A 56,823-nucleotide genomic window follows, 5' to 3' on the forward strand; every position below is an offset into this window, starting at 1 on the left:
TCACATCTATATATAAATAGTCTAAAAATACAATATCTACCAGATAATACGATAACACTGTTAAAAATATTCATGAATGTTTTTCTAATGGATGAAGTTGACTGTAATTGCCAACCACGTAATGCCTTGAAACATGGGACTCGCATCGATGTAGTCGTACCCCTAAAGACCATCTTAGAGTACAACTTTAACACTTACTCTGTCCTTCTTAAATTGATCATCATATATATTTATGCACCAAGATCAAGGATAATTTAAATCACATTAATCAAGATACCATGCACACACTCTCCCATAATACATGCATCGATTAAAACACCATGCCAATTACACCTCAGCATGCACACATTCTCCCATGCTGTATTAATTATATTTTGATGAAATCCATGTACATGCGGTTATATGATGATCAATTTAATAAATTTTAAATTCCATTATATGATGATCAATTTGGGAATAAGGGAGTAATTCACTATTGGCACACTCACAAATGATTGCATTGGTAAGTATGTCATTTTAGTTACATTGGCTACGATGGCCTTTCAAAACACCACCTAACTCAACCATGTACATGCCCCTGCAATATTTACAATGGTATAGCAAGTACTACACCCAACATTGAAGGACACAGAGGTACAGAAATGAGGAGGTGACGAAAACAATGTTATTTTTAAGTTTTGAGTCGATTTGTGGTAAAAAAAAAGGACAATTATGCATGTTTGCCAATCCTACTTGGCAAAGAAAATACATGCATGGATAATTATAATTCTCATGATGAATTAAGGGGTTGTATTGTACCAAAATAACTATCTAAATCTTATTTATTGATTGATTTATTCACATCTATCTGTCATGTATGATTCTCTCTCCTCAAATAGCAATCAAAAATTTTTGAAAAATTTCAGATACTTAAAATCTCAATGTCACCCAAAATAAACCTCAAATGATCCATTTAAAAACCAAAGCTAAATTATGTAGTTTTATTATCGCAAAACCATTGTCTAAAGGTTAATTTAATTTTTCTCATCTATCTATTATTTGTGCTTCTCACTCCTCAAATAAGAATAAAAAAGTTTTGAACAATTCAGAATCTCAATCCTTCCAAAATTAAATAAACCTAAACAAATGTACTTAAAAACACAATGCTAGGTTTTGTCAGACGGTTGCTTTGACATTTTCTCTATCAGAGATTAAGTTTAATGTGCATATCTGTGTAGTGTTATTTTTAACAAAATCATTTTTTAAAGGTTGTTGACAGCACATCAGTGTGATTTCTCACGATTAGTATTTATTTCCGATTCTATGCACGTGTGCATGTTTTCTTTTATTTATTTGGCTTTATATTTTTTCTTTATTGTATATGGTGTAGGTATTTAAGTTTTGTTTCTTCAGGACGGAGACAATCGTATGATGTACGCACGTTATGTTTTTTTTTGGAAAGAGATTAGCAGCATGGGATTTTTAATAGATCTAATCCAATGTTTAAAATAATGGCTCCACCAATTTAAGTGAAGATTAAAGGGTCGGATGCTTTTTTTTCTCTGAATTTCTAGGATTTATCTAATTTATTATAGTGCGGTGTGACAACGTAACACAATTTGTAGGACGTTTAATTTACTTTTATTATATAATAGATTTCTAAGATTTCTCTAATTTATTAGAGAGACACGTAGCAATGTAAGAGCGTTCGTAGTAAGTTTAATGTACTTTTTAAGTATATATATATAGTTGATAGATATATAATAGGTAAATTTATAAGATGTTTTAAAGAACATTGATTGGATATTTATTATATATCTTAATTTATGTAAATATATTTATATTTGTGAAGTAAATAATTTTTTTCTTTATATTGTAGAAAATCATATTTTAAAGACCATAACATTTGGAAAGCTTTATTGTTTTATTTTCAGTATGTATATATGGAAGAACAGCAGAAACGTTTTGTATCGTATATAATAAACTTTATGGCTGAACAGTACCGCTTGTATGTTATAAAAATATGAGAAAGTTATTATTTTTTAATAATAGATCTAATCTAATGGTGTAAAATAACGGGTCCACCAATTTAAGTGAAAATCGACGGTAAGATTAGATAGTGCCATGTGGCGACTTAGTAGCGTTTGTAGGAGTGCCACGTGGTGGCTTAGGAGCGTTCGTAGGAGGTTTAATGTACTTTTAGTATATAATAGATTCACACTGGTGGAGAAACCATCTTTGGTCGGTCGACCAGATTTCACAATAGTTCCGGTTGTATTAAAAACCGGGACTAAAAATATCTTTAGTCCCGGTTTAAAAGCTCTAGGGGTACTTTCCAATCTTTAGTACCGGTTGGTGTTACCAACCGGGACTAAAGATCTATCTGTAGTCCCGGTTGATAACTAAAGATAGTCTCGGATTCGTACTTCTGGTTGAAAAATCGGGACTATATAGGGGTTACGAATCAGGAGTAAAAACCACTTCTCCACCAGTGTCACTGTGGATGGATGGAGTTTCAATAAGATTGTGCTTAATTACTAATGTGGAATTTGATCTCGTTAACAATATAATATTTCTATTTTTTTCTATAAGCTCGATAAAGTTAATTTGACGATTAATAAAGGATAACGTACCTTAATTACATTCTGAAACAGAGGGAGCTGCTTTTAAAATTAACCATATACATATTGACCAATTGTACTATATCATCCTCCAGTAATCTTAATCTTGATTATCTGCCAACAAAGCCAACAAGGCAACAAAAGGATAACGAGTGGCTAGCGCGCGGCTGTAGGAAACTAGGAGTCTATTATAAAGTCATCTTAACTGTAGAATTGTAGCAAGACTTCAGTGTGGGAGGATTTTCAGGGAAGAAAAAAAATTAAAGAGGAGAGTTAGTTTCAAGATAATTAATATTGGAACTAACTTTTTACACCAACAATGTATAGTAATGGGAAAATAAAATCATGTACAACATTTATTCAAAACAAAATCATATAGGATGATTACCTGATCACAAGTTTTTGAAGTACCACTGAAAGTTTAGACAATTAAGCGCTAGCCTGTTTTTTTTTTTGGTTTAATTTCCTTTTGTAAATGAAAGCCCTATTGTTTTCTTGACCAGAGGACAAGGCATTAAAGGCACAAAAGAGCATTATCTTTTCCATCATCTGTGGGCATATGAATGTTGATGTTACTTGGCTAATGGTCCAATTAAGCATGGAGCTGGCCGAAGAGAATAACGCTCAGGAAAGCAATGGTCAAGTCACACGTAGCTCTCATGCCAGTTCTTGGCATACCGATCGAATTCATGCGTGTAGCTAGTCTCACATGCGCATGGATTGCGACATCAATCCAAAGCTTTGTTGGCCTTCGTCGTGCAAAGGACAGAGATGCTTTGGTCACCCATTTTGTGTTGTCCAGCTGACTCCATAGAGGAACACAGAGCATGCGTGCAAATGTTTTAGTTTGTACTACTACTCAAAATGCTTCATGAGGATGCAAATTAAAGCTTGCATGTGACCCTCTGTTGTATTATACTTGGTGCCAAGTTATCATTGTATCTATATATGTGTGTTAAATTAATATATGCTTAGGTTTTGCTATATATATTTGTCAACAAATTTTCTTCAAAAAATTTATTAGATATAAATATAGTATAATTATAGTGTAATTATAATGTAACTTGTATGTACCTTTCTATATATGTAACTTACACATAATTTTAAACCATTAGATTTACTCTAAGATTCGTGCAAGTTGGGAAGGAAAAACTCATAGCACGCACATGAGTGAGGAGATTTGGTCTCGCGACCTCTGCTTCGATAGCGTGTTACACTGAGATTTTTAAAAGTTATATACAAATTATAATGTAGCTATATGCAAGTTACAACGTAATTACTTTATGATTATATTACATTTACATCTATCAAATTTTTAGGAGAAAAATTATCGATAAATATGTATCTATTCCCTAATGATTACCTACTCTTTCGTACTGCCTCGGTAAAATTTTACTTGTTAATTTAAACATCGACACGGTCTCCAATACACATGTTTTATCATTACTGTCTTAACTTTATATTTATAAAAGGCATCAAAAATATAACTACATGGAAGTGCTTTTCATTGCAAATGTGTCGATATTATTTTCATATCAAATCTTAATATATATATTTTTTTATCAATTACTCATTTAATGTTTTGAGATTATATTTGACTACATGCATTTCGGGACAGTATTTGATGTTCCAAAATATAAGTTGTTTTAAACCTGTATATGACAAAAAAAAGTAAAATATTTGTGCTTCTTAATTTATATTATATGAAAAAAGATGAATAATTTATTTGGCAAGGATAAACCCCAAAAAAGATTAAAAAGTGGCTGAAACGTTCAAAATGATCTAATATTAAGAAAAAAAACTCAAGAAGATTAAAATGGCTAGTATATAAGATTTAAAAACGGAGAGAATATAATTGTATAGAAGGATCCATGGCCATAATAAATAAAACATAAAACAATAATACTTTGTCCCAATACGCACGGGATACGATAATATGAGCTGTAGCAAATCTAACTAATTAATTATGACTATCACAATCCAAATGATTAAAGCGGCAACCGAATGCACAAACAAAAAGTGCATACGTACACATCCAATGACTATGCCACGTCACTCATGTGGCACTCTCTACGTTCGTTGCTAACCACATCTCTCTGGTGTCCAGCTGAACCATATACACGACAGCTGTGATTATCTAATCAGATAACAGATGTACTTGCCGACTACTAACGGACGATTGAATACGTGTCTTGAGTGCACGGATAGGATTACGCCAAAGAAAAAGAAGTTGTAACACATCCGTGGGTCTACCACAGCTAGCTTAAGCTTAGCTATCCATGTACGAGTAGGACGTGGGCCGGCGGTTGGCCTTTTGCAACCCTACCACCGCTGGAGCTCACCAAGGAAAATTAACCGGGGGGACCATGGGGTTTTCCGCTGCGGGGTGACGTGTCGCGCGAGGCAGGCAGCTAGCGGCGGTGGATGGGCTGGATGCAGGTGGGAAGCCTGGACTGGAAGGCCGTTGCGGTTGGGCGGGGGGAACGGGACGGAGAGGGGAGGCTTTGCACATGGCGGCACATGGTTGGACTTGGCCTTGCCGAGCGGCTGCCTGCCTGCCAGTGCCAGACTGATCGTCTACCGTAACGTACGCTTGTGTAATGGCGGCCGGCTGGCACCTCGCCTGCTGCAGATACCTGCTGCTGGTCCAACACTCCGGACTCCTTTGGCAGCCCGGGATACCACCGGGATCCCCGGCCCATTCCCTGGGAGAAAGCCCTACGAGGGAAATTACCACAAGTTTTATTTGCGGTCCATTTGGAAGCCCACGAGGCAGGGATTTCCCGGCCCAATCCGCGGGGAAACCCTAGGGAAAGGAACCCGACCTCTCGAGGTCAGGATTTTTTCCTCTCCCAATCCGCCGCTCCGCTGTTTCTCTCTCGCGCAAAAGCGGGGCGCCGCCGTGCCTCCTCCTCCGGCGAGACGCGCCACCGCTGGGCCCTCCTCCTCCGGCGAGACGCGCCACCGCCGGGACTCCTCCTCCGGCGAGAAGGGTAAGCCCTTCTCCTCTTTCCCTCCTCTCCTCCTCCTAGGGTTCCCGTTCTCCTCCTCTAGGGTTTTCACCTCCTCTCCAGTCTCAGCACTCGCATTGCAGGCACCGAAGCGCGGGCGGTGACGCGGCGGCGCGCTGGCAACGCGGGCGCACAACTCCGAGCATACGGGGGACAGGGGGGAGAGGCGGCGCGACGCACCGGCGAGGAGGCGTTGAGGCGCACAAGGCGGCACGACGCACCGGCGGTTTGTTTCTTGATTTGGTTTGTTTCTTAATTTTCTGTCCATGTCAAGTCCGATCTGTTCGCGCGCGATGAATTCTTGCTCCGATAGTCATTATTCATTGTTTTCCCTTTGATGAGAGAATCAGAGAATATTGCTAGCTAGGTCAACTTTTGCATCAACAAGACTAGATTGGGAATCTGGGATAGGCATTGATGCATGCAGTTAGATAGTAGTACAGTAGAGCGAAAGAATTCTGGAGCTAGCATCACTTTTTGGCACCAAAACGAAGCCTGATTCATCGTCCTGATTAATTTTATGTACTCTCCACTATACAACACAAATCACTGTCCAGTGCAGGAATGGCCGGGGAATGCTCATCCTCCTCTTGGCTGTTCTTGACATTCTCTTGGCCGGGGAATGCTGTCCGGTCGGCTACTCACTGCAGCTAGCCAATGGCACATGAGCACGTCTTTGCGGCTCCTGCATTTTGATTATTAGAGCGAGCCTCTCTTGGATCGACCACTTGCGGTGTTGGTTGTGATAAGGGCCGCGGTTTTATTTGCCACAGTTTTGCATAAAAAAATTCGATATAGAGTTGCTTAAAAAATCAAACAAATTCATTTATCAGGTTTTGTGCATGCCCACCACATCATTTCTTGTAGTTGCAGTTTGATTCTTGGGGGTTCGTTTTACTTCAGTTTCTTGATTTGGTTTGCGAGGAGTGTAATATGTTCTACTGTCTTTCTAATACATTGTAGTATTGTATCCTATGGTATCCTAACCCTCACCATTGCAGCTGCTGAGGAGCGTAGCTTGGATAGATCGGTCATCTCCATCGTGCATACAAGGCGCAACACCACCCAGAAGAGGAGAACCAACGACAAGGCACCATTTCCTGCCGGAACAGTAAGCTGCCCACCTCCTGCAACTCTTGCTAGGATAAACAAGGTGAGTCTGTTGGGCTTTATTACTGATTGACTTTGTGCCCTCCTATGCTTTGTTTCTGGGAGCAATGTCTTGACATGGTTAGATTTATTTAGGGGAGATTTTGACTAGTGACTCACCTACCTGCATGGCTATTCCATTCATGAAATGGTGACAACTCAACAGAACTTAATCGGTGGGATAATTTTGAAGACTTTCACTAATTTGTTTTTAAATGGAAATGTGGTCAGATCCGGAATATTTGTGGTCAGATAAATTTATGCTTCTATATGATTTAGCCGTGCATCTATTTGCTTGCTAGGATTAAAATGATTTGCTCTAGTTTTGTACAAGTGAATTTTATTTTTTTTTGTAATTTTAGTCTAATTTTCTAACAGAAAAGTGATGGGCTCTTCAAACGAGCAAATAAGGAAATTTTTACTAGAGGAAGAAGAAGAGGATGATGAACTATTTTTTGTATTGGTCCATGCTATACTTGCAGCCCTCCAGGCTGAAAAAAGACCACTACACACCTCATCCCTTTCTGGTGCTGCAAAAGTTAGGGAAATTCTAGAAGGACATGAGCATTGGTCTCGGGTTGAGTTTCGCATGGAACCAGAAATTTTTAGAGCTACAGCAAATTATCTTAGTAGAGAGCGACTTCTATGTGATACGAGGGGTGTTAACGTTGAGGAACAGCTAGGAATATTCATGTACATGATTTCTCACAATGCTAGCAATGAAGATCTACAGAATGAATTTCAACATAGTGGTGAAACAATAAGTAGGAAAGTAAATGAAGTTTTCGATATAGTCCATGCCCTAACTAACGATTTGTCAAGCTTCTGAATTCAACCGAGACTCCCATGAAGATTGCGTCAGATCCTAGAGTCTGGCCCTATTTTCAGGTCAGCCTTACACATTAGAAACTTAGATTTGTCCCATCTTTCCCTATCTTAAATTTCCTTTGTTTATGTGCAGAATTGCATTGGCGCAATCGATGGTACGCATGTCCCTATCACTATAGCAGAGGATCTAGCCCCCCCTTACAGGAATAGGAAGGGCACCTTATCACAAAATGTGATGTTGGCCTGTGACTTTGACCTGAACTTTACGTATATCTCATGAGGATGGGAAGGATTTGCATCTGATGCAGGAGTGTTTCAGTCCGCTCTTGCTAAGGGCTTTCATGTTCCTGAGGGCAAGTTCTATCTTGTGGATGGTGGATGCCAATACTCGGTCTTGTATTGCCCCATATCGAGGAGTTCGGTACCACCTCAGTGAATTTAGGAGGCGACGCTCATCTCGAAGAATTGTCTACGCAAATTACAAGGAATTATTCAACCATCACCATGCAATCCTTCGCAACCATATTGAAAGGGCAATTGGGGTTCTTAAGAAGAGATTTCCAATTCTAAAAGTCAGCACACATCATACTATAGAAAATCAAGTTAAGATTCCAACTGCTGCAGTTATATTTCATAACATTATTAGAGGGCTAAATGGTCAGGAGGGCTGGCTGGATCGACAACCAAATAATATTCCAGAAGAGCTTTATGTTGATCTTCCGGATGAAGAGATATATCCCAATGATAATGAGTCAATTGATGGAAACAATCTTAGGGATCAAATAGCCATGCAGATGTGGGCTGCCCATAGTAGTTAGTCAATCACACATATAAAACAATGTGCGTGTGCTAGACAAATTGATGTATTTTGCTTTTTGCTATCCTGGTTCCTCCTATTATTGAAAATTGATCATGATGCTTTGCCTATTTGGAAATTGTGGCAATGTCGACAGAACGTATAAAGGCATCTTGGAACTCTACATTAGAGAAAGGGCTTGTTGACATATTACATGAGCACAACCAACCAAGATTTAGGGCTCAAAATGCTTGGATACCTGACGGATGGAGAAGTATCGTCAACAAGTTCAATGAAATGTTCCCGTATGTTTATTTCAGCAAACAACAAATCCAGGAGAAAGAAAAGGAGCTAAAAGGGAATTACAAAATTATAAAAAATGCACAGAAAGAGAGTGATTTGGGTTGGAATGATTCTCTTGAAAAACCAGTTTGGGATAGGTTACTTCTTGTAAGATTTTTTCCCACTCACTTCAACTAATATTGTAGAATAAAAATTACATTTTTCATACTATTTATGTTTTTGTTTTGTATTCAATAGGCTCACCCAAAGGTTAGGAAGTTTCGCACCAAACCATTCCCACTTTTCAATTCTTTGGCATCTCTGTACGAAGGTGATTGAACTTTACAATTTCATTTCTTGTTAATCATTTATTTTATTTATATCTATGCTGTTATAACTTCCCTGACTTTTTATTTGGATAGGAAGCATAGCAACTGGAGATTTGTGTTTCACGTCCACTGAAGAGGCGACACCTTCAAGCAATCAGAACATGGAGAAAGCACAAGAGGCTTCAAGTCTGGATGGGCAGCCAAACCCATTTTCAACTCTAGATGGGCCAGAGGCTTCAAGCACAAGTATGGAAAAGGCACAAGAGAGCTCAACTCCTAACAAATCAGGAGAAGAAGGTGCTCCTGGGAAGAAGCGTAAGAAAAATCAAGTAGCATTGGTTCTCGAGAACTATTTGGAATTCAAAAAGGATCAGACACAAATGGTTGTGGAGAAACTAGTGCAAGCATCAAAGGAGGAGAATGATTGTTCTATTCCCAAGTGTATCACTGCTGTGGAAATGATTCAGGAGTTGACAGATGAAGAAAAAGCAAAGGCTTTAGGACTCTTTCGGTGCCCACTGAATAGGGAAATCTTCATGAATACAACCAGCCCTATTGTCCGCCTGATATGGCTAAGGAGCCAAATTGCTGCATAGGTATGTCTGATGGCTCTGCAATTTAATTTGAAAGCTGTGCTTCATGTATACTTGATTGCTTTGGCCCATTGCAATGTAAATCCCCGTTGCTAAACATTCTGATATTCTTCATGAAATTCATTATTAGACTGACATCAACCCTTCAAAGCTGAACACTGTATCGTTCGTCCATTAGACCAGCTGATGTTACTACTATTTTTTTTCTTATTATTGACTAATAAAATGCAACTGATGGTGAAATTACAATATAGCAATTGGCTAATGTAGACAGCAATTGCAAATCTATAGTTTTGTTTTTTATTGTGTTCTTGCTGCCACACATTTATACAGACTAGTTGTCTCATGGATTTACTTTGCATTTGTACAACAGAAGCAAGAGAGCCAAGGAGAAAGCAGAGCAAAATGCATTCCATGAAAATTAAGAAAGAGTTTTTCAGTTTTCCTCTGCCATAGCCCATACTAATTATGTTGTTTGATTATGCAAAACTGACTAGCCATAATTATGTTGGGTTCAAGCATATGGATTGACCTACCCATCATTATAGTACATTTTCCTTGACTTGTATGCACCATAGCATGACAAACTTTCTTGACAATATGTGTTGTTGCTGTAATGTAGTGAAAGGGTAACGATCTAGTTGCCACTGACAAAGAACATGTGATTAAACTTAGAATTATGGATGTGAATTGAAATTGATATATGGGTGTTACAGATCTTGATAGAATTGCAAGACAATGGGAGTAGCTTTAAAATTTGAATCTCTGGACCAACAAAAGCAAGGGTTGTCCCACACAGAGTTATAGATTTGAATACTTTTTTTTCTACCAACACTACAGATTGTGCCTTTACTTATGTTTTTTCTTCTTGGTTGTAGGTAACAGACCTCACCCTTGATATTCAGCTTTGTTCTCAAATGAGAGCTGCCATGGAGATAGTTGATGCTCATGAATGCAGGAAGAAAACACTTCCAAGATACCTGCAAATAATAATTGCATGAATTACAACTTGTATTTGCTGAGAGTGATATTTGTTGGATGCTCATAAAAATACATGGCTAGATGCTATAGATGCTACCTCAGTTTGATCATCTCATGAATTAAGCTGATACATGTAGCTATATCGTACTCTATTTTACCTAGAATTTATTGTTCCCCTGTGGAGTTTGTATGATTTTTTAGAATTTTTTTTTTGCATTTTGTTCTGAATTATCCTATTATTGATGCTCAGTGATGTTTATTCAATTGTTATAGACATTTTCATCTTGTTGCGTTCGCTTCTACTAGCCATTCTTTGGTAAAGCACGTTCAAAACTACAAAACCCTAACCATCCCCCACTCCCGAGAACTGCTTCCAAATGGTGGCAGGGAAATCTCCCCTACCAGGAAGCGCTTCCCTGGAGATTGGGAGGGATTCAGTTGGTGCATGAAAAATCCCTGTACGGGAATTTTTCCCTGGGGTTCTCTCCCCCTGCATCCAAAGGAGCCCTCCAGGGTTGAAGAGGGTTTAATTTTAAAGCTTATAATTGTTCTATTTTTTCCCTCTAAAATAATTGTCCTATTTTATGAAAATATTTTAAGAATGAAGACATCTATCCAGAAACCGGTGTTACCATCCAAAAATGAACTTAAAAAAACAATAGAAAATTTAAACCCATGAAACCGTCAATTTTTCTCTAGATCTTGTTGCAACGTACTGGCCTGATACTAGTTTATGAAAACTCAAAGTTGTAGAATATATACTTCATTTTCCTTAAGAAACAGTATTTTTCATTCATTCATCTTCACTGGTGCTTGTTACGTACCCCCCTCTCTCTCCTTAGCTTGAAGCTAGTAGAGGAAAAAAGTTCACCTTAGTTTCCTATCATAGAATTTGGAGAAATTTAGTCACGTAGTCCTGGCCATTTTAAAAATTGGATATGAAAGGAGAAACTCATATATGGATGTTTATTAAGAGGTAATGCGGATGGAAACCAGGACCGACTAGGCCACCAACTTGTAGTGCAGCGTAAGACTATGGGTTTTTCTCAGTCCTAGTAATTTGATCATAATATACTAAACGGTCTAGGGTATCGTCTTCAATCTATAGACTTAGAGGACTAAAAAATGCATAAAGAGAGGAGAGAAAAGGAGCGAGATGGTGGACTTACCGGTGGCGGTGACTTCCTTAGCGAGTCTCAGCGCCGGCGACGCCCATACTCTAATAGTAGAATTCCTTCGAATTAGGTTTTAAGGCGGGAAATAGTGGGAGAAGGTAGGGATGGTGAAGAGGGGTGAAGGCAGGATTTGCATATTGTGTGTGTGTGTGTGTGTTTTGGGGGAGGGGGTGTAACCATAAGGCCAACATATAACTTATCGGCGGCTTCACGAACGATCTCCATGCCTCCTTAGCCTTTCTAATCCTAAGGCATTTTTTCTTCATTTATTTTGCGGTAGCTTAGGCATCAGAAAAAAGGCCTCCTTTTCAGTACGGGAGATCACTTCGCTTTAATCGACTAGCTTCTACCTATATGTATGTGTGTGGTCAGTGTCATGTCACGGTGATCAACAACAAAAACAAAGAATGAGAAACCATGGATTAGGATTCGTCTTAGCCGTTCGGTTGCTTGCCCTCTATGGAGTTGTAACCTCTAGCCTAAATTTCATCCGATTAACCCGAGTTATATGGGCTATTGGCTCATCATAGTTCATCCACTTTGCCTATTTAATATGCATAATTGAATCTTACAACATAGAGTTAAACACAAAGTTTTCTCTAGTTTTACATTAGCATACAAATCTAGTAGTCATATGTAACTTCTTAAAAAAAATCCAATTTAATCAGCCACATCGATACATCACACTTTTTCGACCGGCTGCATGATAGTAGTTCAAACATATCGATGATTGGGTCATTGGTCTGAATTATAAACCGTAAAGCCTGTAAGGTTTAAAGACTAATTATATAGCAGAGAGCTAGCGTGCACTCTCAGACCAAAGGTCGTATATATCCCGAGGATAAAATCATAAAAGGCCAATATGAACCAATGAGTCACTAGTGTGTTCCTTCTAGCTAGCTAGCAATATCCATGCACTCCAGCCCTTTCCGCTGATTACTAGCTAGGGATAGAAACAAGGCAAAATTTGCTACATACCACCGAAAGATTATGGTCTTTGCTGTGAGCCTGTGAGACACCCAAATATCGTGAATCTTTTCTTAGACAATGTAAAAAAGTAGTAATTAGTTGTTGGACACTCCTCCCATTATTTTATTATTTCCGGTCAAAACGGGGAGAGAAAGAGTGGTGTAAGTACCAAAATACCCCTGCACCGGTTTGCTTGTAAACGTTGGTCGAACCAGACCAGATACCCTCTCGTGCGAGCCCTAGCTTTGCAGACCCGATCCCCTACCCTAGCTTTCGGCGGCGATGGCGGTGGCGAGGTGCGTCGCGGGCAAGGGGGTTCGGGCGGGAGGCAGCGGATTGAAGCGGCGATGCATCAATTCGCGGCATGGACGAGGAGGCGCTGCGGCTGTTCGTGCAGATGGAGACCGAGGCCGGCTTCGTGCCTTGCGAGACCACAATGCGCGTGCGCGCGCTCCAAGGCGTTCGCGACAAGGAGGCCATGCATGGGTACGTGGTAAAACGCGGCATGGCGGGCAACCGGTTCATGCAGAACGCGCTCATGGACATGTACGCACGCCTCGGAAAGACGGACGTCGCTCGCCGGATCTTCGGCACGGTCGACCTCTCTGACGTCGTCTCCTAGATCACCCTCATCACCGGCTGCGTCGTCCAGGGCCACGTCACCGACACGTTCCAGTTCGTCCGCCAGATGCAGTAGCAAGAAGAAGATGGCATCGCCGGTGTGGTGCCGAACGGCATCACCCTAATGACCCTCCTGCGGGGATGTGCCATCCTGGCGGCGCCGGCGAGGGGGAAGGAGTTCCATGGGTACGCGGAGAGGCACGCGCTGGACACGGACGTGGCTGTTAGGAGCGCGCTGGTGGACATGTACGCCAAGTGCGGGTGCCTGGCGGTGTTCGACCGGCTGCCGCGGCGGACACCATCACCTGGAACATCCTCATCATGGCGTACGGCATGCACGGGCTCGGCGGCGAGGCCATGGCGATGTTCAACCGGATGACGGCGAGCGGCGAGGTGAGCCCCAACGAGGTCACCTTCATTGCGGCCCTGGTGGCATGCAGCCACTCCAGCATGGTGGAGCGTGGGTTACAACTGTTTCATGGCATGTAGCGCGACCATGGCGTCAAGCCGATGCCAGACATCCACGACACAACGTGGACATCCTGGGGCGCGCTGGCAGGCTGGAGGAGGCATATGCCATGGTGACCTCGATGGAGCCCGGGAATGGGTCTAGTTCGAACCAACTCCAGCAGGTTAATCATTATTGACCCAAGGGCAAAGTTGCCTTTTACTAAAGTCTCTCTCCGTTTCAGCCGAAAATAATAAAATAACAGAAAGAGTGTCTATCAGCTAATTACCACTTTTTTACAGTGCTCACGAAAAGATTCACGATCTTCCGGTGTCTCACAGCAAAGGCCGCAATCTTTCCGTGTCCTGTAGCAAATTTTGCCTAGAAACAACTACACAAACATGCTTGCTCATTTTGTTAATTTCCAAAGGGGCCATCAATGGGGGCATGGGGTGCTAGGCCCACTCCGCCCCCCGTGGCTTCGCCACTAGTGATAAGGGCAGCTTTAGACGAATGTTCAGGGTGGGGAAAGATCAGTGATGGACGGTCTAAAGCCACCGTTGGCACCGAAGCTGCGGGGATAGAGGAAGGGGGTAAGCGAAGTTAGCAACCAAATAAACAAAAACCATGTGGTTATGAGGCATACAAAATCTGAGAACCTAAAGGTGTGTTTGGTTGGGCTTTTGAATCCACTTTTGCTTTTGCAAAAGCCAAAAGCCAACCAAAGGGCTTAAAAGCCATAGCTGCTTCTACCCAAAAGCTGCTTTTGCTCTAGTACAAAGTACAAACTGAAAGCACCTCCTACCCCTGCTTTCAGTGGCTTTTGAGGAAAAAATTACCCACCTGCCACTGGTTATGAGAAAATGGTTCGTTCTTTTATTCCCCATCCTCACGCGCTGCTCCTCTCCTCCACCACCGCCATCGCACGCTCCTCTTCTCCCCTGTCACCGCTGTGCCTCTCCTCTTCTCCCCCCTCCCCGCCATCGCACGCTCCTTTCCCCCACCGGCAACCGGGGCGAGACGGGAAGAGGCGGGGAGTCCGCCGCCACGCGCTTCTCCCCTGCTGCTGCCGCGCCGCTCCTCTTCTCTGCCCCTCCGCCGTCAGCGGTCCTCTTCTTTGCGCCTACGCCGTCGTCAGTCCTCTTCTCCCCTGCCGTCGCCGTCCCTGGCGTCCCCATGCGCATCTGCTGCCGTCGGGGGGACGAGGTCCTCCCCGCCGCCCGACGACCCTAGGGACCTCCCTCGCTGGCCACGCCCCTCCGCCACACCTCTCCGCCACGGCGCGCCGACGGGGCCCCGCCTCCTGTCATTCGCCAGGGCGCTAGCCTCGGTGCCCTCCACAAGCCGGTCACCGCCGCCGCTCCTCCTCCTCCTCCTTGCCGAGCCGCCGCCGCCACCGCTCCTCCCCAACGCGGCCCCGCGCCGCCGATGCACAGCCTCGCTAATGTGTGTATGACATATGGGGCCCGCTTGTAAGCGGGACTAGTTATTTCAAAAGCCACAGCTGTTGAACCAAACGAGCTTTTCCAAAAGTCACAGCCCATATTCCTCAGCTGCTTTTTGAAAAGTCATAGCCCACGGCTACTTTTCCAAAAGCCACTTCTCAACCAAACACACCCTAAGCAAGAGTATTTCTTTCCTTAGGTACAAGGTCCAACATCAATCCACGATGAAGGAGCTCCCGAACAAACTCTAAAGATGTGACCGATTTTTTAAGGGAAAAAACATTTAACTGGTGAAGAGCCAGAAAAGAAAACGTGAGAACTTCTATAGCGAACTGTTGAAATTATTGGAAATCTAGTCGCAGTTAGGGTTTACCAAACCGTTTAGGGTGAAGTTACCGTCACCCCACGATTTAATGGTTACCGTGGTAACCGCGCGGTTATCGCGAAAACCATGTGGTTACCGCGAGGTATCCCATGTTTTTATTAAAAAGATTACCGTATATTATTAGCGCATGATAGTACAATAATCGTACGGTTCTGTAAACCATCGCAGGATTCTTCCCAATTCACTTCGCGCACCCGCTGCGCCCCTGCGTGCACTTGCTAAGCGCGATGCGCGACACCTCGTGCCGTCCTCCTCCGCGGGCCACGCGCGCACCCGCCCTCCCGGCCTCCTCGCCTCGTAGCCCCGCACTTGGGTTGGGCCGTGCCGCCGCGCCCGCGAACGGGAGGGCAAAGTCCAAGAGTCAAGCCGGCCTCGCCGGCAACGGCAAGCAGCATCGCGCCGTACGCCCCCCTCCCCTTACTTTCCCCAACCTCCCTCTCGCCTCCCTCCCCGTCGGCGACCACCACCACCATGGCCGCCTCTCCTCCGCTCGCGCTCCTCACCCTCACCCTCTCCCTCGCCCTCGCCCTCGCCTCCGCCGGCCTCGTCCTGGACGACGGCTACACCGTCACCACCGCCGCCGACCTCAACCACCCGGTCTCCGCCGCGCCCCACCCCTACGCGCTCCTCCCTCGCCCGCGCGCCGGGGACCTCGTCCTGCTCGACTCCGTGGCCTCCGCGCTCTACACCCTCGCCCTCCCGCTCTCCGGGGGCGCCGCCGCGCGGAGCCTCGCGGGCGGTGGTGGCGGCCCCGCCGGGTTCGCCGACGGGGAGCCCCGCGACGCCGCCTTCGACCGCCCCCGCAGCCTCGCCGTCGACCACGCCGATAACGTCTACGTCGCCGACCGCATCAACGGCGCCGTCCGCAAGATCGCGCCCTCCGGTGAGAGACCGCTGCTCTCTTTTGCCTCCGATCGATCCATCGATCGATCGGATAGTGATGAGGGTTTAGGGTTTATGCGATGCGACGAGCCAAATGGAGAAAATGGATAATGTATTGATCATGGACTACGTATAGGGAACCGATTGGTGATACGGCGCATTAATTTTCGGTGGTTAGAATGTTGTGCGCCTCTCGCTTTCGAGGGCAGCTGAGATCGATCTGTTTTATTTTATCTTGGACCTTGACTAGGATTTAATCCTGGACCTCGTATTACTTTCACATTAGGATAAATTGGCTTGATTAGGATTTAGTTCAGGCTGATGTTGACATTCGCGTTTAATTTCTCTGTGATATATAGGAGTATGCAATTCAACGTACAGTAATTAGCAACAGCATTATCACTCTGCACACCTTGTCTATAAATGATTACTATGTATCCATTGGTTCCTGAGTTCTTGCTACCTGTTGCTAGGTTTTACTACTACAATTGCTGGAGGGCGCTCAAAAGGGCCTGGTCGCAAGGATGGACCCGCACAGAATGCTACATTCTCTCCAGATTTTGAGCTTGTTTATGTCCCTAAAATGTGTGCTCTGTTAATTACTGACAGAGGAAATCGTTTGATCAGACAAATCAATCTAAAACGAGAAGATTGTGCACGTGAGACACAGCCAGGTGAGTGTTTAATGAACCTTGAAGGTGTGTAACCCATAAATAAGCAAGATGGAGTGGACTACTGTTAACCACACTCTAAATTCTTTCAATATATATCTGCAGTTAGTTGCCAATTTTTGTTAATTCAAACTTGTAGGTTGAAGGTTCTGAATAGCAAAGTGAGGAGTATTATATTATTCTTGTTTTTGGGCTCATATTTGGTTGTGTCGTGTTGAAGTCTATGTATTGTTAGCAATATCTTTTAGTGTGAGATTGTTGCTGTGATGTCTCTGGGTCTCAACACTTTGCAAAGGTTCAGTTCAGAAAATATATAATACATGTCCTTTGTTATAACAAATGTTACAATTCATTTTTTTTATCAACAAGGTCATGTTTCACCCAATTTGAGGATAAGTGGATTAATGTATACCTATGTTTCCTTTCTTCCTTGTTTTACTTTTGTTTTGTTGATTTATGCTAATGACACTCTTCTGCAGGATGCATTGTTCACATGATTACATTGTTATTTAAAGTGAACTGATAAGTATTGTATATTGTGTTGCATAATTGTAGTGAACAATTCAGGTTTCAGTAAAATGAGTCTGCAGAATATGTGTTCCGTACCACAGGCATAGTTGCAAGATGGTATCTGTATATTGATGTTCTTTTCTTGACAGGCTTGGGAACAACTTCGGTGTCAATTATTGCAGTTTTATGTGCACTGCTTGGTTCAGTTATTGGGTTCTCTGTTCGGCATTTCTACCCTGCTCATGTGAGTGGCTCTGCTTTCTACTATATTTCTCCCAAAACAAAATCAAACTGTGATTAAGACAGTGTAAACCAAAACATGTAGGCAGGAAGTCTCCATCAACCGCTTTTTCAGGAGGATGCAGATGCAGTACAAGACAATCCAGAGGACGGCCGCTCTGATCAGCTTCTCCGACATCAGAAGCGTAGTTGCTAACTCCACGTTTCACGCCCTCCTGCTGAAGCTAGTTAGAGTTTGTGTTGGCTATCTAAGTGTTGTGTTCCCTAGCGTTAGGTTAGAGAAACGAGCCCCTGTTAAGACTTGTCCTTCTCTTCTTGATTTAGACTACCCTGTTATTACTAGTACTGGTCCTGACAACAAGGCAGATGAATCTACTGAGCTAGTGGGGAATTTCATCGGCTTCGATGGAGATACCAGTTCAGAGGAGGATAATGTGCCTGCATCTGATGGCAAGGAGCCTGCTGGTGAATTGGTGGCGCTTCTAGATGGTCCAGAACTCAGCAATAAGATAGATGACATGATCGAGGCCAACTTAGCGGGCTTTTCAGGTCAAGAGAATAATCATTGCTCAGCTGTCAAATGTTCTGGTATAAGCAGGAGGAGGTTGCATGGAGAGAGTAATGTTCTCTAAGCTTTGATTGCCTGTATGCACGCATTTGCTTGGGGTATTGTCTCCATGTTGCTATCTGCTGTAGTAGTGCCTAACTAAAAAACCTATCGTGTCAGTATATTCTGCTCTATCGAATGTAAGTACAATAATTAGATCTGATATGTGCTCGTCTTAAGTGGTGGTGTCATGTATAAGTGTGATCAGGGTATGGTAAGCTCATGTAATGATTGTTACTGCTGCTATTCTCGTGTCAAAGCTATGTAATGCCTGTTAAGGCCTACTAAATTAATTTTTGGAAACTTCAATAGTAGCAAATCCATGTTTGGTTTGTTACCAAATTTTACCCACAATAGACACTACCAAGATTTTGGTAGGGCAAAAATTGGCTCCAAACAAAGCAAGCCTTGTACTTTGGTATATGGCCACGGAATGGTTATTAAAACATGAGGCTAGGGTCTGCACTGCCATACGCTCAGAACATTTTTTATTAAAACATGAGGCTAGGGTCTGCACTGCCATACGCTCAGAACATTTTGACAAGCCAAAATATTTTGACAAGCCAAAATAAGGTTTATTTTTTGCAGTTTAGTTTGAATTTGTTTGTCGTTTGTTCTTTATTTATTTATCAGTCACCTAAAGTTGCAAAAATACATAAAACCAATAGAAAAATAGGCGCTTGTTTAGCTGTGTTGCTTGTTGTTTTCGTAACATAGTTAGCAATGGGCAAGCTGGAAGATATTTTTGACAATGAAGGCCAACCTGAACAAAAGAGAATTTTTACCGGTCATCAGAACACAATACAGTAAGGCTGTGCGACTCGACCTCACGAATTGATACTGTTCAAACAATGCCCTCAGGTCTCTCCAACCTTCAGAAGTCAGACCAAGCGCTAAGTCTAGAAAAGTAGCATGTGCAAATAGAGGGGGTTTTTTTTTTGAGCACATAAGAGTTAGAAGGTTTCCATGATGGCATAATGCAACTTTCTCCAAGATATAATTTCCAAAAGCCCAACGCAATCATCAATGTGAAGCAGGAGATTGGATTCAGTCATTCTGGTAAACACTGGCAACTGGTAATAACTGGCAAGTGAAACAAGTCGATGGCTATTCAAAGCCAGGGGGCTTTTCTTTCACAGTGCAGTTCTCCAGCAAGAACCTCCTCAACTATCAAAATTGCCTACATATGAGTATACATCACCTAAACTAAAAATGCTGAGCTTCCGCTTGCACTCCTGTAGTTGTCCTAATGGTGATGATGATTCATGCTTTTGGCCAAATCTAGATGAAGACATTGGAATGTACACAAGTTTGGATGTTACAAAGATTAGGTGGTTCAGTCCACATAATCCATCACATCCCTGAAGGTCACACGTCCATGGCTGACGGCCTCCCGGTGCGACGAAATGCCGGCTACATTCTTGAGCAATCTTACTACTTCACCAGCATCGTCGACATAGTACTTTGCCTTGCTGGGTTTCTGACCAACTGAACAGGCAAAGACTTCTGGAACTGCAGGGAATGCGGAGCTGGAGGTCATGCTGTCAATGCTTTTGAACATGTCCTCATCAGATCGATCGTTACCGATGCACACTACAAAATCCGGCGTCTTCCCGTTCTTCATCAATCTGTGAATTACCTTGTCCACAACAAGACCCTTGCTAACTCCCTACACAAGTAATGTATTTCAGTTAGTGCGAGCTGGACATAATGAGTTGAAAGTGACAAAATGTTGTAATAAATTCAAATGGTATAAACCTGTGGTTTGACTTCAACAATGTAATGACCACACTTCACAACAACAGGTTCATTTGATAGCACCCTTTCAAGATGACCCAGTAGTTCCTTTGCTTGGCAGGAACCAAAGTCATGGTCTGCATCCAAATAATGCCATACTAGAGCACTTTCCTTTGGCTCTATGGAGGACCCATCAGTTGTTTCGGTGTAAACTTGCATGACCGGTTCAGCAATGTGCTTCCACTCAAAATCATGGTTTGGATAGCTTGATTCCCATTCAGCTGCTTTGTTCCATCTGAGAAAACATAAACAGTTCATCATACTCCTGAATAATTGAACTGTACAATTGCATAATAGTGTGGAGAAAATGCAAATAAAAACAGATTTAAGAAGAAAAAAAAAAGGTACTCAAAATGTTACCTGACAAAATAGCCATGTTCTGCTGCAATACCAAGCTTCTGACATGGAGCAAACCACTCATCAAGCAAACTACGCGCTCTTCCACTGACTATGAATACATCATTCTTCGGGTCATCACACAAGCTGTTGAGAATAGTAATAAGTTCATCGCTTGGAGTTTTATTGATTGATGACTGAGGTACAAGAGTGCCATCATAGTCAAGAAATATTGCCCTTCTGGTAGCCTTGTTGTAAGAAGAAGCAAAGTGTTCCAAAGAGAGCTTTCTAAAGCCAGGAGAAAGAGCAATAACTCTGAAGTTCAGACCAAAACCAATAGCCCAGCACCTTCGGCTGTAGTGATCCTTGCATGCCCTTTCCAGATCTTGAGCAAAGCTATGAGCCCAGTAAGCAACACTATGAGATCTAACATAACGGTAGTGCTTTTCATGCCGTAGCCTTTTCTCGGATTCAGTCAAGTCTGTTGCATGGTGTAAGGCATCAGCCACATCGTCAACACTCCAAGGATTTACCCTGAAAGCACCACTAAGAGATGGTGAGCAACCAACAAACTCAGACACAATTAGTGTGCTTGTGTGATGGCAATTTGTGTCACTGCCTCTGGCATTATCTATCTCCTCATTTCCCTGCCGGCAAACAGTGTACTCATATGGTACCAAGTTCATACCATCCCTCACAGCATTTACAATACAACAATCAGATGCAGCATAGAATGCAATCTTTTCATAAAATGGTATGCGATGATCAATAAGGACAACAGGCTTGTAATCTACAGAGCCATACTTAAGGTTGATTCTTTCAGCTACAGAGACAGATTCTGTTATTGCTTCCTCCACGTCTTTCCCTGTGCTTCTTGCTGGATTGACAATCTGTACAAGGACAACCTTCCCTCTGAGTTTCGGGTTCCTATCTAGAAGTAGCTCCAACCCAAGCAGTTTTAGACTGATTCCTTTGAAGATGTCCATGTCATCTACACCTAACATAAGCATCTTGCCTTTATACCTTTGTTCAATTTCTTGAACCTTCTTTACTGTAGCAGGCAACTTTAGGATGGACTCAAGACGGCCAACATGGACACCCACTGAGAGGATCTTCAGGCTCACTGTTCTTCCAAAGTAATCTATTCCAATGTAACCGCGCTTTGATTCATAATGCAGACCCAATAATCTGCTGCAACAAGAAAGGAAGTGGCGGGCATAGTCAAATGTTTGGAAACCAATAAGATCAGCATTAAGCAATGACTTCAGGATCTCATCCCTTACAGGCAGTGACCTGTAGATTTCTGAGGAGGGAAATGGACTGTGGAGAAAAAATCCTAGCTTTATTCGGTGTAACCTCTTCCTCAGAAATGTTGGGAGAAGCATGAGGTGATAATCATGAACCCAGACATGATCATCATCCGTATTAATAGCTTCCATAACTTTGTCGGCAAAGAGTTTGTTAGCTCGGACATAGGCTTGAAACAGGGAGCGATCAAAGAGCTCACCTTTGTCAAGACAAATGGGAAGCATATAGTGGAAAAGTGGCCACAATTGCTGTTTACAGAAGCCATGATAGAACTGCTGCTGGAGGTCAGGAGGGAGAAAAGTAGGTATGCATCGGTAATCTCTAAGAAGCTTCTGTGCAACTTGATCCTGCTCACTGGGATCTACCTGAACCTTCAAACTACCCACATAAATGACATCAGTCTCATTTGAAAAACCATCTTTAAGTTGCATGAGCAGTGCATCATCATCCCTTGAGAAGGACCATTGCCCAGCTTCATCTTTTGTACAGTTCAGTGGAAGGAAGTTGGCAACAATTATTTTCCTCTCAACAGAAGATGCTGAACCAACTGAATCGCCATCACTTCTAGTGTCCCAATCAGGATCAGATATAATGCCAGGAGAGGTTACCACACGAGGAAGAGATTTAAAAGGTTGCCGAAAGTCAACTCCATCTCCACAACTCATTTCTAACAGATTTGAATAAGATTTTGAAACCATGGTCCCACAACCTTCTGTGTTGAAACCAAAATAGTGACAAACCAATTCGTTTAAGCCCTTACGTCAAAATAGCAAGCACCACCGTTTGAATTCCTGTGAAATAGAAAAACATATTATGTCAGCTCTTCCTTATAAAAGCTACTATAATATATAATAATATCTCATTTAGTTAAATTAACTAATTTGCATCTAGTGTAATACATCACCACAAACACAAACAATCCGGGTTATACAACATAAAATATTATTGATGCGTAGCCAACTGATATTGTGCCATTGTGGTTTCATGTTAGTATGTTTTTGCAAACGTAAGAAATATCTTGTTCACAGTTTACGAAACATATTTTTCACATCAGACGCAATGACTAAAGTCACTGAACTGATTGATTACATACATTCTTGCATTAGAACTCTAAAACAACCAAATATGGATGGACATCAAACGACACGGAACAAGTTTGCTATTGTCAAGAAATGAAAAAAAGGCTCCACACACAATAGTACAAGAAGGTCATATGTACTCATTTCATTTGATATCCATTGGCTGAACTCTTGCATTAGCAAGGTACAACTTTTTGGTGCACACAAAAATGTTAGGCACGCACCGCAAGTGCGGCACTTCAAAATATCCTCACTACGGACGCTATCCTACCAACTAAGAGATTTTGACACCAGTCTAGTGGATCCCATCCTTTTGATAAAAAAAAAATAATGCCACGTTTATCTCCAACTTAAGGACCACAATATCCATTGACGAAAACTAATCAAAACATGGACCACGCACCCCCCACCACATACAAACATAGAAATAGGAGCTCTAGGACCACCACCACACTCCACCAGCGTGATTCAACCACCCTCCAATCCAGAATTTTTCCCCCATTCTCAGCAAGCACAATAGCTTGCAACCCTCATGCCACAGTTGCTTGCAATCCTATCCATCCTAATCCAGAGGAGGCTCCAAGTGTCATTATGACAATCAAACCAGTTTAACACGCAAATTACATTATTACAAAGCCTATTATTTGGCAAGAGCTGGCTGGCCTACAGAAGATACTAGTACTAGTTACAGGAGATGGCAAGCAGCCAAGCAAGACTAGTGAAAACTGGATCCACCACTACCACCTATCCAACTCATCCAAGCTGCCAAAACCCCAGTGGCAGCATTGTGTTAAATGCAACTAGGGACAGTATAAATCCGTGCAGTACGTATAGAAAAACATTCTGCTTTGCATGAAGTATCAAAAAATTACAACATGGCTACTGCACAAAATCACTAATATAACATTGTTCATTTCAATAATGAAATGGGACAGCGCTGCTCTCTTTCTCTAAATAAATAAATAAATAAATACTACTAATCACTAATATTTGGCATGGACATCACACATCAGGTTGGATCAAACCCTACAAAAAAGAGGGTTTTCTAATCAAAACCAAACAGATCAGTTTTGCCTCCCTAGCACGTCATAAAAAAATAGATATTGACGGATAAGAATTGACGGACAAAAATAGATCAGTTTGCCATCTCTCCTAATGTCTAGAGGCTAGGAATGCAGAGTAAACAATACAAATGTGTGCAACTGGTAAAAATATGCTCGTACTTGACAGGAATATGCCAGAACAAGATTTGAATCCAACTGGTGGTTGATTTCTTGGTTGAACGGTGATGTTCGAAAACAAACAAAAGTTGGTATAGCGTATAAACACTCGCATCCTAAAGTAACACACGTTAGATTTCTCACTGAGGATAAGTACAAATAGCAATGGAACAGCAGAAAACTGTGGCTTTTCACTATCGCTGTCAATCCACGGACACACACAAAAAAAGAAAAAAGAACAAATCGGCCGCAATGTTTATACGGAAATGCAGCAAATTACGAACCAAAACATACTCAAAAAGCAAGTACTGAAAATAGAATGACAGGTGGATTATGGATAGGATAAACCCTGCTAAAGATATACTACTCCAAAAGCAGCATTAATTTCTTTTTGCAAAAAAAAATAATAAAATCCCCCTTTTTACATCAAACTTCCTCTGAAATACTAACTGAAAACAAATCAAATTCCCTTCAAAGCTCAAAGCAATGAAGAACCCAACTGAAGAGATCGCCGAAACTTCACATCTCTAAAGGAAAAGGAAAGAAAAAAAAAAGATCGCCGCCTAAACGCAAGCAACAGCAAGAAACGAAACGTCCCCCCATAATCCCTCCCAAGATCGAGCCTTTCCAGCCCAAGAACAAACAGCATTCATTCGATTCGAAGGTAAACGAACCCATCAAGAAACGGAGGCGCAGAAGAACAGAGCAAAGAACAGAAAAGAAAAGAAAAAACGGCGCCCCTCACTCACCCACAGATCAAAAGCGGGAGCCGACGCTCCTCGCTTTCTACGGAATTTCTCCCTCTGGAGCTCCTCGCTTCGCCTGTTTCCTCCTTTTCGCGGATGTAACGCGGCAAACCAAAGCCGAGAGAGAGAGAGAGAGAGAGAATGAGAGCGAGATGGAGACGGCGGCCAAGAACGCGAGAGATTGATTAGTGAAGGGAAGGGGAATTACTGGTGTGAGGTGCTATTTTAGGCACCATCTTTTTTAATTATTATTTTTTGAGGTTTTGCACCCAAAGATGACGATGAGGGAGAAATGGGAACTGCCCCTAGGTTTGCGGATATTTACGCTTCTCTGCCATTAAGGATAAGATTTGTGGTGTTGTTCACTTGTTCTAGCAGTACTGGAGAGAGTGCTATATTTTAACAATATTTTACTATAGTATATTAAAGGAATACAAGTATGGCTGGTCCCATCCGTTTTTCATAACTTTTTCGCTTTTACTACTGCTCTATCTGATTATAGATGAATGTGGTATAGAGATGTACATACACACGTATCATTATACTCATATGTTGTGTATACTCACCATTGTGAATGTGCTTTACATCCCACTAAATATATATATATGAACCTTATAAATTTTTGTTGTTGTGTACCTATAGCTATGAGAAATTGGGGTTCACATCCTATCATAATGGCACTACCATTATAGATACTAACACGTGGGACAATATGAGAGTGGGACCCACATACCAGTGACTGTAATGTTAGTGACATTATGGTAGAGGATCCTCACCCGAGAAATGGGTACTAGAATTTAAGGATGGGGATGTATTCTTTTGAGAGGGTTGAGAACCATTTCTTCTTGACACGTAGAACGTTATATTAGTACATGATTAATTAAATCTTCCTCCGTTTTATATTATCAATTGCTTTGATTTTTTTTAAATCAAATTTCTTGAAAGTTTGACTAAATTTATAAGAAAAATATAACAATACTTATAACACTAAATTAGTTTCATTAAATCAAACACCATCTCATCGAAGTATTAACCAGTACTAAATATGTACTTCCTCCGTTTCACAATGTAAGTCATTCTAGTATTTCCCACATTCATATTGATGTTAATGAATCTAGATAGATATAGTTTCACAATGTAAGTCATTCTAATATTTCTCACATTCATATTGATGTCTATCTAAATTCATTAACATCAATATGAATGTGGGAAATATCTATCTAGATTCATTAACATTAGTATGAATGTGGAAAATACTAGAATGACTTACATTGTGAAACGGAGGGAGTAAGTGGCTAACCCGTGAAAGCATGAACCCGCTTATTTTGATCCATTTACACTCCTAACTCCCCCTTTTTTCTGTGCGCATGTTTTTAAACTGCTAAACGTGTGTTTTTTTAAAAAAAAGAAAATCTATAGGAAAGTTGTTTTAAAAAATTATATTAATCATTTTTTTAAGTTAATTTGTGCTTCTTCGTTTTCCGTGATGGAAGGGAAGGTTCCAAACCAGTACAAATAAATACAACCTAACTAGTACTTAGTAGTTAGGGGGTGTTTGGGTGAGAGGGACTGAACCCAAACACCCCCTTACACATCTGAGTATCTGACAACGCATGAAGCTTCTCATGATTTTGCCATGTTTTACACCGTGTACTTAAAAACAATTATAACAGCAAATGCATCTTAGAACATGGTTATTATCCTCTGAATACTTGAACGAATCGGCTTAATCAAGCCAAAATACCCAACTAGGAGCTACTCCTACTTCCACTACTCGCTAATACCACTGCATTCTCTTAGGGGATAAGCAAGAGCAGAAAGGGAGATAACCTTAATTAGGTCAAGATCGACTATATTACAACTTTGCTCTCATGCTAATCCATTAATGCGTGTTTAACAAATATCATGGATAGGCAGGACCATTGTTTATCTTATCCTTCATTGGTTATCTAGTTGGACACTATCATTAGAAAAAACAGGGACAAAGACAGCTTTTTGACCAAAGCCACACTAGAAATCCGGATTTTAGCACGCATATACGACATTGTAATGTAGCCAATTGTACAAATATTACATTGTAGTGTAGATATTGTACACTAAAGATAAATCGAGTTGGATTTGTAGCGTAGCACAGATATGACAAATTTCTCCAATTCGATTATCATTGCAGGGGAAATTTGTGAGTGTCTATATGTCACTCCATTAATTCAATGCATAATAAAACATAAAGTCAAATATATTCCGGGACATTTTATTTTTTTTATTGGTTCCTCATGTTTTTCAAATAATCTCAGCAATTAAATTCCTGTTGTGCCAAGATGGGCACCTCCACCAGAAGATAAATTAAAGAGATCTTTCCCAACCACAATAATCATCCTTATAATTAAGTAACATTGATTGATAAGATTAGGATAAGATCAACTGACAATACACTTTCACACGACATGGTAAAAGATTTTCAGTACTTTTAATTGGTACTAGTATACAATGCTTCAAATCAAAAAGGGTAATATGCATGAGAAATTAAGGTCAAACATCGTCTGCTTCATTTTTGCAGAGCAATTTAAATTTATCCTAGTTGAGTTTAGTTCCTAGCTTTTTTTTCAAACTTCCGACTTTTTTATCACATCAAAACTTTCCTACACATGGTGTGTTTAGTTCACACCAAAATTGGAAGTTTGGTTCAAATTGGAACGATGTGACGGAAAAGTTAGAAGTTTGAAGAATTATTTTGAAACTAAACACGGCCACACACAAACTTCCAACTTTTCCGTCATATCGTTCCAATTTCAACCAAACTTTCAATTTTAGCGTGAACTAAACACACCCTCTGTATATGACCTATTCCTTGTATGCCGTTGAAATTTGACACCTAATTAAACATGACCGACAAAGTTGCACACATATTTTTTTTCCATCCATATTTTATTATCTCATTGTCTTCATGTTTATTATCTTAATACCACAACAAACACTAATGAAATCTTTTTTCCATCCCTCATCCAAATCCATTAAATTAATGAACTTTGACCGACAAGATTAGGGTAGGATTAATTAAACAAATCCTCCTCCTTCCACATGGTAAAAGACCATGAGATCTCAAAGACCACCACCAGCTTTGATCACCACTGTGCATTAGTGCATGCATGGTTTTGGTATACATACATACATACATACATATATATATATATATATATATATATATATATATATATATATATATATATATATATATATATATATATCAAGCATATCCACATTGCACCCCGACATGATCCAATCCTAATTTAACTAATCCCAACCTTCCATAATCAACCATTACTTTATGGGACACACAAAGAAGACTAACAACACTAATACACTATTAGCACCACTATAATAAAACAAGGACCATGAGAGCCTTTGGTAATATTCCATGAATATATCATCTATAAACTTCACAATCACATAAACCACATTACCAAAAACCTAAAGTGGCAAACCCCGTAATTACAGCGGTAACCGGTGTCAGATGGGTAAACCGGAAGTGGATAACGTTTAGTTAAAGCCGGGGGCCCCACGGTAAAGCCTTGCCAGCTCAAGACACACCCCGTCCACGCCGACGCCGTACGCCACTGCCACTGACAAGTGGGACCCCAGAGAGGGGTGGCCCACGTGTCATGGGTGGGCCCGCATCGCATAAGGGGGTTTGACTCGTTACAGCTGGAACACGCCCGGAGCTAGCTAGACACTGTCCGCCCTGTCGCGTCTTTTCGAGGCGATGGTTTATTACTGCGGATAATTACAGGTTGGAATTTTATTTTTACTTAATGTATTTTCTTTGCTTAGGTAAAGGTGCATTAGTGTACTAAACCTTAGTTAATTAAGGGCTAATCGTGATTAGTTTAGGGGTTTACTACGAGTATGCGCCGCGACGACTCGAAGGGCGTGACGTCGCACAGCGACGTTGCGACTGCGCGCCGCTGCCCGACCACGCGACGTCTGAGCTGGCATCGCTGCACTCGACCAACCGGATAAGGCCAGACTTTCACAGATAGCCCCCTTGACATTGTAGTTATTTAGTACCGTTTAGTCCCTTTTATGGGATGAAATATCTCTTCTTCACTGTCCTCGTGAGTTAATAATTCCTGTATTAAGAAAAACGTTTATGTCTCTCAATTACTCCCTCCGTAAAAAAAAAAGAGAATAACCTAGTACTAGAACATGAGACATCCTAATACATTATATCTAAATTTGTTATAATAGGATGTGTGATATATTAGTACGATGTTGTTTTTTTTAGGGAGTAGACCTTATAGATTAGGAAAAAGTACGAATTATCCCCCCGAACTATCGCTGTCGTCCGAATTACCCCCTTAAACCACAAAACCGGATATTCCTCACCCCCAACTATGCAAACCGGATGAATTACCCCACTCAACCCAATCCGCGGTGGTTTTGGTCTACGTCGCGTACGCGTGGCAGTCCAGTCAACATTCTATTCATTAAAAAATTTTAAAATGTGGGACCCACTCTCTTCTCTCTCTCACTCTCTGTCGTCTCTCTCTCTCACTCTCTCTCTCTCTCTCACGCGCACAGCGGCGAGGATAGGGGGGCGGAGGCGGCGTCAAGGACAGCGGCACGCACGGCGCGCACGCACGCGGCCGGGGGCCGGAGGCGGCAGCGAGGACGGCGGCACGCCCCACGTGCTCCGTCGACCTCCCTGGCTCCCTTGACCTCCGGGCCGCGCTTTCCTTCCTTTCCCTTCACCTTCCCCTCCATCGGATCGGTACCGCTGCCGCATGAGCTCACCATCACAGGCCCGACGACTGACACCTCCACCTCTGGGAAGGCGATGTCCTCTCAGCCGTGCTTCCCACAGGTTGGTCTGTTCGGCTCGGCGTCGCTGGCTCGTTTTACTGGTGACGCACACCTAGTGTTCGATGTAATGTCTCAGTGAGGTGGCCTAACTGCTTGCATGATCCTTTTTGCATGTTGTTGGGCAGCGCGATGCATATTGGGAGGTCGTGATGCCCAACCTGAAGCCATCGGTGACCACGACAGCATGAGCTTTGGAGTACAGGGAGGAGATCCTCAGAGCGCTGAGCCGTTGCCTCCGGGGCTTGTCCACATGCGTGCGCGCCGCCGCGCCATGCGTGCCGCCGTGCGCGTCTCGGCCATGCTGCCATCCTCGCCGCCACCTCCGGCCCCCGTCCGCGTGCGTGCGCGCCGCCGCGTCATGCGTGCCGCCGTCCTCGCCGCCGTGCACGTCTCAGCCACGCCACCGTCCTCGTCGTCGTGCGCGTCTCGGCCCCGCCGCCATCCTCGCCACCGCCTCCGGCCCTCGGGCGCGTGCGTGTGTGCCGCCGTGCCGTGCGTGCCGCTGTCCTCGATGCCGCCTCCGGCCCCCCATCCTCGCCACTGTGCGCGTGAGAGAGAGAGAGTGAGTGAGAGACAGAGACGACAGAGTGAGTGAGAGTGAGAGTGTGAGAGAAAAGAGAGTGGGTCCCACATTTTTTTTAATGAATAGAATGCTGACTGGACTGCCACACGTACACCACGTAGATCAAAACCACCACGGATTGGGTAGAGGGGGGTAATTCGTCCGGTTTGCATAGTTGGGGGTGAGGAATGTCCTGTTTTGTGGTTTAGGGTGGTAATTCAGCCGACCGTGATAGTTCGAGGGGTAATTCGTACTTTTTCCTATAGATTAGTACAATGTGGCTCTTAAGTAATCTCCCAAGGTTGACACAAGCGTCAAATGACCTGATCTTGAACACGAACAAGATTTAAAGATTTTTAACCTGTATACTCCACTTGGGGTGTGTTTAGTTTACACCAAAATTGAAAGTTTGGTTAAAATTGAAACGATGTGATGAAAAAGTTGGAAGTTTATATGTGTAGGAAAGTTTTGATGTGATGGAAAAGTTAGAAGTTTGAAAAAAAATTTTGAAACTAAACTCGGCCTGGGATAGTTGGTGCCAGTTAAATATGACATCATGCTCTGCTGTAATTATTCAAAATGTGTTTATTGTGCTCTTCTTTTTTAATCCACCCATTCAAGAAGCAACTTGCTTTCCTTTTCTGGATACAGCCACTGACCCAACTGACCCCACTCTAGAAAGCAAACGGGAGCAGGAGTAGCTACTAGCTAGTAATCCTAGATTTTTTTAGTTTTTTGCTAGTACTCCAGCTAGTAGCTAGCTAGGTGGGCCCCAACGACGGTATAGCTAAGCATAGCCCTTTGGGCCCGTTTAGTTCCCAAAATTTTTTTCCCAAAAATATCACATCGAATCTTTAGATACATTTATGAAGTATTAAATGTAGATTAAAAGAAAAACTAATTGTACAGTTAGGGAAGAAATCGCGAGACGAATCTTTTGAGCCTAATTAGTCTATGATTAGCCATAAGTGTTACAGTAACCCACATATGCTAATGGCGGATTAATTAGGCTCAAAAGATTCGTCTCACGGTTTCCAAGCGAGTTATGAAATTAGTTTTTTTATTCGTGTCCAAAAACCCTTCCAATATCCGGTCAAATGTCCGATGTGACACTAAAATAATTTTATTTCGCGAACTAAACAGGTCCAAAGTTGAGCTTGAGATTTGTTTCCCTTTTCCTTTTACTCGCCCTTGTTGGCGGTGGCAAGATTAGGCCGTGTCCCGGCAAGATCGAGCAAAAATGCTGTAGTCGCCGCAGTGTTGGACTGTTTTGCCGGGCAGCCCCGGTGTGCAGTGCACGCCATGGTGCTTTTCCACGATGGAATTGCTGAGCAAGCAAGCAAACAAGTGGATTGTGGTTCAAAATCATTCAAATTTTGACCTTTTGATCGGTGAGCTAATTCAAAACCCATTCGATCGAGGGCTTGTCTTTCTTTTACCTTTTTCATATTTTTCTCATTTTTACTATTTCATCCATCCTTTCTCTACCTCTTTAAATGGAGTCGTTCTCCTTCCGTCCTCTTCCTCATCGCGCAGAGGAGGTCGTCTACTCGACCACTCCTTTACACAACCGTTACAAGGTGTAGTGCTTTGTTCTCAGTCCACCATCTAGCTAATCTGGTTCTAGCCCGTTGCAGAGTACGAGCATGTTACTGATAGGAGCAAAAGTAGGAAAGGCAATGCAAATTCAACCCGGTATACTAGTTGCTTGGAACACCAACAACTTCTTTGCAAACTTCATTGTGAAGGAGATCTCGTGGAATGATGGAGATGATACCAATGGTTATAGGACATGGAAAACCTGGGAAAGTAATATGACGGGTTGAGATAGAGCTAGTATAGAATGGAAAAAATGTAAAAGAACGTCGGTGGCAAGGAAGAAGATGTATGTGAGAGCTAGTAGGTGCGTGAAGGAGATGAATTATATGATAACGCATAACAGTGATAAAAGGCGCATACATGATAATTGTGTGCAATGACTTTGAGTTATACTGGGTTAGACAAGATGGATGATTAGGACATTATCTAGATAGTACATATACTAATACGTGTATTTTGTGGTTCAATATTTGGATGATTTAGGCCCTTTTGAAACAAAGGAAAAAACATAACAATTCTATTGGATTTTACCCTATAGGAAATAATCCTATAAAACTCTTTGAAACAAATGATTGTTTTATATAAATTCCTTTAAAATTCCTATGGAATGAATCATTCTAAAATAATTTTGCAGGAAAATAAGAGATCTCGCCTCATATTTTTCTCTTTATGTGTTTTTTCTGTGTGCTAACCAAACAACGGTTTTAAAACTTTCTTTTATTTTAAAATCCTGCGTGAATCTTTAAATTCAATGAGCATGATATTCTATTTATACAATTTTTTATTCCCATGTTTTCTTAAACCTGTCTTTCAAATGGCTCTTTATTAGTAGTAGTAGAGAAAAGAAAATCCACATGTTGCACAGCCTTACATTGCACGTATTGCTAAAAAAGAAATTACTCGTAATTTCACCGAACCAAGTGGCAACCTTTTCTTTCACTTACCCAACGGGCCAAATGCATCCGCACCCGGTCGGCATCTCTCACATGTGCAAAACGCCGAGTATATCACAATTTGATCGCCTCATATGCGTATAATTAATCAATGCATTAACTAAATTCTACTGTTAGATACAACGTGCATATCACAACAACTTGTTGATCGCGCAGTGCTGCGTACAGTGCGCACTGCAAACCCTCTCTCCCTGTTTTATCTTCCTTCGATCTGTTCAAACTGTCGGTAAACTAACGTCCACCGGATGAGCTGTCGCTCCTCGAAGTAAGAAGGGTACAGCTGAATTGTCTTTGCAAGTAAAAAAAAAAATTTAATTGGATCCGTGCCACAAATTTACTGTAAAAAAATTATAAAACCTATTGCGTGCCACTGGAATTTTGTGGAATTCGAATTATAGTAATACTGATAAGTTTTTCGATGGTACCCATCCAGATCACCCTTCTCCATCGCTGCTGCCATCAAGAACCGCCACCAAAGGGTTGTGTCCAATTCCCGTCCACCTTCTCCAGTTTCTGCACCGCCGTCCAAAGAGTAGAACAAAGGGGAAAGTGAAAATGGATGGTGGCGAGGTCAGCGCCAGCGTACACGCCTACGGACCCAACACGGGATGCCACTGCACGCATGTCTCATTGGTCGCTCTTCACAACCCTGCCTCCACTATTGTGACGTGTGTGTGCTGTCTGCTAGTTGCACCGCCTCTCGCACACGCTCGCTGATTACTCTGCGAAGCATCGTCTCCATCATCACTCTGCACGTTGTTTGCTGGTCGCGCCACCTCTTGCACTTATCACCAATCATCACGAAGCAGAGAGCGGAAGAGACAAGGTGAAAGAGTCATCTTACAGCAGGTACAATAGCAGGCTATAAGCCAGCTGCAAACATATTTTAATGAGATAAATAATGAGATAGAAAGGCAACGGGCTACAGATTTATAAACAGCTGTAGCATGGACTCCAAGACACAGTGTGTGTATGACAGGTGGACTAGGTATTAATAGTGTAGTATGCAACTATTGTATGAATAGGCTATTAGATTGGCTATAAATGAATTGGAGCTAGTAGTTGGCTATACTATTGAACTTGCTCTTAGAGCAAGTTTAATATTATAGCCAATTGTTGGCTCCAATTCATCTATAGCCAACTCATACAATAGTTATCTACAAACATATACTACACAATTAATATTTGGTCCCACCTGTCAAGATACACATGTATCTTAAAGTCCGTGTTGTAGCTGGCTACAAATTTGTAGGCTACTCACCTCTCTCCTCTTCTATCTCCTTGAAATATCCTTAATCCGTTTCACAATGTAAGTCATTCTAGCATTTCCCACATTCATGTTGATGTTAATGAATCTAGATAAATATATATATATCTAGATTCATTAATATCAATATAAATATGAAAAATACTAGAATGACTTACATTATAAAACGGATGGAGTATTTATAGCTGGTTTATAATATGCTATTGTGCATGATCTTAGATCCATATGTAATGGGATTGGCAAAGAAGGTGATAAAAGATTGACGACACGAGGACGGTTTGAATTTTACAAATTGTTTTGGCATGTAACAGTTTTCGTCAATGCTCCTTCAGGTCTCATTTTAATTGATATTTTGGACAATGACACAGTCTATAAAAATATATCTTTGACCTTATTTTTTTACTATAATATATATAATAAATAAATATATGTTTACTTTTATTATAGTGCTTTGAAAGATAAATCTATATATGTTGTTCTAGTTCCTTTAAACTAAATATTTTTTAAGTTATTGATGGTCAAAGTTATAAAAGTTTGACATCAACCTTGTCTAAAACGTCAATTAATATGGAATTAGAGCGAGTAGTAACAAATTGTTGTGGCATTCCTTAAAAAAAATTTAATGCTGTAGTACTAGCACTATACAACTCGTGTACTCCCTCTGTCCTATAGAGAATGCATTTTTCAGTTTTTAATACATCGTTTGACTCTTTCTTCTTATTTAAAATTTTTATGATTAGTATTTCTTTTATTATTGGAAAACAAAACATAAATAATATTCTATTTGTGACTATTCTTTTAATTTTTTTCATAAGATTTTTAAAAACACGTATGGTCTAACATTGGACACACAAAAAAAACGTTCTTTTTTGAACCCGGGAGTACTATGTAGTAATGGCAACGATACCAGTGGTGATTTTGCTAAATCCTCTCACCTGATGCATAGACCCGGTCCACCAGGCTCTCGCCCGGCCCCACCCCCTGGGCTGGGCCAGCCTGCCTGCCCCCACGTGGTGAGACGCGAGAACCGACGCCATTGGCTGTGCTGTCTGGGCGTGGGCCCCACGGACTCTCCCGCGACGGAGCGGCCGTCCGATCCCCGACCCCCACACCCTCAGGATCGCAACGGACGGCCAAGATGCGGTGGCCAGCGGCGAGCGGTGGGCCCCCACGTGGCGCCGCGCCGCGGGTCGCCGCGTTCCGCGGCCGCCTAGGACAGCGAGCCCACGACCATGTGTTGGGCCCACCCACCCACTCACGGCGCGGCCCGCGGCCTTATCCGGAACCGAAGCGCGATGGTTGACTTGACACGCTGTTGTATCGCTTTCTCTTCTCGTTTTTCTGGTAGGGCACCAACATTCTAGCTGCAGCATTTTCTGTACTGCATCTGGAGTACGAAGTTTACGTATGTGCAATTTTTTTCCTCTGATATAGGCCGTGTTTAGATCTAAAATTTTTCTTTAAATTTTTAATTTTTCTATCACATCGAAACTTTATTACACACATAAACTTCCAACATTTTCGTCACACTGTTCCAATTTTAACCGAACTTCTAATTTAAATTAGAGTGAACTAAACACAACCATATTTCTATTTTTCCAGAAACGATGCAAGTCATCGTGCCTCTTCAATTTCTCATGTTTGATTTTTCCGGTTAAGCTTAAACTAATTTCCTTCCAAAACCATCGAGCATTTTCTTGAGCGATAAGCCATTAGCGCATGGTTAAATAAATATTACTTTTACAAATTTAAAGAAGAATTAATATGACTTTTTTAAAAACAAAATTTCTAAATTTTTATTTTCAACAACATATCGTTCAACAGATCGAGAAGCGTACGCTAAAAACGAAAGAGTATTTTCTCTCGATCGGTTTATGCTGAACACAATCTTAGGCTGCGTTTGGCAAACCAGCTTCCTAACTCCTCCTACTCGTTTTCCGCATGCGCGTTTTTCAAACTGCTAAACGGTACGTTTTTTGCAAAAAGTTTCTATAAGAAAGTTGCTTAAAAAAATCAAATTAATCCTTTTTTAAAAAAAATAGCAAATACTTAATTAATCACGCTCTAATCGCTGCTCCGTTTCTCCCGAACGCAGCATTAGTATACTCTGTATAAGTATATGACGTGTGGCTGACGATAACGGTTTGTGGTCTACTCCATCCGTTCCAGAAAATTTTAATTTTTGAATTTGAATGTAAACATGGCCTATATCGAAATTTCTATCCCAGAAAATTTTTAATACGATGAAAGGACCGTGTTAGATATGCGAAAGCATGTTTCTTTTTTTCAAAAATTTCTTTGTTTGGCTTGTTGCGCGTCGCCGCGGCTTGTTTGTCCGGGGGCGGTTGACAATTCGAACGACGCAAAAGCTGCGGCCGCGGACGGACGTGTGCGTACGTACGTGCATACTCCAACGGCAACGACGGGAACATTTGTTCGTGGACTACTTCCTCCGGTGTTCTTCAAATGAGTCATTGTCACAACTACATAAAACATTTTTACAAGCGGCTAAAAGTGTTTTTGCACCCAGCAGCGCAAACCGCTTTCCTCATAATATATATAAAAATTAACATTTTTTCACACGGGCAGCATAATCGCATGAAAAAGGTGATTTTCGCACGTAGTCGCCCTAGACCCCGCCGCACCTGATACCGGCAGTGGCGGACACGCCCCCTCCGAGGCCGTCGCCGCTAGATCCGCGAGTAAGAAAACCAATGGTACCAGATCTGCGAGGGGGCCAGTCACTCCCGAGGCGATGGAGACGCTCCTAGGAGGCGACGCTGTTGCCGTCGCCGTCGCCGAAGCACACCTCCTCGCACACCGCTGGACCCACCACCATCATCGCCGCAGTCCACTGGCCTGCTGAGTGGGAGAGAGAGAGAGGATTAGGAGCGGAGGAGAAAGGAAGAGAGAGGAAGAGGGAGTGACAGAGGAGCCATCGTCGTTGTCTCCCTGTTCGCTAGCCCCGGATCCACTCGCCGTCGTCGCCTCCTAGGAACTACGAGGGGTGGAGAGGGTGAGAATGGGGGCATTGGAGGAGTGAGGAGAGGAGAGGAGAGAGAGAAGGCGAAGAGGAGAGTGTGGAGTAGATAAGAGAGGATAGAAAAGAAGAGGGGAGGGGATGGGTCGACAGCTGGCCTGGTGCGAGACGAGCCTCCTAATAGGCTCGTAGCCCGCCTATAAATTTTTTTTTACATACGGGTTTTGTCCTTCTCGTGAATCGATATTATAGATGTAATTATATGATAACTTCCATGTAGCTGTAATATAACTTGTATATAACTTTCACAAAAGTTTGAACCCTTAGATTTATTTTTAAGATTCGTGCAAGTGGGGAAGGAAAAAAAATTTCAGGGCGCATAGATGTAAGATGTCTCGTTCTCACGACATCTGTTTTACGGAAATAGCATGTACGGAGGGATTAATAAAAGTTACATACAAGTTATATCATATTATAGTCAAATGTAAGTTACAGTATAATTATATTATAATTATACATCTGTCAAATTTCTAAAAAAATTCGCTTACAAATGTATAGGTGGCCCCACTTATTTTCAATGAACAGGAAAAAATAAAAATAAATTTCCTCAAGCACGGATGGAGTATGTTTCGAAAAACAGGGAGAAGGGGAGAACCTAGTGTAGGGCTGAATCGCCGGTCATCGACAACCGTGATATATCAAAGCTGACAAATGATCGTTCCTATTAACGCACCTTGCTCACCTTGCTCGAGACCTTGAGCGTTGACCGTGCTCACAGAACGACCAGGTTCTATTAACGCACGTGCTGCACTGCCCCGCTGCTTGATGGATCCTTTGAGTCAAAGCTCCACGACGACGACGTTATTACTCCTCCAGACTCCAGACTGCACAGCATGTGTGGCATGTCGGCATGCAGATCAACGGATATGGGGTGTGTTTAGTTCCAAAGTTTTTTTTCAAACTTCTAACTTTCCATCACATCAAACCTTTCATACACATAACTTTTCAATCACATCGTCTTTAATTTTAACCAAATTTTAAACTTTGGACCGAACTAAACACAGCCATGGATGCATCTCGCAGTCGCAGGTCTCTCAATCTCTCCCTCTCCCATGTACAGTTCCTCCGTTCCTAAAAAACAAATCTAACATTAAATATAGTTTAATCTAGTATTGTACTAAATTAAGTCATTTCTTTCAACCAAGAAAGTAGTACGCAATCGATTTATTCCTTCGTTACAAAATATCAATCCAAAACTGAACCAACATATCATCATTACGAATCTAGACAGATTTCTTATCTAATTTAATTGTAGGTTACTACTATATGCATCCTAAAATATATCAATCTTATATGGATGGGATATAAGAGTTATATGGATGGGATATATCCTAGTACAATGACTATGAACAGATGTTTGTCTACATTCGTTGTAGAAGAATATATCACATCCAGTATAAAGTTGCTATATTTTAAGAAGAATGAGTACTCCCTCTGTCCTGCAAAGATGCAAAAAAGGAGACGATAAATGGCCAAACTACCCTTTATTATTAGTAAATTAGTATTGGTGGGTAGGAGGGTATGGGGTATTGAAGGAATATTTTTTTTTGATTGCGAACCGAGGGTAGATAAGAAGGTAGAAGTTAATTTATCATAGGACAAAATTTAAATTCCAGAAGTTGATTTATTTTATGATGGAGGGAGTAATATTTCAAGATGGAGGGGAAGGTAATTAAGGCCATCTACAATTCGTACCCTGGCCCGTGCCCCTATTCACACCGTTGGGGTTTCACGTTGGAGTTGTCTCCCAGCAGGCGTGATCCCTCTGCAAGGCACGCGCCTCCCTTCGCTCCTTGCCCCTTTTCGTCGAGCCATGGAGTCGGGCTCCGCGTTGGACACACCGTGGATAGGGGAGTGGCTCATGATACTGCTCCTACCCTTGGATTTTCCCCTTCCACCCCTCGCCCCAGCAGATCCGACGGTGAAGAGGACCTTTGTCGGCGACGGCGAAGAGGGAGAGAGAGGCGATGACGGGCGGAGGGAGAAAGAGGCGACGGTGCCACCGCCGCCGCCGGGCGGAGTCGGAGCAGCGGTGGATCTTGCTCATCGATGCAGCGCGGTCGACGCCGCTCGACACCGATCTAGCTGCGAGGGGGGACCAGATCCGCCCACGACCGCGCCGGATCTGTCACCCCTGGCCGGCAACGGAGCGAGGTGGAGGAGACTGGGGTGGACGGCGACGACGCGAGGCAGAGGAGGCCGGGGAGGCTGACGACAACGGCGTGAGGCAGAGGAGGACAGGGAGGACGGTACTGGATCTGCCGCGCCCGGCCGGCGACGGAGCGAGGCGGAGAAGGCCGGGGTGGACGGTGCGACGGAGGAGGCTGGGGAGGCCAAGGACGACGGCGCGAGGCGGAGGAGGCTGGGGATGACGACGCCGTCAGCTACCCGCCGCTCGCCGTCAGCCACTGCGGTGACATGCTAGGCCTGAGTTGGAGGTGACGCAGTGGGGCGGCTCATCGGGAGTGAAGAGGGAGAGAGAGTGGAGATAGAGGCGACGAGAAGAGAAGAGAAGCGAAGAGATGGCTAAAAAAGCAGGGGTAGGGGAGGAAATAATACCTGTGGCTACGTGGGTTGGGGCACCGCGTTGTGCGTTAGAGTACTTTCACCTGGTTACTTGAGATTTTGAAAAACCTAGCTACGAGTACCCCCCATTGGGAGATGGGTGTCTCATAGAGTGGCTCTAATTAGTGATGGCACATAGAGTGGCTTTGGTTGTAAATGCCCCAAGCTATCCCTCTTGCAGCTCACATGCCTAATTCTTCTACTCCCTCCGTCCCATAATATAAGGGTGTGTTTGGTTTGGGGGCCAAGTGGGATGGGTTAGACCTATCCCAGTTTTTTAGGATGGGATGGTTCCAGTTGTGTGTTTGGTTTGTGGTATGGGATGGTTATAGTTTTTTGTTTGGTAGAAAGGATTGACATGGGATGGGATGGACAATGTTTCATGGACAGTTAGGTCCGTCTGCTCCCAGCGGCTAGGTTGGAGCGAGTGGTGAGAATGGGGATGGAGGAGCTCGTCGGCGCGAGCGGAGGAGAGGCGGAGGCGGGCGCGGATGAGCGGCGGCGGCCGGTCGCGGAGGCGAGGTGAGGCGAGGCGCGGACGAGTGGCGGCGGTCGGTCGCGGACGAGGCGGCGACTGGTCGTGGAGGCGAGGAGAGGCGAGGCGAGGCGCGGACGAGCGACGGCGGTCGGCCACGGAGGCGGTCGCGGACGAGGCGGCGACCGGTCGTGGAGGCAAGGCGAGGCGAGGCGCAAACGAGCGGCGGCCGGTCGCGGAGGCGACGAGGCGTGAACGAGCAACGGTGGCCGGTCGCGGAGGCGAACGCGGACGAGCGATGGCGGTCAGTCGCAGACGAGGCGGCGACCGGTCGTGGAGGCGAGGCGAGGTGGAGGGAGCAGGCGGAGGAGGACGGAGCGGCGCCGGGGGAGGGAGTGGTGCCGGGGGAGGGACCGGCGGCCGTGGCGGTGCCGCGGCGGAGCTGAGCGGGAGGCTGTGGGAGCTGACGACGAGTGGCGACGGTCGGTCGCGGAGGCGGTTGCGTACGAGGTGACGGCCGGTCGCGGAGGCGGAGGTCGACGCGGATGAGGCGGCGGCGCTGCGGCGGAGCCAAGCGGGAGGCTACGGGAGCTGACGCCGTGGGCTCCGTCGAAGTGGGATGGATTGGTCCGGCTGATTTCGGCGGACCGTTTCATCCCGGATCTGAGAGGAATATTCCTCTCCAGGGACCATCCCATCCCACTCACCTCTCAACCAAACACCCCTAAAAGTGGGTTCATCTCATCCCATCCCATCCCATCCTTGCAACCAAACACTACCTAAGGGATTTTGGTGGGATGTGAGACTTGTCCAGATTCGTAGTATTAGGATGTGTCACATCTCACCAAAATCTCTTATATTATGGGACGGAGGGAGTACTCCCTCCGTCCCACAATAAATTGATTCATAGGGGAGAGAGTTTGTCCCGTAAAAAATCGATCCTGCGCAAAAACTAGAAGCAATAAATGACCTTGTCCTCTCTCTCCTATCACTCACGCTTTAACACCAGGATTCTTATCTCTGTCTCATCTCTCTCCTCTGCCTTATCTCCTACTCCACCGATTTCTTTCCTCTACGAGCAGGCAAGCAGCAAGCAGCTGGCCTTCAACCCTTCATCACTCTGCTTCTCCCTCTCCCGCTCCACCTTCTTCCACTCTTCTCCGCACCTCCCTCCCCCTCTCCCCTGCAGGCCCTGCTCCACCTCCCTCTCCCTACCCACAACCTTCCGTATCCACCTTGATGTGGTGGCGAGGAGAAAGATCCGATGGAGTCTGATGGATGCAGCTCGGATGCACCGGGCGCATTGTAGGCTTGGGTGGCGTTGCGATGCAGTCAGCGACGGAGCTTGTGTGTCTTCAATTTGTGGCAGATCTGATGTTGGCGCTCGATGCATGAGCCGGCATATTTCTTTTTTTTCTCTATATTCCTTTTCTTTCTTTTTTCTCTATTCTGGGTTCTTGCTGTTGCAGTAATAGTTTGATAGGTGAACGAACAACAATTTTTTCCTCATATTGCAGAGATCAGAGATTTTCTATTTTCTTTCGGCAAGTGAATTTTTTTTGGCATTGTTTGTTCTGTTCCAGATGCCTCTTGTGTGTAATTAACTGCTGCAGAGAAACGACAGGGCTGATAACTGGATGTAGTTAATGAGGGCATTTTTGTCTTTTCATCTTAGTACTAAACTTGTCTTGGGAACCTAGGAATCGGTTCTTTTAGGGACGGAGGGAGTATATTGCAGATGACCCGCACATGACACTGAATGGACGGTGTGCAGTCTACACTCTACAGTAAGTACGCCTAGCTATTCCCAGTTAGCTAGGCTGTCAGTGATGATGCTGCTATACAATGACTCTGCTGACTTCGCAGATCTCACCCAGGTCCCAGCTTTGGCCCCAGCTTGTACTAGCCGCATGAACGATTAAAACGGCCAAACAGCCTGGATTTTCGTAACCACATTTTCATCATAATTAAAAAAATGAATATAAAACTGTACAGCTGGTAAAGAAAATAGTATCGAAAGTATCAGAAAATTGATACTGAAACTATATATGTATGGTACAAGTATCGATAAGAAACCGATAATTTATATGAGAAACATTAAACTGTAAAACCACATTTATAATTTAACATGAATATTATTATTGGGAAAAGTCCGAATTACACCCCTAAATTATTGGGTGAGTACAAATTACCCACCTAAACCGAAAACCAGACATCTTTCAAGCGCAGGAGGCAGCAGCGGTAAGCTCAAGAGGCGGTTGTGGAGGAGGCTCGCACCGGTAGAAGCCGAGGAGGAGCCGCCTTCGCTGCTCACCACCCCCACTATGCAGCGCCGCCTCCGTCGCTCACTGTCCAAACTGATTGATAGAAGGGTAGGCAAAACAGAGAGGGCCGTCTCCGCCGCTGGCCATTCTCGGCAGTCCGAGCTTCGCCTCCGCCATTGCCTCTCGGTGACAGAGAGATGGGGTGCCGCCGCTTGTCCCAAGCCTCGCCTTATAGTTCATGAGTGTAATTCGTACACACCCAATAGTTCACGGGTGTAACTCGGACTTTTCCATTATTAGTATGACCACATAAATTTAGGCCGAGTTTGAATCATCTTCTCAGTTAGACTTTCATCCTTTTTTTTTTTCTCCTTATGTTAGCATTCTAGTAAAAGGGTCCCTACTAGACTAGTTTGCTTCATTGGGTAGACATGACGTCGCACTTGCGCCAACACCTTTTTTAGAAAGGTAATGCTTTTTAATCTTGCGAGGAGGTCCACGTACCTTCTCGTCGTATAACCTAACCAAGATGATGCCAAGACACCCGAGAACCTATGCGGTGGCTCAGAGTTGATCGGGGACGGTGACATGGCCTGCTTATGGGTGCGAAGAACTGACGTGATGGCTGCACGGGAATTAACTCGAGGCTCTGTATAAGATGAGGCTCGAAACTTAGACGTTCGATCTCCTCTTTTGGTGAGAGATTTTTAGCGCACGTAAAATGAGAAAGCTCATTATCATGTAATTAATTAAGTATTAATAGTTATAAACTTGAAAAATGGATTTTTTTTATTTTTTTAAAACAACTTATATAGATTTTTTTTTGAAAAAACCACATCATTTAACGGTTTGAAAAGCGTGTTAATGGAAAATGAGTAAGTTGAAGTTTAGATTTGGAGAAAAGAACTGGGCCTTAGGCTGCCTAGGAACAACCACGTGTACTATGCTCTAAGCATAGCTAACTAGACCGATTAAGTGGGTCATCCTTTCCATGCATGGTCTTCCCCGAGAAGGGAGACGAACTCACATTCTAGGAGTCTTGCCGCGTGAACTCCTCGATACTCCCTCCGTTCTAAAAAAACAAACCCTAGTTTCCGTGTCCAACGTTTGACCGTTCGTCTTATTTGAAAAAATTATGAAAAAAAATTAAAAAGATACGTCACGCGTAAAGTATTAATCATGTTTTATCATCTAACAATAATGAAAATACTAATTATAAAAAAATTTCATATAAGACGGACAGTCAAACATTGGCACGAAAACCTAGGGTTTACCTTTTTTTTTGGGACGGAGGGAGTAGCTAGTTAGCTACGAAGGGCTATCGTGGCGTTCCCGCTAGCATGAGTACAGATGTGTGTCCCGTGGGGTCACACGTCTCTGTCAGATGTGGTGCGCCGACTGCCGAGTCTATTCAACACATTTGTTATAGGTTCTCTCAAGTTGTCTCATTGCCACGCAAAGTTACTTCAAACTACAATGGTGGAAATCATGAGACTTTATAAGTGGGTCTGTTATGACGTCCCACAAGTAGTTGCTTTGACGACAATATTGGCAAGAGACTCAAAGGGTATAAAAGATACCCATGATCGTAAACCGTATAAGATGCTTCTTGGCGGAGAAAGTGACAGGACAACTGTGGGGTATACGAGCCTCAACAAAACTCGATAGATAGGTTAGGCTCTCCAGATCCGGTAAGAACTTGGTTTTTCTCTAGCTTGAGAACTTTCATTGTGGTTGACCGAGATAGTGATACAAATAGAAGTAGGGTGGTTATCCTTAAGGAATCGGGAGACCTGAGCATATATATATATATATACATTTTCTATGTGTTGATTTTATTCCCGAGCACACCAAGGCGCCTAAGAGCAAGTTTAATAGTATAGCCAACTACTAGCTCCAATTTATCGATAGCAATCTAATAGCTCATTCATACAATAGTTGCATACTACACTATTAATACATGGTCCCACTTGTCATACACACACTGCGTCTTAGAGTCCATGCTACAGCTGGCTATAAATCTGTAGCTCGTTGCTCTTCTCTCTTTCCATTTATCTTTTTAAAATATGTGTGCAGCTGGCTTATAGCCTGCTATTGTACCTGCTCTAATAACCCCTCCTCGTCCCAGATCGTGGGTTGCCACGTCTGCTGGAGCTTGTCCCTCTCACGGCTTCCTAAATTTCCCAAACTGTTAGACGGCGTGTGTGGATTAACAGTCTGAACAAAGGCACATGAACATATATATGGAACCTGCCTGCATTGGTTTGGGGAGATAAGATAGCTAGCAACACAGCAGTTGATGTTTAATTTGGATCGGAAGATATATATGACTACTAGGGCAAAGCTAGTAGTCGATCGCGATCGAGCGGTGGGCATCACTATGATGTGCCGATAGATGTGATGTTTAGGGCTAAGCTAAGCTGCTGCGATAGGATAAGGTATCGCGCATGCATGCATGTATGCCCTGTCAGAAAAGAGAGTTAAAAGAGATATCGTCATATGGCAATATGGCTTTCTGATTGATCATTTGGTGATCTGCGAAGATTTGAAAAGAAAGGGAGAGGGAACAAATGCCCAACCTAGTGTCATGGCCTTCATGTGGCACGCACGAGGCCCCTAACAAGAAAAGGGGCATGATGGTTTTCTATATGACTGGTTGGGTTTCGTTTCTGATCGAGTTCTGAAAGCATGGAGATTTTGGTCCTGTTTGGGGAGCTGTTTGGGGAGCTTCTTCCAGCTGTAGCTTTTCCCAAAAGCTGCTTCTGCTAGAAGCTGCCTTAAACAGTCCACAGCTTTTGAGAATCTGTAGTTTCAGATTCTAAAAAATGAACTAAGAAGGCAGAAGCTGGAGAAGCTGGGTTTTAAAGTTTTTCCAGATTCTTAAAAGCTGGCTACCAAACAGCTGATTCTCATAATTTAAAGCTTCCCCAAACAGGCCCTTTGGCAGGATGGTATCATGGAATTAAACTAAGGTACCCATTCCTTTTTGCCTCTAGAGCCTTGAGAGTTGAGACGTATGGATTTCTTAAATGTAGAGGGCACGCACGATTCTTTAAGACCAAGCAGCCTGTGCCTTAGTTGTTATTTTTATGTATACATATTTTTAGAGTAAATTTTAGAAAACTGTAATTTTAATGATAAAACTATCAGTTTGCTGCAACATTAACGATATGTTTCAGTTTGCTGTAATAATAGCGTGGGAAATTATCATAGAACCGCAACTTTTACGTTATATACTGCTACAGTTGTCACCTATATGTACTGTAGCAGCATATAATGTAAAAATTGCAGTCTTATGATAATTTCTCACGCTATTGTTGCAGCAAACTGAAACATATCGCTAATGTTACAGCAAACTAATAGTTTTATCACTAAAGTTGCAGTTTTCTGAAATTTACACATATTTTCATGCACCAATGAGGGGCCATGTTTTTTTAACTTTGGAACATAATATTTGCTGCACGCTTCGAAAAATTATATTTTTACACTGATAGTTAGACCACTTATATTAAACTATTTATTAAACTATTTGTTAAGTTTATTTCTTAGTATGTTTAATTTATCATTATAATCGTGTAGATAGATAATCCCAGCAATAATCTTTCGACAATCAAAATGAAACTGAGCCTAAGGATAATGTTCTTGCTTGGATAGGTTGGGTTGTTGGAGATTTGAGCCCAACTTTTCTGAAATCTCAATCTTGAGTCCTGAGTCCTGACTATCCAAGGTTCCAAAGAAACTAGGGTACACTCCAATGGTCTAAAATATGTCGGTGGATTTGCATGAAAGAGAAGCTAGGGAGCAGTAGCCGGAGTGATCCCTAGCTAGTGCATGCTGAATACCACAGACTTTAGTCAATGGTCATTTTTCGTGTGCTCATCAAAGTCAACCCTAAATCATAAAGTCTATAGATTTAAAAGGAAGCTATATATACTCTAGAGCAGGTACAATAGCAGACTATAATCCAGCTATAAACATATTTTAAAGAGATAAAAGAAGTGAGAGAAGCAGGTACAATAGCAGACTATAATCCAGCTATAAACATATTTTAAAGAGATAAAGAAGTGAGAGAAGAGTAGCGGGTTATAGATCTGTAGTCAGCTGCAGCACTGCTCCAAGACGTAATGTATGTATGACAGGCGGGACCAAATATTAATAGTATAGTAAGCAAACTATTGTATGAATTGCCTATAAATAATTTGAAGCTAGTAATTGGCTATAAATAACTTGCTCTTACTACTAGTAACAAACAAGAGGAGGAGAATTTTTGCTTGGGGTGTGTTAAGTTCACGCCAAAATTAAAAGTAAAAAGTTGAAAGTTTGTATGTAGAAAAGTTTTGATGTGATGGAAAAGTTAAAAGTTTGAAGAAAAAATTTAGAGCTAATAAAGTAGACTAGTAGTAGTAGCTTTTGAGGAAGGGTGGAAGGCCATGTGCGTTCTCCTCAGGGCTCAGGCATCATCTTGCAAGTTGCAACTTGCATTGCACGGAGAGCGTCGCTTAAAGTGAAAACATTGGGGAAAAAAAAGAAAAAGGACTGGAGAAAACCAATTGGAGGAGGCGATTTTGGACCGTGCATCTCAGAGCGGGCCGTAAAAAGGTCCAAGGCCCAAGATAGAAGCGACAACGGGCTTGAACAACTTGAGATGGATAAGGCGTTTTGGTGCAGAATTTGGGCTAAGCTTTCTGGGCCTTCCTTGCCGTCAAGGCCCATCTGCGCATCTAAAAGTAGCTTTCTTATCTTCCTAAAACGCAAAATCTAAACCGAGAGCGCTCTCGATTTAGTGTTAAAGAGCGACGCACTTATTCGTGAGAGAAGGTCTAGTGCTACTAGTACGTGAAAGAAGGTCATGTGCTGCTAGTACAGCTACGTGAGAAAATGTCCAGTTGTTACTAGTGGACACAATGCATGTCTATTTTTTTTCTTTTTTATAGAATTTTCTCTCAAATTACTTATTCGATCTACAATCTGATTACACCATTACGTTCATTGCAATTAAATCTTTATAACAAGATCTTACATGATTATATTACGATGAAAAAATATTTATATTTATAAATTACTTTCATTATATACGTAAGTTACTTTTATCGTATATATAAGTTACTTTTAGATTTGACTAAATTACTTCTATACATTCATAATACTCTAAGTTGATTATTTTTATTATTGTTTTTAGTTAGTTCTATATTTTTTGGACTTTATAAATCTTCTCTACACTTTACTTGCGAATTTACTCTACATAGCTTCTTATTTCAGCTCACTCACAATATAATTATTTCTACTACAGAGAGTTACTCCCCCCGTTTTATAATGTAAGTCATTTTAGCATTGCCCACATTCATATAGATGTTAATGAATCTAGATATAATTCTAAATTAAAGTTACTTTCTTTTTGTTATAATTTACTTCTATAATATATGTAAATTAGTTTTAAGCTTTACTGAATTTACTTTTATATGTCTAAGAAGTAACTTAGTGAAATCTAGAAGTAATTTAGACATATCATAAAAGTAATTTGTGATTTTTCATCAAAATATAATCATGTGAGATCTTGTTGTAAAGATTTAATTGTTATGAACACAACGGTGTACGAATGAGTAATTTAAGAGAAACTTCTCTAAGAAGAAAAAAAAAACATAGATATTGAGTGTACTAGTAGATTTTTTTTGGAAGAAGGGTGTCTCTCTTTAGCACTATCCAGCTAGCACTCTCGGTATAGTTGTGTCCTTTCTAAAAGTAGCTTTCTTACTTGCGATGCAGTAGGGAACTGAGGTAAGGCGAACTGGGAAGGGATGGGAAATCGTCGTTGCCGCCCTGCTGTCGCCCGCCCATCATCCTACTTCCGATGGGTGCTTCTAGGTTGACTTCGAGGAGCTGTCGCCGAATCCGTCGCTGGGAAAGCTTGGGGAGGCCAGTGACTAAAGCTGGAAGCTGGTCTGCTATCGAGGTCACCGTGATCTCAGCTCCGTTAATGTTGCTAAGCTGCAGGCAATGGAGGAAGCAGCCGAGGGCAGCTAGATCTGCAGATTGAGGAGTACTAGAGACGGTGACCATGCTTAGGGGCGGCCGGCCTTCACGGTGTCCGTCCGCCTGCCTCGGTGCCTCCTTCGCTCCTCTTCCACCGGGTGTCGTTTGCCTCGTTGCAGTCTTGGGGTTTCTCTTTCGTTAGGTGCTGCAGATCCTCTTATGCGGGACGTCACCTGCCTCCTCCTTGTCTCTGGCTTCTCTTCCCTTAGGTGCCATAGACCTCTTATGCGAGACACCACCTGCCTCGATATTACCTCTAGCTGCTCTTTCGCCAACACCTCCTACCTCGTTGTTGCCATCGTTGGAGAACGTGAGTGACAGAGAGGAGATTGGGAGAGGTGGGGAGATGAGGATAGAGGGAAAAGAAGATGTGTTTATGACTTATGGGTTCAACGTTTATTTGTTACGATTGTAACGGCACGTAGATGATATGTTCAAATGAAGACCGGGCCATTGCGATATGTGAATGCAACGTCAGCGAAAACCGCCCTCGAAACAACCGATGGAGTTATTTTGAATGGTGTGAATAATTAGAGGATCGATATTATCCGATTTTAAACACATACGAATCAGATGGGACGTATATTTGAGCAAGCCAAATTGGACCTTTCTCCTCCCAGTATTGGGCTGAAACGCTGGGCCTCTCGCACAGCTGCAGTCCTGCAGACTGGTCCCGGCCCGCGACGCAGGTCACGCAGCCCGCATGCAAGGAAGCCAACGCCCACCCACGTCGTCGGTTGCCGCGTCCGTGAGTCGATGTGGTCTCCGTGCCGGCCGCGCCATAGCGCCAATCCGCCAACCCAATCAATCAGTCTCTCCACCGACCCGACCGCCCGACCGTGCCGGTTTTTTCTTTAATAATAACAGCCACATTTATATACTACTACTCCCTCGTTTCACAATGTAAGTTATTCTAGCGTTTTTCACATTTGTCTTGATGTTAATGAATTTAAATATATATATCTATATAGATTCATTAATATCTATATAAATTAGAAAATGTTAGAATGACTTACATTGTGAAACGGAGTAATAATTATTAATCGATCGATCGATTGGAGGAACACGAACGGATGGATGGATGACGCGCCAATTGGCCATGATGGGATCTGTGAGATGCTGGTGGTTCGTACGTACGCCGCCGTGTTCAGTGCAGGCACCTGTGTCCGTGTGTGTGGTCGGTCGGGAACACGATGTGGGCTTCGCCGTAGCCTCACGACGATTCCGCGTGCATGCAACCATTGCAAGTTAACTACAAAATTTTTATTGGCAAGATCGGAGTCGTGTCAAGCAGGGCACATGGCATTATATTTTACAAAATTATTTGAAAAGGTTTAGCTAGTGATGGCGTTATGATGATGATTTTAATTGTGGTCGTATCCATCGAGCGATCCGTGTCACTGTTTTTGTGTGTGGTTGTGCCTACACTGTGTAGTAAAGTAATGTAATTTAATCGTACTGATCGATCGACCGTGTGAACGTACGTACGTGTGATCGAGCACTAATTAACCACCAACATGGTGTCGAACATGTTTGTGTCTTAAGCAATCTCTCTAAGCCATTGGATTGGCTGCTGCAAGTTGCCGTTTAATTTCACGAGCTATCCGTTCTATCGAAAGGGACAAGCTAGTCTTCTTATGCAATTCTCTTCTTACCCTCGAGAAACAAGGGAAAAAGAAAGATAAGTACTCTTCCGTTCCTAAATATTTAACACCGTTAAAATTTTTAAACATGTTTAACTGTTCGTCTTATTTAAAAACTTTTATAAAATATGTAAAATTATAGGTATACATAAAAGTATATATTTAACAATGAATCAAATGATAGGAAAATAATTAATAATTATTTATTTTTTTAATAAGACGAACGGTCAAACATATTTAAAAAAGTCAACTGCGTCAAATATTTAGAGATGGGGTAATTAATATTAATACTTCTCAAAAAGGGGGAAAAAGGGAAAATGGCTGTTTGACACGTAGAGGCAATTGTTATCACAGAGATGCCCACGCGGGTCCGGTTACTGTCAGAGCCCAATTGCTAAGTAGCCAACCTAAAACATAATTAGACCAGCTAACCCTAATTAACCTCGCACACGCGCAAACCAGACTTCGCCGGCATTCGTCAAGTCTCACTAATCGTACTACGTACCGCTGCCAGTCAAAATCAACCCCACGTGCCATATTAACACGCTTGCTGATTTGGCATGCTTACAACAAAGTGACAAGATGCAGCGCGTTACCCACTCCTCTATCTAAAAAGATCCAATCCTCCATATTAAAGAAGTATCTAATATCAAATAAATAGAAGAGTTGAGACTTCTAACTTAGACCGGCCACCCCGCCACCTCGTGGAGCTAATCAGAAGATACTAGGGTGTTTTCTCCTAAATACATTTTTAGGATTTTTTTCACAAAAAAAAGTACAATAAGATATGTTTGGTAGGACTCTGGTTTCTAAAATTAGTTTATTATGTTTCATATCTCTAATTTATTTTGTAATAATACTTCAGCTAGCTTTACTCTTAGTTTGGATGTAGCTAAAATTATTTAGTTGAGTTTCAGCTTCAGGAGAGATAGAACTGAAGCTGAAGCTCTACCAAACAGACCAAAAATAATACATCTGTTTGGACGAGAAACCACTGAAAACTGAAATGAACCGGCAGCGATGATCATCTGTGTTGTAGTGGTAATACTACTTTCATTCTTTCATTTGCAGGCTTAGGTTCTCAACAAAATAGAGAGAAAAATAAAACATTAATAGTAGCAATGAATAAGAATTAGCAACCTGGTATTTCATCAACTTTTCACAAATACACGTGTGAGAGAGAGGAGCAATCTATGACAAATGTTATGGATCTTGCAGGTGGTAATGGGCAGGGTGCATGGTTGCTTTTATAACCCATCTTAGGTATTAAATATTTTAACTTAAAAGTTTAGTACTACATCCGTCCTAAAATAAGTACAGTCGTGAGTATCCGTGTCTAACATTTAACCGTCCATCTTATTTTAAAAATTTATTAAAAAATTAAAAATAGTTAGTCACATATAAATTTATATTCATGTTTTATTGTCTAATAATAATAATAATAATAATAATAATAATAATAATAATAATAATAATAATTATAAAAAAAATTAAATAAAACGAACGATCAAACGTTGAACATGAACGGTCTAAAACTACACTTATTTTGAGGGAGAGTGTCGACGGGGGATACTCGTAGACCAGATATAGAGGGTATTGGGGTACGCTGGTACGAGGATCTACGTAATACGACATCAAGCAGGCAGAAAACAAAGATTATACTGGTTCAGGCCCCTTGATAGGTAATAGCTCTAATCCAGTTGATATGGGATTATATGATGGAAACCACATATTACAAAAGGGAATAGTGGAACTCGACGATACCGACGAGATCGTAGTCGAGTTGATTCGAGATCACCCGGCGACTTGGCTCCTGTAAGCTCCGGCTTCGTAGGCTATGGTGGATGTGTTGGCGGTAAGATTCGATGCCTTAGGTCCTCCTGGGGGGTCCCTTTTATACCGCAGGTCAACTGGTCTCCAAGTAGGACTCGGAGACATCAGACCCGATACGATACAATGACGACCCAGTTCTATCCGAGTAGGACTCCTTACATTTGTGAACTCCATAATGAATTTCCTTAACTTATGCCGAAAACGTCCGTATGCGCGCAAGTATACCATATCGATATGTGACGTATATCGAAGGGTAGAGGGTATACCTTACCCGTAACCCTGACAGTAGCCCCCGACTTTTGCTTAAATGAACTCGTGAGACCGATCGCAACTTCTGATGTCGGAGTTGTCGTCGTTCTCGATGTGAGGACCGAGAGACGAGGAGTGATCGACAACGTCGGGTGAAGCTTCAACGGTCATGAGTGAATTTAAATTGAAGTCTGAAAAATTGCCGCGCGTAACGGACCCAGAAATTTCTGGCGGCCATCTCTCTCCTTTCCTTGGAATTTGCACCGTCGGAAGTGCGTTTATTTAAGGGAGTTTTGGGGATCCAATTTGAAGTCCTCCTGTTGAAAAAACTCTCGAGCTTCCAAGCGCCCCTCGTCTTCTTCGCTTCCGCAGAAACCCTAGCTAGCTCATCTCGGTCCTTTCTCCGGCAATCCCCGGCGGCAATGGATCTCGACAAGTCTACCTCCACCAGTGCGTCACTGAAGAAACTGCAGGAGGATGGCGCCCTTCCCGGTCGCGGGACCGCGGAGAGGGAAGTAGGAGGTACTGAACCCCAGCCTGTCCTGGGTCGCATGGTTGCGATCGAGGACTTTATTCTCTGCGGTTTTCTTCCTCCACCTTCTGAATTTCTCCTTTTGGTCTTGAATTTCTATGGTCTTTCCTTGCTCCATTTGAACCCCAACTCCATCGCCTTCCTGAGTATTTTTACACATCTTTGTGAGACCTACATTGGGGTAGATCCGTTTCTTGACCTCTTCCGCTTTTACTATGAGTTACGCTGGATGGAACCCAAAAAGGTGTCCGGGTGTGTTGGTTTCCGACTTCGGGATGGCCTGAAGTCGCGATACATCCCCTTCCAGTGTCCCTCATCTCGCAGTAAATGGCGGGGGAGGTGGTTCTATCTTCAGATAGAGGATTCGGATCCGGTCTTCGTTGTTCCTGAGGAGCAACCAGACAAGATTCCATCTTGGACCACCAAACCCGCCTTGACCCCATCCCTCCAATCTTTCATCGATATCGTTGACGACCTCCGAGAACGGGGGTTGTCGGGGTATGAAGTCGCTGCCGACTTCGTTGGTAGGCGGATCCAGTCGCTTCAGGCTCGAGCCCATCCAGCCTTTGATTATTCTGGGCCAGAGGACGCGACCCGGGTTTCTCCTCAGAGTCTTTTCCTTTTTAGTTAAATTGACTCCCTTATGCGCATGTTCCTCCCGGCTTATCGGATTCTGGTCTCGATCTACAGGCTTGGACAGTGCCACCGTGGAGCGCCGCGTCGGCCAACTGATGATCAGTGGCCCGACAACGGCGAGCAACGTCCCCGTCCCCCTTTGCGAGAAAGGGGCAGCCGAGCGCGACGCTGCCATCAATGTAAGTGTACTCAGCGGTTCTTTTGCATTTTTCTTCCGGGATCGCATTATGACTTCATGAAGCGTAGGCTCTCCCTTTGACTGATATCATCAAGCCGCTCGTGGACCATCATGTGGCGGCGTCGCTGAAGGAGAAAGTCGCCAAGGAGGCGTCTGACGCTGTTGCTGCCGCTGCCACAACGAGTGGCGGCAACGTTCCGAAAAAGGGGAGGAAATTCTCCTCTGTGGTTGGACATCGTCGGAAGACGCCCACCCCCTCGGTAAGTTCTCCTGTTCTTTCATCACGTAATCGGAAGATTTTCACCTCACATCAGATCTGTCATGCTTCAAGCCTCGGACATGTCACCCCCGCCTCCGCGACGGCAGCGGCTAGTGACGCTCGGCGAGAAGTAAGTGAATGAATTCGAGGTTTCGTGATTTCGTCGAACTCTTGCAGTCTGTCTCAATTGCAGACTTTCGCAGGGCAGCGTGGGCGAAGGTGGCGCAAGACGGGTCTGGAGGGACCTCCAGCGCGTCTCCTGCTGTGGCCTCGACGGATGTCGTGGTCATGCCCAGGAGCCACGAGGCGACACTTAGCGGGCCAGCTAGCGATCTCGTGGCTGGTCGTGCTCCGCCGGCTGCCGTCCTCACCTGGGAGGAGCTCCAGGTCGAGATGGGGCGCCTCCTCGAGGCTGGCGCTCGCGGCATTAGCCGCGAGATTGCGGAGGCGAGGGCGGCGGCGGCGTCGTCGGCAAATGAGCGCACTGACCGGCTGGCGCGCGATTTGGCGGAGGTTCGCGAGGACCTCCAGAAGATGCGGGAGCTGGTGGCTGGCAATGAGCGACAACGGCAAGGGCTCGAGCACCATATCTCGGAGCTTGAGAACCACTTGTCGGAGATCCGTGGCTCACTGCGGGTCACCTACACCGGTCTGCACCAGCTCGTCGGGGAGTGCGGCGTCAAGGCCACCATCCCGGCGAATCCCGACGAGTTCTCGCTGACGTCTTCGCTTGCAGAACTAGCGACGGCGACGGAGGCGATCCCCTCTAAGCACGCGGCCAGGATCGGAGAGGAGACGTCCAACGGGATCTATAACGGGGCGTGCCATGTCCTTGCGTGTGTGAGGCTGGCGCACCCTGAACTCAATCTTCGGAAGATCTTGGATTAGGGGGCGGCTAGCGATGCGCGCAAGGATGTGATGGAGGAGGTCGGCAATCTGGGGGAGTCTGTCCTCCTGCTTTTTGAAGAGTAGGATCTTAGCTCTCTTGTACTCTTTAGTCATACTTTGTAAAACTCTTATTGGTTCCAACTGCCTTTGTGTATGCGGTCATCACCTTAGCTTTCTTTAGCATTGTGATCTTGAGTACTTTGTTGTCGTTTGTAGAGATGTTGATGTCGAGGATGTCCAGCAGCGCAGGCAGCCTGAGTTGCCAGTGATCGTTCCGGCACTTGCATTCGAGCCACAAGTGCCGGGGGGCGATGTAGATCAAAGTTTGCCTGTGGAAACGAGCGTGGCAACGACTCCCTTAGGTTGGTTGTCTTTGTTATCATTTCCTTTACCCTTCCGTCTGGATCGACTTGATTTGTTGTATTCTCGGGAGAGAATCGTTTCCATGCTGCGCAGACCTCGAGAGTGCGTTCGTTGACCAGGATCGTCGCATCCAGTATTGGAGGACGAAGTTTGAGGTTGCGGAACTCGAGAGGACTATGCTGGAAGTGAAGAAGGACCAGGCCGTAGAGACACTCCGGGGTCGTGAAGTGTGGTTCAACTCGTATCTAAAGAGTTGCTGCACGTCCATGTCTAGAGTCTGTAGAGAGCTCCGAGTACCTCGTGGGGATCCCGAGGAATCGGCGGCCGGATATATCTCGTGGCTGAATGGGGCCTGCGCCCAGCTCAAAGGCATCGGTCAACGTATCGACGAAGCCTTGAAGCAGGAGTGTCGTCGATCAAGCCGATATGCCGGGGGGCATGTGTTGGCTTGCATACGAGATCATCGTCCGCAGCTGCACCTCGAGTTCCTCCGCGAAGGGTTTTCTCGTTCTCGAAGAACTCCTACGGAGATAGATGGCCTGGCGAAGTCGATGGCGCCGCTGGCGGAGAAGGTCTTCCAGTCGATGGACTGGCGCTGGCCTTCCTGGTAGTCTCCGCGTCCTGTGACAAATGTCTTAGGGAAAAAAAATGTAATATTTTGGATTTTGATGGAATTGTAAGAAGTACTTGTAATATAGAAAAGGAATCTATCTAACTAAGCTTTCTTACTCTGGATGTGGCGTGTATGAGTGTCTTCTCACTTCGCGACTTCAATTAGTCGTTTGAGTTATACACTCTCCCTAGCCCCCAGCCTTGTCATCGGAGAATTCTTCTCGGAAGATAAGGCTCTTGGACCTTTGACCTGCCTCGGTTGAACAAGCACTGATCCTAGCCCCCCAGCCATGAAGTTGGAAAATTTATTTCCGATTACACGGCTTGGTTAATACGCACGGCGAGAACTCTTACACGACCAGATCTTACATGGTCTTTCGTCTCTATAGGATCCGTCAAGGCTTTATCGGCTCTGGGCGTCCCCAGCCGAAGTTCCCTTAGGTTCCTCGGAGGCCTTGTCAAGACGGCGTAAAGGGACATGAGGATAGGTTTCAACGCTAGGTGTCATCTGGGTAAGGGATCATCGGGAAAGAACACTTTGATTGTGGTCTGGACCTGAAAAATAGGCTTTATTGAAGCTGTAAGATGTCTTACAAGTATGGATACTATTGACTTATACATAGAATTTACGTAATTGATCAATGTTCCAGGAATTTGCCAACTCGCGACCATCGCCGTCTGCAATTTTGAATGCGCCTGGCCGCAGAACTTGTGTGATCGTGTACGGTCCTTCCCATTTGGGTGAGAGCTTGTTTCGCCCTGCTTGGCTTTGAACCCGTCGGAGGACGTAGTCGCCGATCGAAAGCGTGCGTGCTCGGATGCGCTTCTCGTGGTAACGACGAAGGGCCTGTTGGTAGCTGGCTGCTCGAACGGCAACTCGTTCGCGATGTTCCTCGAGTAAATTCACATCGTCGTTTCGCTGTTCCTCCTGATCCTCATCGGAATACTTCTGTACTCATGTACTTTGATGTCGTAGCTCGGTGGGGAGCATGGCCTCTGAGCCGTAC

The 56,823-nt window shown here is 43.5% G+C and overlaps 3 protein-coding genes across 7 annotated transcripts; 2 read left to right on the top strand and 1 right to left on the bottom strand.

Moving 5' to 3' along the window:
- Positions 1-5,461: 5,461 nt before the first annotated feature.
- LOC127781219 (uncharacterized) lies at positions 5,462-11,471 on the top strand. 4 transcript variants are annotated; one of them, XM_052308147.1, is made up of 7 exons: positions 5,462-5,593; positions 5,675-5,837; positions 6,613-6,764; positions 8,542-8,834; positions 8,925-8,997; positions 9,089-9,591; positions 10,467-11,471. In XM_052308147.1, exons 4-6 carry the CDS (start codon positions 8,682-8,684, stop codon positions 9,589-9,591), a joined length of 729 nt encoding a protein of 242 aa, XP_052164107.1. In that variant the 5' UTR covers positions 5,462-5,593; positions 5,675-5,837; positions 6,613-6,764; positions 8,542-8,681; the 3' UTR covers positions 10,467-11,471. The 4 variants fall into 4 exon arrangements, with proteins under 4 accessions (XP_052164107.1, XP_052164108.1, XP_052164106.1 ...); XM_052308148.1 differs by having other exon boundaries at positions 5,695-5,854; XM_052308146.1 differs by having other exon boundaries at positions 5,695-5,837.
- Positions 11,472-15,881: 4,410 nt separating this feature from the next.
- Positions 15,882-18,833, top strand: LOC127781755 (uncharacterized). Of its 2 annotated transcripts, none has more exons than XM_052308772.1 (4): positions 15,882-16,495; positions 16,968-17,168; positions 17,825-17,919; positions 18,001-18,251. In XM_052308772.1, exons 1-4 carry the CDS (start codon positions 16,084-16,086, stop codon positions 18,109-18,111), a joined length of 819 nt encoding a protein of 272 aa, XP_052164732.1. In that variant the 5' UTR covers positions 15,882-16,083; the 3' UTR covers positions 18,112-18,251. The 2 variants fall into 2 exon arrangements, with proteins under 2 accessions (XP_052164732.1, XP_052164731.1); XM_052308771.1 differs by having other exon boundaries at positions 15,887-16,495; positions 18,005-18,833.
- Positions 18,834-19,519: 686 nt separating this feature from the next.
- LOC127781754 (probable alpha,alpha-trehalose-phosphate synthase [UDP-forming] 10) lies at positions 19,520-25,216 on the bottom strand. Its single transcript, XM_052308768.1, has 4 exons — positions 25,012-25,216; positions 20,680-22,754; positions 20,281-20,554; positions 19,520-20,191 (listed from the first exon to the last, which is right to left on the bottom strand). The coding sequence occupies exons 2-4, from the start codon at positions 22,659-22,661 to the stop codon at positions 19,859-19,861; spliced, it is 2,589 nt and encodes an 862-aa protein (XP_052164728.1). The 5' UTR covers positions 22,662-22,754; positions 25,012-25,216; the 3' UTR covers positions 19,520-19,858.
- Positions 25,217-56,823: the final 31,607 nt, after the last annotated feature.

This window comes from Oryza glaberrima, chromosome 8, assembly GCF_000147395.1.
Source record: "Oryza glaberrima chromosome 8, OglaRS2, whole genome shotgun sequence".
Lineage (NCBI taxonomy): Eukaryota > Viridiplantae > Streptophyta > Magnoliopsida > Poales > Poaceae > Oryza > Oryza glaberrima.

Coding starts and splice junctions, on each gene's coding strand:
- LOC127781755 (XM_052308771.1), top strand. CDS start 16,084: ATGGCCGCCTCTCCTCCGCTCGCGCTCCTCACCCTCACCCTCTCCCTC. Junction 17,169..17,824: donor TGCACGTGAGACACAGCCAG/GTGAGTGTTTAA, acceptor TTTTCTTGACAG/GCTTGGGAACAACTTCGGTG. Junction 17,920..18,004: donor GGCATTTCTACCCTGCTCAT/GTGAGTGGCTCT, acceptor ACATGTAGGCAG/GAAGTCTCCATCAACCGCTT.
- LOC127781754 (XM_052308768.1), bottom strand. CDS start 22,661: ATGGTTTCAAAATCTTATTCAAATCTGTTAGAAATGAGTTGTGGAGAT. Junction 20,555..20,679: donor GAACATGGCTATTTTGTCAG/GTAACATTTTGA, acceptor ATGTTTTCTCAG/ATGGAACAAAGCAGCTGAAT. Junction 20,192..20,280: donor TTGTTGAAGTCAAACCACAG/GTTTATACCATT, acceptor TTACTTGTGTAG/GGAGTTAGCAAGGGTCTTGT.
- LOC127781219 (XM_052308145.1), top strand. CDS start 8,532: ATGTCGACAGAACGTATAAAGGCATCTTGGAACTCTACATTAGAGAAA. Junction 8,835..8,924: donor TTTGGGATAGGTTACTTCTT/GTAAGATTTTTT, acceptor TGTATTCAATAG/GCTCACCCAAAGGTTAGGAA. Junction 8,998..9,088: donor TTTGGCATCTCTGTACGAAG/GTGATTGAACTT, acceptor TTATTTGGATAG/GAAGCATAGCAACTGGAGAT.